This window comes from Poromitra crassiceps, assembly GCF_964638095.1.
Source record: "Poromitra crassiceps genome assembly, chromosome: 8".
NCBI classification, from domain to species: Eukaryota; Metazoa; Chordata; class Actinopteri; order Beryciformes; family Melamphaidae; genus Poromitra; species Poromitra crassiceps.
Genome location: NC_139629.1, coordinates 53,912,506 through 53,984,594, shown reverse-complemented (window position 1 = coordinate 53,984,594; position 72,089 = coordinate 53,912,506). Strand labels below are relative to the sequence as shown.

At 43.9% G+C, this 72,089-nt stretch overlaps 1 protein-coding gene and 1 long non-coding RNA gene across 2 annotated transcripts; both read left to right on the top strand.

The window, feature by feature from the left end:
* Nucleotides 1-9,463: 9,463 nt before the first annotated feature.
* LOC310781817 lies at nucleotides 9,464-10,701 on the top strand. The gene is made up of 3 exons (XR_014552982.1): nucleotides 9,464-9,582; nucleotides 10,346-10,442; nucleotides 10,579-10,701. It is a non-coding gene; the product is annotated as an uncharacterized lncRNA (long non-coding RNA).
* Nucleotides 10,702-43,125: 32,424 nt separating this feature from the next.
* LOC310781149 (uncharacterized protein SCO4629-like) lies at nucleotides 43,126-50,600 on the top strand (the record flags this gene model as incomplete). Its single annotated transcript, XM_083641693.1, has 5 exons — nucleotides 43,126-43,197; nucleotides 48,651-48,774; nucleotides 49,785-49,937; nucleotides 50,178-50,360; nucleotides 50,482-50,600. The coding sequence occupies 5 exons, from the start codon at nucleotides 43,126-43,128 to the stop codon at nucleotides 50,598-50,600; spliced, it is 651 nt and encodes a 216-aa protein (XP_083497819.1).
* Nucleotides 50,601-72,089: the final 21,489 nt, after the last annotated feature.

Sequence of the window (72,089 nt, the reverse complement as noted above, 5' to 3'; positions counted from 1 at the left end):
CGTGTGTGTGTGTGTGTACGTGTGTGTGCATGTGCGCATGTTTCACTGCGACTTTGAGCTGCGACACTTTCTGTCTCCACTCTCAATTCCTTGTACAGCCGGGGGGAGGGGTCTAGGTGCACTGCTCAAATCCTGTGTGCACATCTCGCCAGGGGAGTTTCTAGGGAGTGGCCAGGGGTGGCACTGGCCACCCCTGAAATCTAATTGGCCACCCCAAAATCCTGAGGATGCTGGCATCTGTGGCCAACAATACTGTCTTTCAGAGGCTGTAGAGGGCTTATTTTTAAGCTAGAGTGAAGTTAGGCTAAATTTTGGTGAGGGACAACTTTCTACATCCTTCCTAAATGCCACAATCAGTGCTACCCTTGCTTGAGTCTGTGCCCCACTTGCCCCAGTCAAAATGGCTTGGACACTGCATCTCGCCTCACACACATCTCGCCTCAAACAGACACACGTCACTTATAGATGCGGCTGTGCCGCTTAAAACGTCTTGGGGGTAGAGATATAACGGTATGAAAATTTCACATCATGATTATCGTGACCAAAATTATCACGATTATTGTATTATCACTGTATTCGTAAAGAAAATGCTGAAAATTTTCAAAAAGTACTGAGACTCACTGAAATCATTTTACAACATTTTATATTGAAAACTCAGATCGAAAAAGGATTGATACACTCACTGAAATCATTTCTCAAAGGCTGCACGTTTGCATCTGGGAGACTGTTGCCAACTTTGGTTGATGATGGACAGTATTTACCATGTTTTTCAAAGCACTGTAATCACGGTACCACGGTTTGAATGATAATGAAAATTTTAAACTGTACCGTTATTGTAAGGAATTTTATCACGGTTATCATTAAACCGGTTATTGTTACATCCCTACTTGGGGGTATGCACACATTGATGAGTTTTGTTGGGGCTATATGTTCACTGATGGCTGATAGTGGGCTCTCTGGAGTTCCGGTAAGAAATTTCCAGAAAGCAGATGACCTGATGAGAGCCTTGGATCAGATTACAAGTCAGACCAGAACAGCCAGACTTTGGGTTTAGGTCTTGGTGAAACCAATGATGCTGATGATGTTATACATCTGGGCTGAACGTGAGGGTGACTGGCTTCTCCATCTGACCACATTCCAGAAGATGCTTACCTACGACTTTGCAGCTGGCCATGTCAACCATGTCAGGTATGGCCATACTATCTTCATTCCATGGAGAAGCTTCCTCCACAAAGCAATTTTCTCCAGGAGCAGCATGTGATGCGACACATTAGTGGAATATGGAATGGCCTGTGGAGCAACCAGTTGATGGAGTCCACTTTCATGAGGTACGGCCACAGTGATGGAGGGATCATTGGATTACCGTGAAGCCATAGGCACTGAAGATTTGAGCCCTGAGCCACCACATATGCTGCAAGATTGTGTCAGACATGAAGGAGATAGAAGAGAATAAGACAGATAGGTTCATCTCTATCACAAGGTGGAGGCTAAAGCCATGGGTTAAGCACATGCCAAAGTCAAGGACTTTGTCAGAAACTGGAAACCTGCCTCCATCCATTGGATCCCAATGAACATCCAGGGGAAAGCATCATGAACATCAAGATCACCCTACCAACTGTCTATTGTAGACAGTGCCATAAAGATTGAGGAGGCAATGTTAGAAGATGTTGAGAAGACCTGGCCAGAGGGATCTTACAACACCATCTCAAACAAAGTCTCACCATCTCAAACAAAGTGAAGACAATGACAAAAACCAAATCAATCCAAGTTGGCATCTCCACAATTTATGACCTAAATGCCATCGATTCAAGGGTATTCACACTGTTGTCTAGTGACCATGAAGTTGACATGAAGGATGTCCTCGGCCTATGAGCTGGCACCAGTCCCAACTGCCATGTTTACCAAGGACGGAATGTGAATTTGTAAATCCAAGTCTACACTGAAGAAGTCACTCCAAGTCAAAATCTCCAGGAGGAATGCCAGTGTTGCAGATGTCACTGTCATTGATGGATCAGCCCTTCTTTGGACCATCCACTGGCCAGCTGATGGCCATAGCACCATAGCTGATTTAATCAAAAATGTTATGACACGGCTGACTTTATATCTATCAGACAGTGACGTCTACCTCATCTTAGACAGGTGCTATGATTACAGTATCAAGTCCATCACCTGAGATGTCACAGAGACAGGGCTCACCTAGAAACACCATCTCTTAGCTCTTATGTGAGGAACTGACCCAAGATCGGCTTTTCCATCTACAAGTTGGTGGTGACAGGGGAGGAGCCATGTGACAGGGGAGGACCCATGCCCCATTGAGATCAGGTTGGAAGAAAGAAGAAGCCGATATGATCTACAAAATCATCAGGAAGATGCTGACACCATCATTGTCCAAAAGGTCCGGTGTGCTGGAGAAGCACATCAAATCTCAGTGGTTTCTGATGACACAGATGTGTTCATCCTACTCCTTCGCCATTACCATCAGGAAGGACTGGATGTACACCACACATCATGGAATCGCCCCACAAGGAAAGGGCAATAGTGGACATCAAGTCAACACTTGCCAAGCATTCACAAGTTGTGAAGAACCTTTTACCTTTTTAAATATACTTTATTGAATTATTCAGTCAGGGGTAACAAACATTTACAGTAATATATATTTTTTAAATATATATAAACAGTAGAAGGGAGTACTTAACAACAAATAAGAAGTCTATTAGAAGGTGAGCAGGTGCCAGGGTGTGGGTCTTTTTGTTCTGATGTCCAGTGTTCTTTGTCTTTTCAGTTCTGTTATGATTTGTTTATAGACCACTTCACCTGGGATGACGGCTTGGTGGATAACTATGGCACACCTCGTCTTCCACAATTTTCTCACGACCACACAAACAACTGTCCAGAAAAAGTCCTGGTGTGGCCCTGGCATTGTTTCATTAAAAACACCATACATCACAGCATTATAATTCACAGTAACATTAAGACCAATACTAACCATTTTCCCCCAAACATATTTAGATCGCTCACAGTTTAGGAGCAGATGTTCTATGGTTTCATCCTCCTTGCAGTCATCCACAGGACACTCTTTGGTTTTAACAAAGCAGCTCCACTTGACGACTGCTCGGACTGCTAGTCTGCCAACTGAGACCAGCCACATGATGTCTCTCGTTTTCTGAGAGACTCTTACTAAATATATTTTTAATACAGACCTGAGAGCTTACTACCAGCCCATGCCATATTGGGATGCGACACTGTAGCGTCTTACTATGGAAAAGGCTCTGTCATCAAAGTCCTCAAAACTGTACAAACTCTCGGCCATTGACAATGTGGTTGCACTGTTCCAGCAGGTCCTCGACCAAGTCACTGCCTTCATCTCAGCCTGTTCCTAACTTAGCTGCTCTACCGCCATCGAATTAATCATTCATTGACAATGTTAAGAAGGGCCCACTTTCATGCAATCTTGTGGTGAAATCTCAATGTAAATCTGCCACTAGCATTGAATACTGAGGAATTTGGATGCAAAAAAAGACACATGCAACAGGTCACTGAGCCCAACCACTCTACCGGAAGATTGCAAACTTGTCCCAGACACATTTTGGAGATGAAAACCCTTCTAACTCCAATAAGTGCAACCGTGTGAAGTGCATGGTTTGCCATGCACAATGTTCTGTGCATGTTTCAGAGTAGGATGCTCAAGATCCAAATAGGCTTAACTAATGTGTATCATCTACTCTGAATCTCTATTTGAGATGAGCAAAGGCTCAATGGATGTTCTCATCCAGCACGACCCATATTGTCATAAAAAGTTTGTTTTGCTGGCACGGCCTAAAAGGGTTAATATTATGTAATTTGGAATGAAATACATTGTACATGACCTCCTTTATGAATAGACATTGGAGAAAACAAATGTGATGCATTTGATTTGAGTATTTTGTGTGAAATCTCATAAATCCTTATTTTTCTGCGATTTTGGCACTTAAGGGGTTAATATCTGAAAATGCTCAAGGGTACTCACCGGGCACCCTCCTGTATTTTGAATAGGTACCCCCAAACTACAAGAATCAGCAGAGAAAAAAACTTTAACCGACGAAGCGAGGTTCAACCCCATGGCTCCCGGACTAATACAAGTCTTTTGAAGAAGTCCCAGCCGTAGTTTATAAATAAGATGTAACCCGATGGGCCGTGGAGGCATTCAGAGGCGGGTTGGTCATTCCTATCAGCAGTAGGCAGAAACACACACACCCGACCAGGCGTATGGGCACCTGGAGATGCTTCTCATGAGGTGGAAGGAAGGAGAAAGACATTTAGGACGATTAGCTACTCCATGATGGCTCTGTACATGCTGTACCTCATAGAAGGTAGCACGTCGTCAGCACCTTCACCTTGCTCTGGTAGTCGCGGCCATTTTTATGCAATGTTTTTTTTAAATGAGCTGACAGTTTTATTTTGTTCTTTCTTACAGCAGCTCACACTGTTATTTTCTCTGCAATTGTACTTGGCCAATTCCCATCTTGCCCCTGGTCGTTGCTCCACCCCCTCTGCCGAGAGCTGACCTGTAGACTAGCAATAGCACATGCCTCCTCCTATACATGTGCAGTCACCTTCCCTGGCATGCTTATATGCAGGGCGGTGTCATCCTGTTGGCTAGGCTAATGTGCAGGCAAGATTTTTCAGTGTTGCAATCCCTGCTAGGATTAGCGGAGCGGTGGTCATACAACTGGTTATAAGACATAACCTACATTCTCTACTTTCATTCTAGAAATGTTGCCTTGAATTGGCTAGTAAAAAGAGTAGAATTTAATGTTGTAAATATATTATTTAAAGAAAAAAGAAAAAGATCTTTAATGTGCTAGTAATACTAAGATCAGTTGGTGGATGTTCACTTGAGAATTTATCTGCAAATGTGTTTGTTCATTTGTGTATAAGAGAGTTGTTATAGTAAACTATACAGGTGCAATAAAGTTGTGACTTTTGTGAACAGGTTGTGTCATCTTTTTAGATCTTTTAAAGAAGGTCCTTGTTGACCGAAACGTGTTTCAAATGTTTCATTGCCTTTGTCTTTGCATTGTCATGCACCTGCAGTTTGAGTCTTTGTCATGCACCTGCAGTTTGAGTCTTTGTCATGCACCTGCAGTTTGAGTGGATGTGCGCGCTCTATTTTTTATCTGTACTTTTAATGTAAAGTGCCTCGTTGGACGACACCATCCTGCCATGGAACCCTTCCCTCATCCATCTGAAAGAATTATTTTAGAATGTCCTGAACAACCATGCCATCCTGTGTTGCCCGAGCAGCGGTGAGACGCTGTGTGTTCAGAAGGTTGGTGTCTCCCTGAACCACCTGTCGCCATTCTCCAGGTGCACTCTCTGTGTCCGTCAGCACAGGAGTGATGTATCTCGGTTCTGGTTGGAGCTGGTCTGCATCACAAAGGTAGTTATGGAGAGCTATACATGCCATTGTGATGTCCTCTGCTGTTTCAACTGAACAGTCCAATGCCCTGCCAAAAACTCTCCACCTTGCTGCAAGTATGCCAAAGGCATTTTCTACAACTCGCCTTGCCCTCGAATGCCTGTAATTGTAGATCGCCTGTTCAGGTGTGAGCTGTTGAGAGAGACACTATTGAATATCAATTTCTAAACCAATCCAAAGATGAATTAATGATTGCACACTAAAATCTGAATTTAAACCAGAGCAACTGCTGCTGACAGATTATGCTGGATGCTATTAACAGGCTTTAAAACCTGATGAAATTGTGCAGATAAATATTGTCTATTTTTTTTTAATACAATATTGTGTATTCATATGTTCTGGAATCTATTTATTTATTTATCTATCTACCAAAATTGAAGGTAGCCTACACTGACCTGGATATGGTCGCATCAGGTTCACCTTCTGTGGGAATGCTTCATCACCCACAAAAACAGATGGGGTGATGACAAGCGCGTCGATTTGGGTGGGGTTGGTGGGGTCCGGACCCTACCAACATTTCAGGGTGTCCAATTGTCCCTACCAACTTTTAAGCAACCTTATTTGCATTATCTTTGGAGTGCAGTTATATAGGTCATTTAGATTGTCTTCCCATATTTTGCAAGGATAGAATTGACCCGACCATTATTGAGTGAAATTAGTACGATGCAGCCATCATTGCGCAAGGTAAGGATGCCATGTTAACTGCATCCAAGCTAACTAGTGCATTGGCCCAGGTACAAGCATGGTTACGAGACTCATGTCTCATGCTCAACACAAAGAAAACTGTATGTATGATGTTCACCAAGCGACCAAATAAGTTGAGCAGATCCTATGTATTCCTGGAGAGAGAAGAACTGGAACTGGTACCACAGTTCAAGTACCTTGGAGTTATTTTGGACTCTAACCTCACTTTCAAAAAACATGTAAAAAAGGTGTCCAATACAGTTAGATTTAACATACAGAATTTCAAACAAATCAGGCCCTTTATCACAACGGATGCGGCTAAAGCCTATCTCCACTGTATGATCCTCTCTCACATAGACTACTGCTCCACTGTTTGGTCCTTCGCTGGTGTCACTGTGCTCAAACCCCTTGAACAGCTCTATAAAAAAGCCATCAAGGTGTTTGACAAAAAACCACAATCACATCATCACTGTGAAATCTTAGAGAAATATCAGCTCCTTAGCTTTAACAATTTTAGAACATTTAAAAGCACGTGTCTAATCTATAAATGTTTACACGGCTTGGCTCCTCCTCCTCTAGGGGAGTTCATTAGAAGGAAGAATAGAAATTTGAGCACAAGGGCAGCAGCTAGGGGGGACTGCGAAGTCCAAGCTAGAAAATCCACATTCTCAAAAAACACCTGGTCGATCAATGGCAGCACTAGCTGGAACACACTTCCTATGGCTATTAGGGAAAGCCCCACTTTTGCGGCATTCAAAAGCCAGCTCAAAAAATGGCTTAAAACAAACCAAATTTGTGAACACTAGCTTAATAGCTGCCTTCCAAATCTTCTTCTCTTCCTGCACTAGGCACTTCACCACTTAAGTGTAACACTTAAGAGAGAGTAGAGTAGCCTTCATACTGTATCTATGTATTGTTATCTTGTAACCTGTCGAATGGAAGGTGTAGTATTCTTCTTTTAGCACTGACATGCTGCATGTACATCCTGTCTGTGTTTTGCTGTAATTTTGATGTCTGTAATGTGTGGTATCTCTTGCGATGACACGCTACAGGTATATCAGTTTGTTGCGTACATCCTGTCTGTGTTTTGCTGTAATTTTGATGTCTGTAATGCTGTGGTATCTTTTGCGATGACACGTTACATGTATATTTCAGTTTGTGCGTTGAATGAATGTAATGAGTGACTGCTTTGATATTTATTGGGGACTACGGATGTAAATTAGCATTAGCTAACTCCGGCATATTTACATGTTTTTGTATATAGAGGCTTCTGTATTTCTGAACATGTCCATTAATGTGCATTGTCCCGTCACAATAAACCAATAAAGTAAAGTAAAGTAAAGTAAAAAAAAAAGTAAAAAGTTTGCAATATGTTCAAAGTTACATTTACCCCTGTTTTTCACAACTGAATAGGCCAGTCCATTCAGACTGGCCCAACTCCCGTTTGATTGGCTCATTTGGCTGATGACCAAACAAACGCCCACCCACACACAGTTTTCCGGGTTATAGAAATCACCCGCAGCAGACAGACCCTCCTGTTAGCGACAAATCTGGAGACTTTTTCTGACATGGGATTAACATTACCAGCAAGCAGCAGTGACGCAGCAGTGCAGTAGTGCAAGCAGCAGCAAGCAGGTAAGTCCCGCTAGCATCGATGCTAATTTAGCAAAGTACAGTGCGCAGCTGAAGCACATGGCTATAATATGGACGTTAACGTCCATATTAAGTAGCCATGTGCTTGCGCGATGACAACAGTGTATTGGCAATGTCAAATGGTGGCAATTGACATCTGACTGAAGATCGTGCAACTCTTAGGAGGAAGAAATGTAGGATGTATGATGTGTGGGATTCAGTGGCTATTTTTTCTTTCCAAACCGGCTGTTTGTGAAAGAACATGATTAGATGGCTAAACCTCCAATTTGTGTTTGTTAGTTACAATTATGCTGACAGGAGAGCTGAGCAGGTGGTGACATGAAAGTTATTGAGAAAAGGAGAAGATACTGAATAATGACATCACAACAGTATAATCCTAATGTTGATTTAAAATGAGATATTCGTCTAAATATGGCTAAAAAAGGGATCATGTCTAATGTTCCCCGGGTTCTATATTCCCCGTTTTTCACTAACCCTAAACCTAACCTCCCCCAGACCCTAACCCAAAACCTAACCTCTCCCACCCCCCACGCCTAAACCTAACCTCCCCCAGACCCTAACCTAAAACCTAACCTCTCCCAGGGAACATAGCGGGGAACATAGGACCCTATTTGGGAAAAGCGGGGAACATAGGACCCGGGGAACATAGGGATGACCCCCTAAAAAAGGTAAAACAAAAACCTCAAATTTTTTTCGACCACCGAAACACCCTCCCCTCATGCCGTCCTCGACCCTACCAACTTTGACACCAAAACGACGCCCTTGGGTGATGACATCAGTCCCAGGCAGAGGAGCAGGGGGTGGGAGAGGAAGCTTGCCCTGGATGAGCTGTGCTCCAAAGTGGGTCCTCGAGAAGACTCCAGCATCACTGTCTCTGCCAAAAGCTCCTATATCGACGTACCTATTCACACATTGAATTCTTGTATTTACACATGACTGTATTTTATAGTTGTTTTATGTTCATTGTAAAGCACTTTGAAATGCTGCTTTTTGATAAGTGCTATACAAATCAATTTTATTATTATTAAGATTAGTATTACCTGAATTTGTACCTTGCATCACAGGTAGAGCTGTCACGATTCCTCGAGTACCTCGAATAACTCGAATAATTAAATTGATCGAGGCCAAAATGATTCGCCTCGACACGCATCTGAGTAATAGAAGAGAGTGGGTAAAATAGAAATTCCGACGGAACCTTAAGGCAACACGTGAGAGCGCGTTACGTCAGTCCGTCACTCTACCTGAAACGTCAACAAACGGGACCACCCGAAAATGTGGCTACACTTTCCCAAGATAGACTCAGACAACACTGGTTGCAACATTTGTGATGTGAATTGCAAAGCTGGCCAGGGAAACACCTCAAACTTGAGGAAGCATGGTCAAACACAAGATATATTTACAGTAGCTAAATGCTGAAGACTGTAACGTATTACTAGATAGGCTGAGGGTGAATGAAGCAGGCAGCGCACCGCAGCTAATGTTAGCAGCACTCCTCAGCTGTAACGTTGAGAGAGGCATCGACTACAACATCTAGTCTGGGCACCTTCCACCCCGCTTTTTGTCATGGGGGCGTAAACCCCGGACCCAGAATTATCACCGGAAGGAAATGCGCCTAACAAAGTCTGTGTTGCCGTTAGCTTGACGCGGTGATGTTACCTAAACTAGAGTCTGATCAAAACAAAGCTAGCGTTACATAAAACTAAACGTTCATGCAATATGGCATCTCCGCCACCACCGCCTGACACACCGGTCAAAACGGTGAAAGAGGATTTGACGAGACGAAAGAGGTATAGTTATTTGTTATCTTGTTAACGTTATAATTGTCACAATCGGACTACAATGCATCGGTCATGGAGCATCTCAGTACTGATTACCTAAATGTGTTGATATCCATGTAACGTTAATGTTAGATAGTGTCGTGTCATTTCGTCATGTTTTATTATGGAGAGAAAACATTATTAACGAAGTGTCGTACCAGTGACGTTTATTACTCAAGTAACGTTAACCACTGTAATGTTATTGTGACGTCATTGTTCTTCTTTAGTTATTTCCACTGTCATTATACTTTATATGCATGATATTTATTTCCACTCCACCAGATCTGGTCTACATTTGGAAATATTAGAATTCTACGCTATTTATTTGGCAGCTTAAGCCTTACCTTACCAGCTAACGTTATTATAAACTTATAAAACAACTGATTAGCACTGACTATTTTATTGGCTAAGCTCCCCAGCACTATCTTGCGAATTCAATCTTCATTTTTACCATTTCCCACATTATGAACGCTTAATGCATCAATTTCAATCGGCCTATATATGATTTGAAAATTGGCTATATTCATCACGAGAACTGTTACTTCTGCTACTTTAATTGGATTGTGATACTAATATGCTTTTCTAAGCCACAGAAACTTCTGTAAGATATAGAATGATTGACTTATATCTTAAGAACAATGTCTTTTTAAGCGTGGTATAAAAACGTTTTGCTGATGTCAAACATCTGAATCCTCCACTGTTCTAATTATCTTATAAATGTAATACTGTCTAGGTGTCCACCCATTTTAGAAAAAAACACACGACGAAGGGAACTTTTCCAAACCAGAGTTGGCACTGGGGAAGATCCACCTCTGGAAGTTGAAGCAATGGTAGTTTAACTTCATATGAAATTCCAGAGTGTTTGATTAACATTATATCATATTAGTTTAAGCAATGCTTGATTATGATGTAATGATGGTCTAATATGGTCTAATTGTTTGCTCTAATATGTTTATGTTCTCTCAGGGTGCAGTTGGGGGCCTTTCATCAAAGAGCATTATTGCCCCTGCAGCGGCCTCCTCTCTTGATGTGAGGCAGCGAGACACAAGAGAAGCTACCACTTCACAGACTTACCCACAGTCTGTCCAGGTTAGTTTTCTTCCCCTGTACACTATGTAAAATGTTATGCAATGTCACGGTATGTATCATGCTTTGTAATGTTATTATACTTGTGTATATTTTATTTCCAGATGGAGACAGGTTCTGCTGACATATTGTCAACTGCCCCTCCTTCACCTGATGTCTTGCGAATTAAACAGAGAAAAGCTCTTCGGAGAAAGACTGCCCCTGCTCCTGCCCCTGCAGCAGCCTCCTCTCCTGATGTGAGGCAGCGAGACACGAGAGAAGCTATCCCTTCACTGGCTTTGCCAGAGTCTGTCCAGGTTAGTTTTTTTAACATTTACATAGTCCGCACATCTAGTAGGAGAGTTTTGTAGGGAACTGAACCGAAAAATACCACGAAATTGTATAAGCTTTAAGCAATAAAAACAAACATAGGTTTCTGTTGCTGTTATATTCCTCTGTTTGTTTGTTCTTGTTTTTACATCGTTTCAGAAACTTGAGGACAGACCGATGTCTACAGGGCCAAGAGGTTCATCCATTCCAGTGCTGTGGTCTCCTACAACGGTTAAGGTTTGTCTCGATCAAAGTGGTGTGGCACATGAATTCAACGCCGCCACGTGACACCATCTTTCTACACTTCTCATGAAGTAAACTGTGTTTTGGTGAAACTCTGATGTTCTGGGCATGGTAAGAAACGTTTTTTTTCCAAACATACAAGGCATTACATTTGTGCCAGCAAAGATACGCATTGAATTAGCACCATATTCGATTCAATTCAAGGAGCTATACTAGCACAATTTATATTTGTCCATGGTGCGGGAGCATACAGGTAAACTAGATAGATCTAAATTGAAAATAAATTCCAGAAACAAAATCTACCACAAGATGAATATCAGTCTAGGTGTGTGTGTGTCTATGTTTATTTGATTTGATTTTATCATGGCAGTTTGCAAGAGAGTTTATTTAGGTTTGGTCTAATATGTTTATGTTCTATCAGGGTAAAGTTGGGGGCCTTTCATCAAAGAGCGCTAATGCCCCTGCTCCTGCAGCGGTCTCCCCTCCTGATGTGAGGCAGCGAGACATGAGAGAAGCTACCATTTCACTGACTTCACCACAGTCTGTCCAGGTTCGTTTTTTGTTTTTGCTTTTACAGTTTGCCAATCTAGTAAGTGAGTTTTGTAGGGAACTGAAACTTAAAGAGCCTTTTCAATGTTGTGTGGTTAGTTTCACACCCCTATCTTGAGTACATGATTCAAAGTTCTAAATGACAGAAGTTGGAAGACAATGGCAAAATGATTTTCAGTTAGGTCAGTGTGACACAGAAAGAATTTCTGAATCCACCACAATTCACTCCCCATATTTGAAGACTGGAGCATTAACCAGGAACAGAGTCCCCCTGCACATGTGTTTCGGTTGGCATCCACATAATGTATCTTTGCAATAAAGTATCATCAAGAATTTTAAGTCATTATCTTTTACCATTATTATCCTTGTTTTAACTTGCCGTCACCACATTTTGTAATTACTTGTAGATTTGTAACCATCTTTATATTTCAGTTAGAATTAAAAGTGCAAATGTCGGTTGTCTCTTTTTTTGGGAGGGGGGGTTGCATAATCCAAAACATCCAGAGCAAAAGCACAGGATTTTTTTGAAATTCTAGAGCCAGAATTCACATAAGTTTTATAACTTTATATTTGATACGCTAAAGAGATAATTATCACAAACCAATCCCACAGGTCAGTCAAGTTCTACATTAGTCCTTAACCATGAGCACAAGAACTTAGCCATTTGTCAAACATGTTTTACCAATTTCACTTGGGAGTTATTACAGATTTATTGCTCATTTTACAGTGGGGGGAAAGTATAGAAAACCGTCTTGATTTTGTGCTCTTAAGTAATGCTACTGTGGATATACTGTATCATGTTGTAGTGGCATCACGGGCAGTATGTACTGCGTCAACTAGCCCTGAAGTGAGTTTAACATTATGAAATTCACCAGACATTCCCGTAGAGCTTGAATTCCAAAAAACAACTGACAGTGCCAAAATGAAGAAATGACAGCAATACAGAAATATTCAACAATGGTTTTTATTGAGACTAATTGACATATAAGAAAAATAATTCACATTGTGAAATCAGTGCACGCCTACACGTTAACAAAGACTAAGCTAAACAACCAATTTCCATTTTAGAAAAAAAATAAATAGAGAAAAATATATATACACAAATTCGAAGGCCCTTGGCTATATAATAGTTTCGAATAGTGTTCTTTAATCTTAGATTCACATTACAGGACCTGTAAGAATCCTGGAATCGGTAATCAGAACCAGTGTACTACTACACATTAAATAACAAGGGAAAGAAAGAAAGGAAGAAAATAACTTAAATTTACAGTCTTGCAAGTTGCAAAATGTGAATTTCGGGCTTTCAATGACCCATGTCTATGTAACACTTCCAGGGCCTTCACTATTTTTTCATCATTTCACAAACTTTCCAGCAACATTGAGGACCTCATACAACATCCAATCTTTTGATTTAGCTGCATTCATTCAATCGTCATGCAATGCAATGTCACCTAAAGCAGCTAATGCTGAATCCATGCTGTCCTCACATTCTACCACGTTTATGGGCCCACCTTCCTGCTCTATGTCATGAAAGACCTCATTTATAACATTCAAGATGCACTGTGCCTGTTCCAAGGTGCTCACTTGAGTAGTGCTAAAAATATCATTCATTGTGAACAAAGTACAGCTGTTATTCACCACTTCTGTAATGAACTCCTCGTGACTGGAGTCTGGATTCGATGTGGCACTGTACACAGACACACTGCTGGAACCGGGCTCTCCTGTCATTCCCTCTTCAATGTCCTGCAAGCGTATTTGCAATTCAAGTTTTTGGGCCTCACTGACATTTCTTTGTCTGCACACTGGGTCTTCTCCTGCATGTTTCTCGATCTCACTAGGTTTGCCATTACATGCATCACCACACTCACAACGTTGAGCACAGACATCACAACATCTATGCCCAGGATGAATCGGCTTTCCCTGCTCATCATTGAAGATTTTAAGTAATTTTGCATGCCGGCAAGTTGTGCTGTTGGACACATACTGTTGCATCTGGTCAGACACTCCTTTTAATTGTCCACCATGATACAACAGGATGGAGTGGGAGTCCGCACCATCTCTTCCAGCTCTCCCTATGGCTTGCATGTAGTCCTCTATTTCATTTGGGACTCCATAGTGGATCACTGTGTGAACATTCTTGAAGTCTACTCCCATACCAAGTGCTGATGTGGCAATAACCACTCTAAGAGTGGAGGCAGGATCTTTCAGGGAGTTACCAATGTTCTTTTTGACGTCCTCAGGGGTTGCTGAATGGTACATGTCCACCAACCTGTTTCCAGATTTGTCATTAGCACCTAATGGATGGCAAAAGTTAATTCCCAGGTATGGTTTGAAAATATCTGCATACAGGTGTGAACAGTCAGCGATGGTTTTGCAGTAGATGACCATTTTTTCAGTGCTTGGTCCTTTTAGTTTGAGTTCCTCACACAACCATGCAAATGTATTCTTTGCTTTTGACGAGACCTTCTTTGATGCAAGCCTGATGTTTGACCGATCAGGACACACTGCAATCTCAACACAGCCCTGGATTCCAATAATCTTCATTAGCTCCTGCCTGGTCTTCTTTGATGCTGTGGCTGTTGTGGCAAACACTGGCACAGATTTGGGGAGCAGTGAACGAAGCTCACCAACAAGTCCACACCATTTCCGAAATGGTGATCTGCCTCCTTTTCCTTGGCCCCTGTTTGACAAAGGAAAAACAATGTCAAACATAAAAACACAACTAGTTGTCACATACCAAAATGCTGTTAGGTTTTCACACACTACTGAAGAATTGGATCATTAAATTATTTATTATCACACTTATGGAATATAGCATGTGAAACTGGTTATTATCTCGGGGCAAATGCCATGCATTATGGTAGTCACAATAGACAATGGAAGGAATTTGTTACAATTACACTAATTAGCTTACTGTCCAGAAGTTAAGATTCTTTTTCATTGTTTGCTTAAAATAACCCAGATCTCGAGATTGTATGATCAGACAGCAAGCTAACCCGCAAGTATAAAGTGGTGGAACTTTTAGATTTTATTTACATTATTATACTATCCCTGGGGGGGGGGGGGGTCTGTATACTTTTTGAAAATGGTTTGCGGAGAGAATAATTGTTATAATCATACTATTACTATGACAGTTAACATTAATGGGGTTAGGCTACTCACCACTGAATAACAGTGTGCACTTCATCCACTGCTATTCCAAGTAAACGATGTTGGAATATGGGTGTTTGTAGCACATTTCTCCAGTAGTCACTGCCGAGGAAGGTTTCTGGAGAGCCAGACAATGGAGTACTCGCCATGTGAAATCTTATGATCAATGTCCATGTCTTTCCCAGCACAGGCAGCAGATATGCCTTTGGATTTCAATTGTTGTACTTGATCCTCCATTATCGATAACAGCGGACAGACAACTATAACTATTCCATCAACTGGCCATTTGTTTGAAAAGTTCTTCCCAAGCAGTCGACACACCGTCGGCCAGGTTTGGAATACTAAGCTTTTCCCAAAACCAGTTGGTAGACATGCGAGAACGTCTCTTCCCTCGATTAATTGTCTGATGCAAAGCTTCTGTATTGGCTTAAAAGATGTGAGATTGTGAATCCGCAATGTTTCTAAAAGAACTTCTTCAAAAACTTCGTTCGGTACGTCCATCTTTTGTTTTGTTGTTTGCCGTTCTGATACTTGGGTCAAATTGTCAAGTTAACGTGAAAGTTGACGAGCTAGATCCGGTCTAGGGCGGGCTCTAGGCCGGACCCAGTATGATGACAAAATCAATTGTGGGCGGGAGCCAGGCTCTTTCTCGCCGAGAAGAGCCTGGTGACGCGAGGTTAGTTGTTTGCCGTTCTGATACTTGGGTCAAATTGTCAAGTTAACGTGAAAGTTGACGAGCTAGATCCGGTCTAGGGCGGGCTCTAGGCCGGACCCAGTATGATGACAAAATCAATTGTGGGCGGGAGCCAGGCTCTTTCTCGCCGAGAAGAGCCTGGTGACGCGAGGTTAACAACATCAGATAACGTTATTTAATTAGCTAGCGTTAGCTGGATAAGTTGTTTCACTGCAGTTGTAGTTGTTAGATAACGGGGCTTTTCACTGTCTTCACAACAACTGCAAAACAGAGATCGCTAACGTTAACGTTAACGCTAACGTTGCTGCAGTAATTGTCAAGGGTTCAACATAACGTATTTCCTCAGCCTGTATAGTAGCTATCAACATGAAATAAAAAGCATTTGACAGCTTAAACCCGTGGCTTTTTATTTGGAAGGGTTACATTTGCCGTAATCTTTATTAACATGTCTTAAAATGCATTAGAATCTTTTTATTTTTATTTTTTGGGGTTAAAGATTTTTAAGATTTTTTTTAATGAACATTAGAGCAAATATAATACGAAAAGCCAAAGGGTTAAGCTCTCAAATGCTTTTTATTTTATGTTTCTATGTACTACAGAGCCTGAGATATGAAGGCTTTAGTGAATACCGACCGCTCTCTCTGAGAAGTTTGGACCGTTTTCTGTGAGAAATACAAAGCTCAACCTAACATTAACGTTAGCGGCTAATTTAACAGCGTTTTGTGTGTGTGTGTGTGTGTGTGTGATCACACTAGCCTGTTGGTGTGTGAGAGAGAAAGAGAGAGTGAGTGTGTGTGAGAGAGAAAGAGTGTGTGTGTCATGCATGTAAGGTAAATGAAGGATGTAAACTAGCTAGTAAGCCATTCATTCATATTATTTAACGGTTGCTGTACACTGGAAGAACTCAAACGTCAGGTTGAAAAGATGAATGGTGCCACTGCCAGTTCTATGCAATTTAAAAATCAAAATGTTGTTTTTTCTAAGAAAGAAACTAATGTAGTTGTTTATTTGAAGAGATTTATCTTATTTTTTGGTGTATATTTACGATAAGCCTTTGAAAACACAAAAAAGGGTTCTTATCCGATTACTCGATTAATCGATGGATTATTCGGTAGAATACTCGATTACTAAAAGAATCGATAGTTGCAGCTCTAATCACAGGCTGCCATCAAAATGAAACTAAAGAAACCTTTGTAGTTGTAAAAACTACTGCCACTGTTGGCTGGTGCTCTCACTCTGATGTGTTTCCCATCTATCGCCCCGAGGCAGTTGGGATAGTTCCACAGCTCCCAAAAATCTTTCCTGATTGCTTCCCACTGTCCTCCCTCTGGAAAAGCCACAAACTCGTCTTTGAGCACAGTCCATAGTGCATGACACACCTCCCGGACAATGCAGCTCACAGTAGCAGAGCGCAGCTTGTAGCTTGCTGCCAAAGCTTGCTGGCTGATCCCTGAAGCCAAAAAGCGGATGGTGACAGCTAGCCGCTCAGCCTCACTCACAGGCGCACTGTGCGAGTTCCCATGTTGGATGTGGGGAGCCACCCGGCGAAGCAAGTTGTCAAATGCCTCGACGGACATCCGAAAGTATTGAAAATGACGTTCGTCGTCAATATCTCTCATTGGCAATACGAGGGAATAGAATTCTCCATCTACATGCCTCGATGTATTCAATAGGCGCACATTCCACCTCCGTTTAGAACGTACCTTTTTTTGTCTCTTTCTCAATAGGTACATTGTAATGACCTCCTCCACCGTTGCCATTGCGGGGTACACAATGTATTAAGTGATGATGTACCCGATTCCTTATTTAGGTTCAGTTTAGGTAGCCTACAACACCTTCCAACATCTGTCCACCGCAGCCAGATGATGATGACAACAGCAACAACAAACACGCACGCGCCACCGCGGGACCATTGACAGAAATGTACACACGCGCGAAATGTTTTGACTCTCTACTGCCATCTAGTGGCTGTGTTGCTCAAAATCCACGCCGACGTGAAAGACGCATGGAAGTATGTGGGCAGTGATGATTACACCATTTGAAACGGACGCCCTTATTTACGGATGAAAATGGAGTATAATTGGGTCTTTAGTGGGCTGTCTGTTGATGTAACGATTTGTGACATCATCAGTGATGTCATAAATCTGTGAATTGTGATGTCATCAGTGATGTCACTTTAGCAATTGTGATGTCATCAGTGATGTCATAAATCCTTCCTGGCTGAAGCTATATAAGTGCTGAAGCACAGCCAGAAAGCCATTAGAAGAAGAAGGTGGAAGACGGCCACTGCTCGCGTACGATAATTTCCCTCCAAAAACGATCATTTTGACCCTCAGGTACGATAACTCAACATTTCCCACCTGGCAACACTGGGTTCAGGTAAGTGAGGAACAAACACACCAACTAATATGGATGATTTTATCAACTAGATAACGGTCAACCGACATTACTTTCTGAAACGGTGCTCCATTAAAATGTTGCTGCATCAGTTTATTAACACGTTCACTGCCAAGGACGTGTTAACACGTTTTCAGAATCCAGCTGTTGACTGCCAACGACGTGTTAACACGTTTTCAGAATTGATTTTTTTTTTTTGACGGTGGGACGTTGATCTAACCCTTTTACGTCTCCTACACCAGAATTGGAGGTATTGAATGTGTATAATCTATTTTACCGACCCACTCAGTGTCGACATGTCTCTCCACAGTAGAAAGAGGCGACCCAAAACTGGAGGGAAAAGCGCGAGGAAGCCGTTCTCATACTGTAAAATTGATGGCGAAAACGCTTTCACTTTCGCGCTGATGCACAGCGGTGGCAACGGTGGGGGGTTCCAAGAATAGATTGGATGCACACTTTGAAACACGCAGCATAAATATGACCAGAATCGCATCAAAGCTCTCAACCAAAACTCCACGAAACGAGCGAGTCCACCCAGACTTCCTCAAACAGCGGCCGCGCAAACAGGCAGCAGCCAGGCAGCAGCAACTTCGTTGTGACACGCCCGCTGGAGAGCCAGGGAGGCAGGAGGAGAACACACACGGAGGGAGGAGTTGGAAGCAGAGGGGGGTTTCCTGCTGTTATGGAGGAAATTACTGTTCAAAACTATTGTTTAGATGTCTGACTCTTACTGATGCCAAAAATGAATGGTTAAAGTGACTGTTCTATCGTATTTCACAAAAAGCCGTTTATCTCTGAATAATTTTTCTGACGCTGAAACCATGCTGTATTCAACTGCTAATGCTTACATAACTACTAACTCTACAAACTAACTCTTTTAGACAGAGAAAGCACACATTCTATTAGTTCTTTTGAGATATTGTGTGTTCACAAAATCTTAGCAGAAAAGAATCCTCGGGTCTTGAAAGATGAGCCAGAATCCTCAAAAAAACCCTCTGGCAGAAGCTAACTACAGTAAAAAAAAAACGTCTGGCAGTGAATGTGTTAACTGTGCATGGAGCCCAGACTGGTTTGATTTGGGAAACAGAGAAATATCGTAGATGATTCATGTGCAGCGCAGGGGCGTTTCTACGGGTGGGCCTGGGTAGGCACAGGCCCACCCAAAAAAAAAAAAAAAAAAAGTTTGTTTTTTAGAGGCAAACTTGCTGCTTGCTGCCTTGCTAGCTAATGGTTTTGTAGCTAGCAAGCTTCGCGCGCAAAATTTCGTCATGCAATTGCCCCACCAATTTTATCCAGGCCCACCCATAATTTAATTTCTGCCTACGCCCCTGGTGCAGCGTTATTTCACTCAGGTAGAAAGAGGGAGAAAGCAACTTAACATTTATTTCCATTGTGGTCCTTGAAGGCAGACACAATACCAGTGACAACAACAACAAAATCATACTACCAACATGATAGGCTATCATACAGTATGGCACTATTTAAAGTTATACAGTACAGGGATGCAAACTAGTCACCTTTTTCCATCCCAAAATAGGAGGATTTCTGAGTTTCATGTCTGCCCTAGCCTGGTAATAAACCAGCTGGTCACATGAACTCACATTTCATTTTGTTCTACCAGACCGAAGAACGAAATGAAATGTGAGTTCACGTGACCGGCTCGTTTACCAGGCTATGTCTGCCCTGGTATCTCTCCCATTTTTCACTATCCATGACTTTGCATCGCTGTTAATAACTGTACACAGTAACGTTGCCTGTTTCCTGGGGAGGATATAGCTGCTTATAGGATTCACACAGGATCCGTCGCTCACATTGGCTGCCCCTCGCTCCATTCATATTCAATGGGGGTAGTCCGTCAGGCTCTGGCAGTGGACAATGCAGGGCTATGCGTGAAAAACAGAAATGTTTCAACCAGTTTCAACACACTCCATACGAGTGAAAGTGATCAGCATGAAATAGCAGATATCAAACAAAAACAAAACTAAAAAAGAATTAAATTAAACTAAAGCTACAAAATAGCCTGGCTACTAAATTTATATATTCAAGTTTATTCATTTAGGAAAAAACCCTTGAGATGAATCATCTCGTTTTCGAGGGGGTCCTAACAAGCAAAAACAAGATTCAAGGAAGTTACAATTTAAATCAGAAGAGACATGACAAACAAGACAAACAAGGCAAAAGAGACAAGAACACTATATAACTACGGCAATTAACACCCAAGTATCAGTTAGATAATATAGCAAAATAAATATAAACCAAAATAATAATCAGTAATACGTATCGTATTTTCAGTGAACTGTAGAGAACTTACATATATATACACTGTAGCGGTTTGACCAGTCAAATAGCTTGTCAGTGTCAAAACCCCACAAAGGATACATGTAAAAAAACACATGAACCCTTAACCCGGTTATTTGAATGCACAATCAAGATTAAATAGCAACCATAAATGCAACACACAGCAATGTAAACACTCAAATTCAAGGGAATGAAACAATGCAATAAATTCACACCACACCAGCAACTCAGTTTGAGATTCGGATTATTATTAGAATGAAGGTAAAGGCACGGAAAGTTCATCAAACCAAAAAATAGTCCACTCCGGGATTTCGAATAATCAAGACAGTTCAGTTCAATCCAGTGAAACAGTACAGTTTTTCCCTTAACAAAAATAATTCCACTTCCGGGATTTCGCGGTTACTCTCTAATAGAAACAAAACAAGGAAGTACTCCACACACTCCAAAACCCGCAGAAAACAAGAAGAAAGTCAGTAAAGAAAAGTATAGTCAGGTCAGGTCTCGTTTAGCAAACGATCAGCTCTCCAACAACTCACGGCTGTCAGCGTATTCAGTTTACCGGACTGTTGATGCGAAGAGAGGTGACGTGACGAGACGAGAGGAAAGCACAGAGTAGATGAGATGGCCAGATTCCAGACGCCAGGATTCCCGAGGGCACACGGATTATAACGCGGACTTTCATGGGGAAAATGCCTGTAGTAAGGCAACGGACGAAACGTCAGGCTCAGACAGAGCTTCTCGCTGCTTTTCCATGACTGGCGGGGGCGGCCATACTGGGTCTCATGCATACTTAAAGGCACATACCGAGACTGGTCTCTCTCAAAGCGGGTAAGTTAGAGCCATCTCACTGGTTGACAGACTGGGGGGTGTGTGTATGGAGATGAGGGGAAACTGTTTACTGGCAGAAAACATGATTATTATTATTATTAATTATTATAAATTGGGCGATCGCCACACTCTTCCCCCCTTGAAAAAAAGTTCCTTTAGAGGTCGTTTAGGCTTTTAGTTTCCTCTTCTACAGTATCGGCTTCATCTGCCGAGGGGTTGTAGCTAGGATTCTGAAAATCGCATGCTTGTACTTCCCATTTTCCAGGGGAACCAGATGGAGAAGCAGGCGTCGCATCTGTAAATCCCAGGAATTCTTCATCCTCTGACTCTTCCTCAAAGAGCTCCCTCAGCCGCTGGTGTTGCTGCTCGTCCAGTTGCTGGGCAGTTGGGTAGCAAAGTTTGAGGCGGGAGATGTGGGCAACCCGTCTGTCTTCTCCACTAGACTCCAGAACAATGTCATAGTTCAGAGGTCCAACTTGCTGGATGACGCGGTAGGGGCCTTGCCACTTCGGAGCCAGCTTGGCTGTGAAGGATTTCTCTGCTTTCGAATATGGGTGGGCACGTAGCCAGACTGGGGCCTTCACCTCCAGATCCATCTCTCTGCGATGTTTATCATAGTTCCTTTTCTGTCGCTGACGGGCCAGAGAAAGGTTCCTTGTGACAAATGTCTTCAGATCATCGAGTTGTGAGAGGTTTGGATAAGCTGGAGAATCAGGCATGGCATCTCGGGGCTGCAACAGTACATCCAGGGGTCCCCTGAGTGGCCGATGGAGGTTGAGTTCAGCCGGCGTCACTCCTGTAGACTCCTGTACTGCAGAGTTCAGGGCAAACCTGAATTCGGGGAGATGTTTGTCCCAGTGCTTATGCCTGGTGCCAACATAGGATGCTATCATGGGTTTTAAGGTACGGTTCACACGTTCGGTTAAGTTTGTCTGAGGGTGGTATGCGGATGTTAACTTGTGTAACACATTCCAGGATTTACAGGTGGCTTGGAAGATGGAGGAGACAAATTGGGAGCCTCGGTCAGAAAGGACGTAGTCTGGGATTCCCCAGCGTGTGAAAATCTCCTGAGTGAGGATGCGAGAGATGGACTCTGCTGTGGCTTTCCTTAACGGGAAGAGCTCCACCCACCTGGTGTAGTAGTCTACAAAGACTAGTAAATATAGATTGCTTTTGGTGCTCCTGGGGAATGGACCCATCAAATCCATCCCCAGCATTTCCCAGGGGCGAGACACCACGGTCTGTTGGAGTTTTCCGGCTGGCTTGCGGCTTTCGGGCTTGTAAAGTTGGCAGACTTGGCAGTTTGTCACATACTGCTTCACCTCCCAGCTCAGTTTTGGCCAATAAACCAGACTTTGCATTCTTCTGTATGTCTTGTACCTTCCTAGGTGGCCGGCAAGAGGGTCTTGATGGAATAAGGCCAGAAGCTGGGATCGCAGGCTCTCAGGTATGTATATCTGGTACATGGTTTTATATTGCAGCTTTACAACCCGGTAAATTAGATCTTCCAAGATGGTGAAAGATACATTGGTGTTTGTCTGTGTCTCCCCCTTCTCCACAATGTCTTGGTATAGAGTTTGACATTCAGCATCTTCCTGCTGTGCTTTCCACACTGCTTCAATGGAGATGGGCAGGTCTTTTGGAGTCTCCGGCCTGGCTGACACAATGGAGGCACAGATGGGACCGTGAGTAGCCTCATTGTAGTCAGCTGGAGCTCTAGACAGGGCATCTGGCACGGTGTTGTATCTGCCCTTTCTATACTCCACAGTGAATGTGAACTCCTGGAGCCTGAGAGCCCATCTGATGAGTCGAGTGCTTGGTTTGGTGGTCTTGAACACCCATAGGAGTGAAGAGTGGTCGGTTACCACCGTAAAGAGGCGTCCCTCCAAGTAAACTCTCCACTTCTCCACAGCCCAAACCACAGCCAGACATTCAAGTTCTGTGGCAGAGTAGTTTCTTTCAGCTGGGTTAAGACTACGGCTGCCATACGCCAGGATTTCTTCGTCTCCTAGTTCTGTTCTCTGAACCAGTACGGCACCAAGTCCCACTTCACTGGCATCAGTGTAAACTATGAATGGGAGATTGAAGTCCGGATGTCCCAAGATAGGGGAACTCATCAAGTGCTCCTTAAGGGTGTCAAAGGCAGCTTGACATTCAGGTGACCAACGGAACTTCACTCCCTTCCTTTTCAGGGCATTGAGAGGCTCTGCAGTCCTGGAGAAATTTGGCACAAACCGATGATACCATCCAGCCATACCCAGGAACCGTTCAAGCGTCTTTCGGTTTTGAGGCACGGGAAAGTTCTGGACAGCCTCAGTTTTCTCTGGGTCCACCTGGACCCCATCTGCAGAAACAATATGTCCGAGGAATTTCAGGGAGGTGCGGAAGAATTTGCTCTTCTTCACATTTACCGTGAGACCTGCCAGCCTGAGCTTCTCCATGATGGCTTGGACGTCCTCAAAATGTTGTTGCCAGGAGTGGGAATAAATGATTATGTCATCCAAGTATACAAAGGCGATGCACCTCTTGAGTTCGCCCAAGACCGTATCCATGAGCCTTTGGAAGGTGGCAGGGGCGTTCTTCAATCCAAAGGGCATCACATTGAATTGGAAGAGGCCATATGGACAGATGAATGCAGTCCTGGCCCGGGACTCTGGATCCATCTCCACTTGCCAGTATCCGCTGTTCAGATCCAGAGCAGAGAACACTGTGGCTCCAGCAAGGGACTCAAGGATTTCCTGGATGGTAGGTATGGGGTATGCATCAGTGTGTGTTTTGTCATTTGGTTTTCTGTAGTCCACACAGAATCTGGGTTTCCCGTTTTTCCTAGGGACGATGACCACTGGTGAAGCCCACGGTGAAGATGAAGGTTTGATTACTTTGTTTTCCAACATTTCATCCAGCAGCTCCTTTAACACCTTCTGCTTTGGTGGAGAGAGACGGTAAGGCTTTTGTTTTATGGGCACATCATCTGTGAGAAAAATTTGGTGTTTGAGAAACCCAGTACGTCCTACTTTGGTGGTGCAGACATCTTCGTTATCGTGCAGCATCTCCATGAGCCTCTCTCTCATTTCCCCTTCCAGGTGGGAGTCTTGAGCTGCCTTTTCCAAGAGGTCAGACACTTCTGGTAAAGGAGGCTCTATGGTCCAAGGTGGATTTGCCAGGAAGAGAGCAGCATGGTTGCTAGGCTCCTCCCCCCTTGCTGCGCTGGACTCATTGCTGAGGAAGTGGTATCTCCCTGTCTCTCCACGAAACCAGTATGCTGCTCCTGCAACATCAATTTGCATCCCACTGAAGAACACAAAGTCCAGCCCCAGCACCACAGAGAATGCTAGCGCTTGAGGAGACAGCACAACCATGGGTACTAACCATGCTTTTCCCTGCAGGCATATCTCCACTTCAGTCCATCCTAGAGGGTGCTCCGGTTTACCATTGGCCAGGTACAATGGCATGCCTGTCCACGGGTTAAGTTTGCATTCAGATGACATGTTGCTGTTCCATATTTGCTCATTAACCAGTGTGTATGATGAACCTGTGTCCAGGATGGCCGTTCCCTTCCAGGAACCAATCATGAGTGGCACCTTCAACTGCTGTGGTAGTGGACTGCCGAAGGCAGAGGTGGCGTTGTGTCCATAAGCAGGTATGAAGGATTGGACAGGAGGTGAATTAATTGATGGATTTTCTGCTGGACCAAGAGCACTTGCAGAGGGGTGATTGTTCCCCGCACTCCATGACTGCTGCGGCTGGCCCTGTGCTGTGGTGAGAGGTTTGTATTTTTTGTTCTGGTTGAAATTTGGACATGCATAAGGAGGATGGCTGCCTTTACACCTCCAACAAAACACTTGAGAAGTGCTGGGTTGTGCTGATGTTGAAGAAGGTGACTGCTGTTGGAGGGCTTGAGTTGAGTCTCCTTTGTCTTTTTGTTTGCCTGGTTGTTTTTTCCGCTGGTCGTATTGTGTTTGGCTGACTTTGTCTTTCTCCAGTTGTTGTCCCAATCTGACGAGCTCCTCCACTGTTTTCACCCTACTTCGCAGTTGGCTGGCCATACGAGGATTGATGTTCCTGAGGATGAGCTTCATCACAGCTTCTTCTGTAATGTCTGATTTCCAGCGGCGGCACAGAGAACGATACATGAAGGCAAAATCTCTGATACTCTCATCTTCACCTTGAATTCGTGTCCGCACTCTTTCTGCCAGCTCATCCTCATAATCTTCTGACAGGAAAGCAGAAAGGAATTTAGACTCAAAGTCCGTCCAAGAATGTGTTGTTGCACGAGCTACATCCCACCAGTCCCTTGCCGTTCCATACAGCACATTCCTGAGGGTTACCATCAACTCCTCATTCGTGAGTGGGTTGAGCAACATAAAATCTTTGCACTTCTCCAAGTACAACAGTGGGTCTGTGCTGTCCTCCATCCTGCCGAATGTAGGGAACTGTAACTTGATTGGACATTTCCCCACAAATCTGCCTCCCAGGTCCCCTGAAATTGGAGAGTCATTAGGTGAAGACAGTGGACCACCTGTGAGGCCAACATGCATTGTGGACTGCAAGCGTGGCCGCTGGGGAAATGTTGTCTCATCATTGTCAGCACACGTTTGAACTGAGGCATCAGATGGTGCAGGCCCACAGAACGTTTTCTGTTTCATAGTGGACATATCACTGACCATGCTTTTCAGATATTGAGAGCATTGCAAGACATCAGTTTGTAGGCGATCAACGCTCTGAGCCATGGGACATAGGACGCCCTTCATCTCCTCCAATAGCTCCTTATGATGGTGTTTCAATCGCCAGGTCATGTCAGCTTTAAATTGATCCTGCATGTAGTTGAATTGTTCGTCCATTGTTGTCTTTAATTGTTGAAATTGATTATCACAGTATGTAGTGATTTCATTTGAAAAGCCAGATAAAGCCAGCTTTATCTCCTTCTTGTGGTTGCTCTGTTCATTTGCAAGTCTCTGTATTTTGTCCTGTATTTGTATTGCATACAATGTATCATGTGCTGATTGCAGGAGTGTTGGAGCACTGTTATCAGGGGAAACAGCACCATCTTGTGGTAACTGAAGCAAAGGCAATGTCAGGTTTGATCCTCCAGTGAGCTCCATGTCCAACAATGACAAACTGGTTCTTGCTGAATCAGAGTTTTGTTGAGAATGAGATGGTTCCAGAGAATTGTCACCGTTTGAGGTGTGTTGAAAATGAGATGGTTGCAAAGTACTGTCAGGGTTTATTGAGATTTGTTGAGAATGAGATCCCATTATCACACCATCATCCAACACAGAACTCAGGTCAGGTCCTGTCCTGCTTGTCTCTGTGAAATTCACCATGATGCCATCCAGTACGGAAGCCATTTTGTCCTCCAGTGATGAAGCCATTTTGTGTCTCTTTTTTCCTTTCAGTGTTCTGGTAAACCTCCTGGTTTATTTTTATTTTTCCCACAATTGATTTTTGTGATTTTCAGTTTATCTGGGTTTTTTGTCATTGGGCGCCAATTATTTATGTAGCGGTTTGACCAGTCAAATAGCTTGTCAGTGTCAAAACCCCACAAAGGATACATGTAAAAAAACACATGAACCCTTAACCCGGTTATTTGAATGCACAATCAAGATTAAATAGCAACCATAAATGCAACACACAGCAATGTAAACACTCAAATTCAAGGGAATGAAACAATGCAATAAATTCACACCACACCAGCAACTCAGTTTGAGATTCGGATTATTATTAGAATGAAGGTAAAGGCACGGAAAGTTCATCAAACCAAAAAATAGTCCACTCCAGGATTTCGAATAATCAAGACAGTTCAGTTCAATCCAGTGAAACAGTACAGTTTTTCCCTTAACAAAAATAATTCCACTTCCGGGATTTCGCGGTTACTCTCCAATAGAAACAAAACAAGGAAGTACTCCACACACTCCAAAACCCGCAGAAAACAAGAAGAAAGTCAGTAAAGAAAAGTATAGTCAGGTCAGGTCTCGTTTAGCAAACGATCAGCTCTCCAACAACTCACGGCTGTCAGCGTATTCAGTTTACCGGACTGTTGATGCGAAGAGAGGTGACGTGACGAGACGAGAGGAAAGCACAGAGTAGATGAGATGGCCAGATTCCAGACGCCAGGATTCCCGAGGGCACACGGATTATAACGCGGACTTTCACGGGGAAAATGCCTGTAGTAAGGCAACGGACGAAACGTCAGGCTCAGACAGAGCTTCTCGCTGCTTTTCCATGACTGGCGGGGGCGGCCACACTGGGTCTCATGCATACTTAAAGGCCGGCTTTACCGTGGGGAATATGAATATATATTAATTCTTAAAAAATCTTAAATTTCGAATCCGTTGAAATTTTTGAAATTGCTTGTTCACAGCCAAAAAAAAAAAAAAAAAAAGGCCAGGCGACGCGTTTCGACGCGAAACGCGTCACCTGCAGCGGAGAGAGATGGACGAGAGGTGAACAAGAAAGATTGAGGACATGAAGACTAGTCATTACAGTTTGTTGAAGTACAATTTTATATGTATTAAAACAAAAAGGGGGGCGGGGGGCACACACACACAATGAGGCACACAAACACATACACATGGAGGCATTGTGACATCACTGATGCAATAATATTTAGTGAGAGCAACACACACACACACACGGGCGTGCCAATAGGGCAGGCGAGGCCAATCTACGGCTAAAGAAATAATAATTTTCCATAAGAATATTTATAAAAAATAAAATAGAAACCTTACCTTTAAAACTATCTACGAGGTCTTGAAGTTGCCACTCCGCCAATGTGTCTCTGACAAAGCTGTCCATTGGCCCAACCTGAAACAAACAAAGGGAGCTACATTAGAAAAATTAAATAGCTATTTGAATGCCTTTTATGATGCTGCTAGGAGGGATTTTTGAGCTGATACCTATAACAGACAAATATCTGCTTCTCTTGTCCGATAAGCGATAATAATTTCACATTTTTGTATTTATGCAGCTGCTGGACTCTAGCAGCTTCATATGGCTCATCTCAAGCCTGTTTGGTCCAAAATAGAGCTTGCATCAGTGTGGGGGTAAAAGGAAATAAATAATACAAACGATTTACAGACTAACAGTCACAGACTGTAACGGTCTGTAACGTTAGTTTTGATCTCATCTTACATGGCCGTGCACGCAAACAGAAGAATATGCACGCAGTAAATTAACGTGAGCAGCAACACACTAACAATGGTCTGTACTCTGTTGTTAGTTTAATCAATTGTCTGTTAGCCGCGAAAGCAAACGGAATTATGTACGTTAACGTTAAACGGCCGAATAACACCGTTAAATGGTGTATTGATATATCCAAAATGAGCACAAAATAGATGTTTGCAACCGATGCCTTTTTACGTTTTACTCCAAGAAACGTGGAAGGTTTTTAACAAGATGTAGATGGCCCATGCATTCACTGGGTAGAGTGGCTAACGCTAGCCTCTGCTACTTGTAGGCCTATGTGTAACACAAACAGCTGTCTACACAACGTCATTTAACTATTAGCCATCTAACTTGTTGTTATCTGCCTAACCAGCGAAATGGCTAATATAAGATCGCAGCAGAGCACAATAGGATTTACAAATATAGCATTAAATATTCTTACCGATCTGCTTTTCAAAGAGCCCCGAAGTTTTCAGTGTTCTTTGTTGTCGTGCACGTCTTGTTTTTCTTGTGATGAAGTTGCAAGAAGGCAGCGGATGATCGCCACCAACCGGTCTGTTATTGTCCGTATATCGCTTTTATAATCAGTCCTGTGTTTTGTAGATAGGTGAAGACAAGTCATGGTTTAAAACGACTTTTTCAAAGATTGTTGCTATCAGTACTCTGGGCGCATGTTTGCTTCCTGAAATCCCATTCATAAAATGGCGCCAGGACACACGTAGCCTCAATGGCCTGGACGCAGACACAACGTCACACTACGGCAACGCAAAAGTGCCAAAATTCTTCACTTCCCATCGTCACTCTCAACCCCCCCCCCCCCCCCCCCCCCCCCCCCTCCCTCCCAATAATCTTTATTTCAAACTGTTAACATTACACACACAAAAACAACATCAGACAAATGGATACAGATGAGACATGGGGGGGGGGGGGGGTATATAGACTGCAGACCTGACCAGTGTAATAAAGTAGAGAGAGAGAGAGAGAGAGAGAGAGAGAGAGAGAGAGAGAGAGAGAGAGAGAGAGAGAGAGAGAGAGAGAGAGAGAGATCATCCTGCATCTGGCTGAAAAATATAACACTGCATACCCAGTGAATAAATGACCCACATTTATTCTTCTTGGACATCTACCTATTATTATTTGCACTTTATTTATTTATTTATATTCCAGGGACAAAACAATTGTTCCAGAGGTTAAATTAGGCTACAACTGGGTAGACACAGCCCTGTTGTGCCTTAAATTTTGTGTAGGCCTATACAATATTTTGCCAAAAATATGTTGCTATCTTCTATAAACATTCTAAATTTGACATGTTCAAGTAGAAATGCAAAAATGATTTTTTCCCCTTTGTGTACACACACACACACACACACACACACACACACACACACACACACACACACACACACACACACACACACACACACACACACACACATATACAGATCCTTTAAAAAAATTGAATATCATGGAAATAACATGGATAACCGTGGACTTCAGCGGATTGTCAAGCAAAGACGATTCAAAAAATTTGGCAGAGATTCAGAGGGAGTGGACTGAGGCTGGAGTCAGTCATAACTGAGAAGTAACTGCTGATTTTCTTCACACTATAATACTTTCTTGAAATACTGTATTGGGGGTCTTCTGGAGCTGTAGGCCAAAATTATGAAAAATGAAACAAATAAAGGCTAGAAATATTTCACTTTGTGTGTAATGAATCTATAATCTATGAAAGTTTCACTTTTTGAAAGGAATTATGGAAGAAAACTTTTCATGATATTCAAATTTTTGGGAAAGGATCTGTGTGTATATATATATATATATATATACATACTTATAGTGATCAACTGCTTATATTGATCAAAAACCTTGGTCCTGAATTATTCCATGCTGTTATGAATAATTTGCTTATAGTGATCAATACTCCGCTTACAGTGATCATTTTGGGCCTTGTCCCACCTGAGAACAATGGATTTTTTTTTTTAAATTACAGTAATTTTATTTATTTATTTATTTATTTACAAACTGCCAGAAATGAGCTTTTTGATTAAAAAAAAATCTGCAGAGGTTCTCAAAGTGGGGTCCAGGTACCCCCAGGGGTCCTTGAGGGGCTTCCAGGGGGTACCCAGCAAAAAAAGTAATTCATTTTCAGAAGAATTCCAAAGATAAGTAACACAATGACAGAATGCATGAGTATTTTGGTCATGGGTTTCATACACTTTATATTATAAAACATTGTGACGACCACACATGGGAGGGTAGTCACAAAAGCTAAAAATCATATCAGTTGGGACAAAATATTATCAAATGAGGCTCCGTTGTCTAATTTGTGTCAGTTTAAAGTTTGAGAACCACTGCACTAGACATCAAGTCAAGTGGCTAGGCCATGGATGCACTATCAAGCACATAAGCTATAGACCACTTTGCTTGGTCATTCAAAACCATTCAAAGTCCAACATCCATCCGGTTGTATTTTAATTTGCTCTGGTTTACGACTCAGGCGTGAACTATTCAACGAGGTGAATTTATAAGCTATTGATTTTGATTTCTGGTATTCAAAGAACATTCCAACACAGGTGATTAGAAATGTTTGTCCACTATGTTTTTTAATTCAAAGACTAACCCAAAAATTTGAGAGAACAACATAAATAAAAAGTAAATGCTGCACAGACAAAACAATTACTACAGAAATTAAATAGGCTACAATAAACTTCTCAAATACAATGTATAATTTTTGGGCATTTGTGTTTTTCATCCATAGGCCTATAGAGCTTTGGAAAATCTTGCTAAGTTCATTTTCGAATGCTGTGAAGGTATGTTTGCCTTTGTGTAGCCTAATAAAAACAGAAATCCATTAAATACTCTCTTTCAAACAAAAGAGAACAGAACTTAGCCCATCGTTTCAAATTAGAGCTATAGTTTCATAATGCTTATGAATGCAGTTTAATGGATGGAGTATCTTGGCCTATCTGCCGACGGCCAGACACCAGCGCCCCTCCAGCGCTGATGTGGTACTTAGAGAGGGAAAATTCTTGGCGGCTTGCCGACGGCCTGCCGCTGCTAGCCCTCCAGCTGCATTCCGCCAGAGTGAAGGTAGCGGCGTTCCTCCAGTGGGCCGCCGGATGGCCGCTGTGGGGATTTAAACAGTACCCCAAAAGTGAGGCTGTTCACAACAGAGCCATACGATACTTTTTGGGCGTACATAAGTTTGTACCAATCCTGGCTGTCACGGGTGATATGGGGTGGGAGCCTAATGAGGTACGTTGGAGTATGTGTATGATGCGACTTTGGAATAGGATACTGGGTCTGAATACCAACAGAATCTCTAGAAAGGTCTTTGAGTGGGATATGATGGTAAACGGAGCATGGGCTAGGGACATGCATGATGTCCTTCTAAGAGCTGGGTTGGAAGATGTTTTTCACAGAAAGCAACTCATAGTTATTAGTGTAGTGAAAGACATTATTTTTCAGAAAGTAAAGGATAAATGGGCATCAGATATATGTTACAAACCAAAACTTCGCACCTTCTGTGAAATAAAGCATGTGTACGGCACAGAGAATTATGTTTTGTATAATCTGTCTAAGAAAAAGCGCTCTCTATGTGCTCAAATCAGAGCTGGCATACTTGGCCTTCATATTGAGACAGGCCGATTTGTGGGCACTGCTGAGGAGGATAGACTGTGCAGTCTGTGTGAACTTAAGGAAGTTGAAAATGAAACACACTTTGTATTCTATTGTCCCTTCTATAATACTATCAGGCAGAGTTTTTTTAATAAGGTAGACAAAGAAAATGAATTTGTGTGGTTGGAAGACTCTGAAAAATTCATACGGCTCTTCCAATATGAAACTTTTGCATTTGCCACTTTCTTAGAAAAGGCTTGGTTGATGAGGAGGAATGAAATGTATAGATAAAATAAGAAAAAGAAAATGTATATATTTTGTGTAACTGTGTCATATAATCCCATGTGGGATGGGCCACAATGTGGCATGACACGCAAATAAAATAATTATTCATTCATTCATTCATTCATTCATTCATTCATAAAGTTATTATATAAATATACATATTCCAGCACATACATATACATCACATGCATATATACATACACACATAACTCATTTATACATTCACATTTATGCACCACACAATGGTCATATACTACGCAATATATATAAATATATATGTATATATAAAGACAATTACTATATATCAACGGAAACAGGAGCACGCCGATTCAAGACAAGAAGACAGACTTTTTTTAAATATGTGAAAAGATGTAATGGTTCGTATGTCTGGGGATAATTTATTCCAGTCTGAGGGGGCTTTGAACCTAAATGCTCTCTTTCCAGATGTTTTCCTAACTGCAGGAATGAAAAAATAGTTATGTGAAGAGTGTCTTAACTGATATGTTGATGAGTGGGGAACTAATGACTGCTGTAAATAAAGAGGATAGTTAAAATGTATACATTTAAAAATAAGTTGCAACCAGTGAGTGTGTCTTCTTGTACTGAGTTTATTTTCCTGGTTCGCTCGCACTCGCACACATGCTTGTTTTGACTTGGGATGGTTCCTGTAAGTCGCTGAAGGATGTTCCGGTGCAGCAGCAAGTCGTTGAGCCTAATCCGGTTGGCCGAATTCGTAAGTTGCTGAAGTAAGCCGGTTAGTCAAAGTGTTAAGTCGCTGTAAGTCGCTGAAGAGCAACAGTACCAGCGCCAGCTGTAAGTCGCCGAGGCCAAGGTGAAACACCAGCAGTAACGGATTGATCTCAATTATTCATTGGAAATAAGCTCTTCCTTTTGGGGGCTTCTCTATCCTAGTCTACGCAGATACCCTCCTCTCTCACCACAAGAGGAGTGTCATCTTACAATGGAGTCATACGCCAAAGTAGTTGCCATCCCATTTGCTGAATAAAGCTTGCTTGTTACACATTACCGACTGGTCTCTCATGATTGAAGTGGGGTCTGAAAGGCAGAATTTCAAGCATGAAGATCACGTTACGTCACCCTGCGATATATCTCGCCCCCCTCCCTTCATATTCTCATACCTAATCAGCCCATGACGTCTTTGTTATCGGTGATGTCATCAGTGATGTCATAATTGCTGATGTCATCGGTGATGTCATACTCGCTGCGTGATGTCATCTGTGATGGCATACATGCCTCATCCCCTGAGCCAATCACCGTAGAGGATGGGCGTAGTATATATAGCAAGAGTTTTACGTCACCCTCCTCTTCTGGCTGGATCATAGCAGCAGCTTGCATCACGGCTGTTCGTCTCCACTGAAGCTGAGGTTCGCCCCACCCACCTCCCCTTATTCTTCTCTCTCTCTCTCTCTCTCTCTATCTCTCTCTCTCTCTCTACAGATCTTTTTTTTATCATTGATTTCTCTTGAAGTGTTTTCCTCATTGTCTTTTTTTCCCTTTGTTTTCATAAATATTAGTTGGTTTTCCATCCAAATGTATCGCAAATTTGAACCGAAAAAATTGAATTGAAAATCGGCAAAAGAAAATGCGAAATTATGTGCGTTTCCATATCAGGAGTTGGTGTGCAGCCAGTTGTGCTGTCTGCCTGTTGATTAAAACCTGTTACGTGCCATTGTCCTGCAGGCAGCGACCGAGCTGTATGAAAAACATCTAGCCTATTAACGGTTCTTTTGATTATCCACAATGCTACACCATGAAATTGATTACCAGGTGCCACTCTTCAATTGACCATACATAATGTATAATCAACGGAGCAGTTACTGTTAGTGAATGAAATGTAAGGTATTCTTCCGTTAAAACACAGCAGCGGGCGTTGTAAACCTTCTAATTTCAATTTCAACAATCTAAATTGATGTTTTTGTGCCTCTGTCTCTGTTTGATGATGTCAGAGCTGATTGTCAGGAAGACAGATATCTGTCAGAGGAGGAGAGGAACCTTTTTGAAATGAATCCTTCAGAAAAGGTGAGAAAAATATCACTGTTGTATCACTGATAATGCAGCACACACATACACACACTGTCCTAATCCTTTCTTCATATATTTCTTTATGGAGACAGAGAGACACCAGCGGACCCAGACGTCACCGCTGTCAGCAGTGTGACAAAACATTCACAAGACTTTACAACTTAAAGTGTAATCAGAGAGTTCACTCAGGGGAGAAGCCTTACTCCTGTCAGCAGTATGGGAAATCTTTCAGTTGGTTAGCTACCCTACAGAAACATCAAAGAGACCACACTGGAGAGAAGCCCTTCCACTGTGACCAATGTGGGAAAAGTTTCAGTTACTCAAGTGTCCTAACAATACACAAACACATTCACACTGGAGAGAAGCCCTTCCACTGTGACCAATGTGAGAGCAGTTTCAGTCAGTCAAGTGGCCTGACAAAACACAAACGCATTCACACTGGAGAGAAGCCCTACGACTGTGACCAATGTGAGAGCAGTTTCAGTCAGAAAAGTGGCCTCACAACACACAAACGCATTCACACTGGAGAGAAGCCCTAGGACTGTGACCAATGTGAGAGCAGTTTCAGTCAGTCAAGTAACCTAAGAACACACAAACACATTCGCACTGGAACGGGCTACTGGTGTGACCGCTGTAAGAGAATGTTCCATACGTCTTCTAATCTGAAGAGGCACCGCTGCATCTAACCTGCTGAAGAGCGTCCTCCACTGTCTGCAGCGGGAACAAGCCTCTCTCTGTCCAACCAAACATTTGATAAATAAATAAAAGTTGAGTGACAGCAAAGTCTGACTGTGTTTGTTTGTTTCTCAGCCATAAAATCTTGACATTGGATTGTGGAACGTTGACATCAATGTAAAAATGTCATTACAAAGTAAATAACTGGATGGAGAGCTTCAGAAATTGCTGTTTGAAGTAAATCACAGTGGACGAGTGTTCTGGAAGTTTCTGCCACTTGCTTTTGAGGTTTTAAGACTTCAGAAAAGACAAGGCTGGATTTGAACCCACAACCTACCACATGATGAGAGGCTGCTGCCAGTGTTGGGGAAACTACTTTAAAACTGTAGTTTACTAAACTACTACAGTAGCTACTTCCCAATGAAAAGTAGTCAAACGGCATGTTAACTAATCTCAAAAATTGTTAGCTTGTCACACTAAAACTACAACGAAAATGATCACAATCGGGAGTCTGGAATCTCATATTGTTACATGGAGGTACAACAGAGGTTGTACACTCCTGGTTCTTCACTGTTTTCGTCTATGGGATTTTTGAACTATCAATGCAGGGCTCCACCATCAACGGCACAGTGGTGGAGAGGGTGGACAGCTTCAAGTACCTGGGAGTCAACATCCACCACGACCTGACATGGGCCGGTCACACCGCCACTGTCAAAAAGACCCAACAGCGACTACACTGACTCAGGCGCCTGAAGAAATTTGGGCTAAGGCCAGAAATCCTTAGGGACTTCTACAGAGGCACCATTGAAAGCCTGCTGACTGGTTGCTTCACCACCTGGTACGGGAACTGTACCACCATGGACCGCAGGGCGCTACGAAGAGTGAGGCGCGCGGCACGTAACAGGATGTGAGCTGCCAGAACTGCAGGAACTGTATAATCAGCGGTGCATTAGGAGGTCCCTGAAGATCATCAAAGACACAAACCACCCCCACAACAGCCTGTTCTCCCTGTTACCCTCAGGGAGGAGATACAGGGTCCCAAAAGCACGCACAAATCGCTTGAGGGACAGTTTCTTCCCGCAGGCCACGAGACTCCTTAACATACACAAATAGTGTAGTAGCTGTACTGTACCGTACTGTAGCTGCTACCATTACGTATGTCTAATGTTTAATTCTATGTTTAATTAGGTATTTGCTATTTGCACCTGTGCAAACAGAACGTCGACTATGTTTAAGTATGTCTAAAGTATACACATGCCATGTGCACCTATGTGCAGTGAATATGCCACTGTCTCTGACTTGTCTTATCACTCTACTGCCTTATTGCTTGTGTCTCTTGTTGTTTTCCTGCACTCATATGCCCTGTTATATTTTGTACTATGTTGTAAACGGAGTCCACAGCACAAGAATTTCACACGTGATACTTGTACTACGGAGTGACAATAAAAATCTTGAATCTTGAAACACACACACACACACACACACACACACACACACACACACACACACACACACACACACACCTGCCAACATTAGGCTGTGAAAAAGAGGACCCCTTTGAAAATGTTTTTTTGGAGTTGGAGTGTTATTTAACTACCTTCCTGACAAACTAGCATGACATGGTTGGTGCAAATCGATTCCTTTAAAATTGTCTTTAAAACTGAGCCTGCTGCAGCCTCTGAAAGTAAATGTTAAAAATTGTGATATTTCCCAAATACCGCGATATTTCCGAAAATCGGCCCAAGAAATGTAACTGGCTCGTTAAAATGCGCATTCCAGGGATATCGTATTTACAGAAATTGCGTTAAAGGCGCGCGCTTGAGAGCGTGGTTGTCAGGGGTCTGCCCTCGGAGATTCCAGGCGGGCGTGCAGCACCCATGCATCGGATTGTCCGCACGCTCTGCACGAAGCAGCTGGCTGCCTGGTACTCCGCGGATCCCACTCGCGTAGCACGACAACATGCTGAATCCCACTCGATTTGGGGGTGGAACATGCCATGATTGACCAATGCCAAAGCCAGTCGACAGAATTGTCAAATCAAATCATCGACATGATACTATGACCTGCCTCTCAACTTGCCATCTCAGACAAATGTGATATTTCATGACAAACGATATTTCATGTCTGCCCTAGTGTCATGCCCTCAACCTCTGCCTCCTAGTCTCTCTCGCCCCCTCCCTTCTGTTGTGATTACAGGATTGGAGCCAGGTGTGTGGAGCTGGGTTCCAGCTAGCGCAGCTGCAAATCATCACTAATCAGCAGGCTTCATATACCCAGCCCAGACTCCAAGACACTGTCAGATTATCTTCTCACCTACACGGAGAGGAACGTCTGCTGTCCTAAATCTGACTACTGCGCCTATCCTCACCTGTCTGTCTGCCTGCTCGCCACCTGCCTGGACTTCAGCCTACCTGCTCTCTGCCAGCCTGGACTTCAGCCTGCTTGCTCTCTGCCAGCCCGGACTTCTGTCTGCCTGCTCGTTCACCTACCTGGACTCTAGCCTGCCATCCTTCAACCTGGGTATCTAGTCCAGCCGGACCCAACCAATAACATTTAAATAAACACACTTTGTTACAACTTGATATTCTGTCTCTGTCTGTCTCTGCCCTTTGAGTCCAACAAACAAAACCCTAACAGGATAATCTGACCAAAATGGACTCGGCAGAGGCAGAAGCAATGAGACAAGCTCTTGCTCAGCAGGGCCAATGGCTTGGAGGCCAGGAGGAGCGTCTGCGGACCCTGACCACAGAAATGCAGAGGCTTGGTGTGACCATCACGGGCCTCACCGAGCGTCTTACACCAGCTCCAGCTGCCGCTCTGCCTCAGCCCGACCAGCCAGCGCTGCCTGCTACCACAGCTCCGGAGCCTCACATCCCACCTCCAGCAAAATACTCAGGTGATCCACACAGCTGTCGTCAATTCCTCACACAGTGTCACTTGTCTTTCAACGCTCAGCCCATCCGTTTCTCTACTGAAGCTGCCAAAATTGCATACCTGGTTAACCTACTGGAGGGACCCCCGCTTAACTTTTTTAATGCTCTCTTTGAACAGGGCTCCCCGCTCACCCAGTCCTTTGCCGGATTCGCTGTCGAGCTCAAACGAGTGTACGACCACCCAATACGACGGCAACAGGCGGGGCAGCGCCTGTTGACTCTTCGACAAGGAAGACTCCCAGTCCGTGAGTTTATAAGCCAGTTCCACAGTTTGGCTGTTGAGTCGGGGTGGGATAATGTGGCCCTCATTGCAGCGTTTCAGAGTGGTCTGAATAGAGAGATTGGACGGGAAATAGCACTACGGGGGGAACTAAATTCCTTAGACGCCGCCATTAGTCTGGCCATTAAGATCGCGGATCAAATCGCCCTGTGGCGTACTGACACCCCCGTCTCTCTGTTCTCATCACGTCCCGATACTCCGAACTTTACAGAACCAGAACCCATGCAGCTCGACCGGGTCCGTCTGTCCCCGGAGGAAAGGGCTCGTCGTCGGGCTACAACACAGGCCTGTTTTTACTGTGGAAACCCCAGCCACCGTATTTCCGATTGCCCCGTCCGTCCAGCAAAAGGGCCGGCTCGGCAATAGTTGGAGAGGTATTGTCGAGTCGAGCAGCCACTTCCTCTCTCCCTGTCCGTCCACAGCTCGATGCCGCCATCGTGTGGTGCCAGCAATCCATTACACTCTCTGCACTCATAGACTCTGGAGCAGATTAAAATTTAATTCATAGTGGTACGTGCCAGCAGTGGGGCATCGAGACTGAGCCCCTCGATGTCCCACTAAATACCACAGCCCTTAACGGGGTACTGCTGGCCCAAGTGGACAGAAAAACCGTTCCCCTGTCCCTTCACATGTTTGGGAATCATCAGGAAAAAAATCAGTTTCACGTTATTCATTCTCCCAATGTTCCTCTAGTGTTGGGCTTCCCCTGGTTGAAACTCCATAACCCCCAGATCAACTGGACCACCGGCACAGTGGGGTCATGGAGCTCATTCTGCCATGCCAACTGCCTCCGGTCCACCCAGACACCTTCCTCTGAGCCTTGACCAGTACCAGAACCTCCAGATCTGTCGTCTGTCCCAAAAGAATATCATGACCTCGCTCCTGCATTCAGTAAGCAACAGGCGTTAACACTCCCTCCGCACAGACCGTACGATTGTGAGGTAAAGCTTTTGCCCGGAGCTCCTCTTCCCTCTAGCAGGCTCTACAACCTATCTCTGCCGGAACAGCAAGCCATGGGGAAATACATCCAGGACTCCTTGGCAGCGGGGATCATCCGACCTTCATCCTCTCCGGTGGGTGCAGGTGCCTTCTTCGTGGGCAAGAAGGATGGGTCTTTGAGACCATGTATAGACTATAAAAAACTAAATGACATCACAGTTAAAAACAAGTACTGTCTGCCTCTGATTGACTCTGCTTTTGTGCCCCTTCATGACACCACAGTGTTTTCAAAACTGGACCTCCGGAACGCGTACCACCTGGTGCGCATCAAAGATGGAGATGAATGGAAGACTGCTTTCAACACTCACATGGGCCATTTTGAGTACCTGGTGATGCCTTTCGGCCTCACTAATGCGCCCGCAGTCTTCCAAGCACTCGTCAACGATGTACTCAGGGACATGATTGGTCATTTTGCGTTTGTTTACCTTGATGACATTCTGATTTACTCCCAGTCTCTCCTGGAACACCAGAAACATGTGCAGGCAGTGCTGCAGCGTCTCCTAGAAAACAGACTTGTTTGCTAAGGCAGAGAAGTGTGAATTTCATGCTTCCACAGTGCACTTCCTGGGTTTCGTCATCTCCCCGGGGGAGATGGAGCCGGCCAAAGTGGCAGCAGTTCTGGATTGGCCTGTGCCTACTAGCCGTAAACAGTTACAAATGTTTCTAGGATTTGCCAACTTCTATCAAAGATTTGTCCGTAATTATAGCACCATAGCAGCCCCCCTGACTGCACTCACTTCCACCTCCATCTCATTTCGATGGACACCTGAGGCGGAGACCGACTTCGGGGAGCTCAAGCGCAGGTTTGTCTCCGCTCCAGTGCTCGTCCAGGCAGACCGGACCCGGCAGTTCATTGTGGAGGTGGACGCTTCTAATGTAGGGGTAGGTGCAATCCTCTCTCAGCGCACACTGGCTGATGACAAATTGCATCCCTGCGCCTTTCTGTCCTACAAACTTTCCCCTGCAGAAAGAAACTACAACGTCGGCAACAGAGAGCTCCTGGCTGTGAAGGTGGAGCTGGAGGAGTGGCGACACTGGCTAGAGGGGGCCGAGCATCCCTTCGTCATGTGGACAGACCACAAAAACCTCACCTACATCAAGGAGGCGAAGCGGCTCAACTCACGCCAAGCAGGGTGGGCTCTGTTTTTTGGCAGGTTTAATTTCACACTCACCTACCGCCCCGGTTCGAGGAACGTGAAGCCCGATGCGCTGTCACGCCAGTTTGCGGTGGAGGAGGCAAACATGGACCCAGAGCCCATTCTTCCATCTTCATGTCTCATCGCTGCCGTTACCTGGGAGATCGAATCCAAGGTCCGCCAAGCCCAGAGGGCCCAGCCCGACCCAGGTAATGGTCCTCCTAACCTCCTGTTTGTACCTGATTCTGTCCACTCCCAGGTTCTGCAATGGGCTCACTCATCCCGCCTTACCTGTCACCCGGGGGTTCGTCGGACAATGGCCTTCCTTCGGCAGAGTTTCTGGTGGCCCACCATGGACCAGGATACACGGTCATATGTTGCAGCTTGCTCTGTCTGCGCTCGCAGCAAGACCTCCACAAAGCCCAGCTCTGGCCTGCTCCGTCCCGTGCCTGTACCCAGCTGACCATGGTCACACATAGCAGTGGACTTCGTCACTGGCCTTCCCCCATCTGGAGGTAACACCACAGTTCTCACTGTCATAGACCATTTTTCTAAGGCAGTACACTTCATTGCCCTGCCCAAGCTGCCTTCCGCTAGGGAGACAGCCGATCTATTAGTGCAACATGTGTTTCGGGTACATGGCCTGCCTGCAGACATTGTCTCCGACAGGGGGCCTCAATTCACCTCGCAGGTCTGGAAGGCATTCTGCACGGCCATGGGAGCCACCGTCAGCTTATCTTCAGGGTACCATCCTCAGACCAACGGACAGACGGAGCGAGCAAACCAGGAGATGGAAGCAGCTCTTCGCTGTGTCACCGCGGCGAACCCCTCCTCTTGGAGCTCACAATTGTCCTGGGTGGAGTACGCCCACAATACCCTCCCCAACGCCTCCTCTGGTATGTCTCCGTTTGTATGTTCTTTGGGCTACCAACCTCCTCTGTTGTCAGGCCAGGAGGAGGAGATTGCTACCTGGAAGAGAGCCCGTGCCGCCTTACTCCGAGCTGCCTCCAGGTCACGGGTCCAGGCCGACCGTCGCCGTGTTCCAGCTCCAGCCTACGCTCCAGGGCAGAAGGTATGGCTTCTTTCGAGAGACCTGCCTCAAGGTGGATTCTCGAAAGCTGGCACCTCGCTACGTGGGGCCTTATGAAATTGAAACCATCATTAACCCCTGTGCTGTTCGGCTTAAGCTCCCTTCCACCCTTAAAAGGATCCATCCCACATTTCATGTTTCTCTGTTAAAGCCTGTTCGGTCCAGTGCTCTTGTCCCTCCCACAGCCGCCCCTCCTCCTCCTCGGATGGTGGAGGGTGGTCCAGTTTACACCGTGCGGCGTATCCTGGATGTCCGTCGCCGGGGCCGCGGATTCCAGTATTTGGTCGACTGGGAGGGTTATGGTCCGGAGGAGCGCTGCTGGGTCCCTCGGCGGAACATACTGGACCCCACACTCATCCAGGACTTCCGTCGCCAGCACCCTGACGGAGCCAGGCGTGCGTCAGGTGGCGCCCGTAGAGGGGGGGGTACTGTCATGCCCTCACCTCTGCCTCCTAGTCTCTCTCGCCCCCTCCCTTCTGTTGTGATTACAGGATTGGAGCCAGGTGTGTGGAGCTGGGTTCCAGCTAGCGCAGCTGCAAATCATCACTAATCAGCAGGCTTCATATACCCAGCCCAGACTCCAAGACACTGTCAGATTATCTTCTCACCTACACGGAGAAGAACGTCTGCTGTCCTAAATCTGACTACTGCGCCTATCCTCACCTGTCTGTCTGCCTGCTCGCCACCTGCCTGGACTTCAGCCTACCTGCTCTCTGCCAGCCTGGACTTCAGCCTGCTTGCTCTCTGCCAGCCCGGACTTCTGTCTGCCTGCTCGTTCACCTATGGACTCTAGCCTGCCATCCTTCAACCTGGGTATCTAGTCCAGCCGGACCCAACCAATAACATTTAAATAAACAAACTTTGTTACAACTTGATATTCTGTCTCTGTCTGTCTCTGCCCTTTCAGTCCAACAAACAAAACCCTAACACCTAGCCTGGTAATAAACCAACTGGTCACATGAACTCACATTTAATTTTGTTCTACCAGACTGAAGAACGAAATGAAATGTGAGTTCACGTGACCGGCTCGTTTCCCAGGCTGTCTGCCCTGGTATCTCTCCCATTTTTCACTATCCATGACTTTGCATCACTGTTAATAACTGTACACAGTAATGTTGCCTGTTTCCTGGGGAGGATATAGCTGCTTATAGGATTCACACAGGATCCGTCGCTCACATTGGCCGCCCCTCGCTCCATTCATATTCAATGGGGGTAGTCCGTCAGGCTCCGGCAGTGGACAATGCAGGGCTATGCGTGAAAAACAAATGTTTCAACACGCTCCATACGAGTGAAAGTGATCAGCATGAAATACAGTAGCTATCAAACAAAACTAAAAAAGAATTATGGGCTAGAAACACTGCAGAGTAAATGGCATGAGCTGTGGCATAGAGTTGAAAGCCTGAGTGGAAACTGGCCACTAGTTGTTGTCGTCCCCTGTTCTTTTAAAGGACGGCCTACGTCAACCTGCCTGATGCCAGTTTTGTTATATGGAGGCTGCTGTGCTGTGTCACGTTTTCCGTGTGAGTGGACCCTGATAGATGACTGATGTAAGCGAGCTTCACTGAAGTTAGGAGGACCGGCTTCCTCTCGCACATCATTTAGGTCACTTGCAGGGTGTCATTTGTGCTGGCTTCATGCTTCTGAAAACATGGCTTTTCATCTTGCTATTTGTTTGTGCTCTGACTCATGTTTTGAAGTCCGCTCCCTCTCTCTCCACAGCTCAGCATGTGAGTGGAATGGACAAACACAGTGAGAAGAGGGCCATAATCCCATGGGACTACTTCAGTCTGCATCAGCTTCTGGAAAAGGCAAGGTGTCCTATATGTACTTGTAATATGTGATGTGTTGTATGATCGCTCCATCAAATAAAGCTAAGATCTTCTCCCTTGAAATTGCCATCACATCTATTTGCGATTTCACTTATGTTATAACAACGTAAAACTCATAAAACTGACATCATAGATAATACGCATCTAATTAAGCAATATATCACGAGAGCAAGTGTGTTGTGGTGAATATATCCCGGCCTCGTGGGATAACAGCTTATCAGCGGGATATATTCCACAACACCACGCAGCTCGAGTGCTATATTGCTTTTATAAAACGGTTTCCAAGTATAATAATATAATAATACTATAAGTCCGACTGGCATTTTATTCTGATAGAGTCAGTTGAAACACTACTGTAAGGCGGGACCTCTAGCAAGAAGATAGACATGCGGGTGATTTGATTGGATCGTTCTGGAGACTGAAGTCGACATTGGCCAATCCTGGCGCTTGCTGAGAGGTTTTGCATAGCCCCACACCAGAGCCATATGACACCAAGTAACGTTACGTCTTATTTAGAAATGCGGGGTTAAGAGTGAGGGCGCGCGAGAGAGGGGTTAAGACATTAGCCCGCGTCTATTCTTGTACAAAACATCATTTTCTGCGAAGTATTAGTAAAGTTATAAGCGAAGATCGATTCACAAGGATCTGAAAGTTGTCTCCGCCATTTTGTTTTTGAGGTAACCAAAGCCTAGAGAGTTGCGCCATCATGCGTCTGGCTGCAAGCGAGTAGCTTTTTGTTTTGACACTACTGTAAGGCGGGACCTCTAGCAAGAAGATAGACGTGCGGGTGATTTGATTGGATCGTTCTGGAGACTGAAGTTGACATTGGCCAATCCTGGCGCTTGCTGAGAAGCTGACAGCTTTCTGGAAAGCCCAACACGGAGCTCGAGCCTTTTAGTAAGTAAGTAAGTTCAATAACCCATGGCCATGGGTTATTGAACTCGGTTACTGGAATTATACAATGGCTGTGAACCGATTGCTTGATTTGAGAGAGCCGTTTTATAATTGTCTTTTGTCATTTAAGTTTTTTATTTGCCATTTTTAAACATAACAAAGACAATAACCGAAAAAAGAAAAGAAAAAAAACATTACAGGACAAGACAATAAAAACTAAAACTAAAACTAAATAACAAAAAATAAAATAAAAAGGATAGTGGTTGGGATGGGGGGGGGGGGGGGGGGGGGGGGGGTGATGCAGGGGTGTCAACCTGAGCCCGTCATATTATACAATGGTATTTGTACAACAAAGATGCCACAGATATTAGACATGGGATTCATTACCAGTAAAGGACATTATAATGAAAAAAAGATACAGAGCAGAATAACACCAAAAAAGAAAGAATCAAGTTAGGAACTTGCGAACAATATCCCAGTGGTCGTCCTCTAAACCCTTATCAAAGTCCTTTAACAAACAGGCTGCACGCTCCATATTTAATAAGTCCAAGTATTCCTCCAACCATGAGTCCCTGGAGAAGCAGGTTGGTTTACGTTCCTTCCAATTTAAAAGAATTAGTCTCTTAGTGGTTAAACAAGCCAGGGTCCAGAGTCGGTCGACAGAAACGTTATTATTGCCTGTTTTTAAGCCCAACAAACATTCCTTAGGACATACAGAGAAAGGGAAATTAAGAAACTTCGACATTAGGGCTATTACATCTGACCATAATGTTTTTACAGCTGGGCAGTCCCAAAGCAAGTGTAGTAATGAATCTCGATTGCCGCAGTTATGCCAGCATAAGTCTTGACATTTATCATCCATTTTTGATATTCTAACAGGAGTGATATATGCTCTACAAAGTATCTTGAATTGTATAATCCTGAATCTAACACATTTAGACGATCTTAGAGCTGATTTCCAAATTGTACTCCACTGAGGAGCAGTCAAGCATACATTGAGGTCGTGCTCCCAGGCCTGCTGAACAGGAGAATATGCATCAGGGGCGGCCCTGGACAATAAACTATAAATATTTGAGACCACACCTCTTTTCAGTGTTGTATTCTTGAAGAGCTGGTCCCACTCTGAGCAAGAGGCTGGCATGACTCCCTCCCCACATTTCTTGTTTATGATAGAACATAATTGTGCGTATATTAGAAAGGAGGAGTCAGTAAGGCTAAATTGAATTTTAAGTTCTTGGAATGAAAGCAAATTATCTTTAAAAATCTGACCAACTGTTGTGATGCCAAGCCTCTGCCAGGTTTTATTACTTAAAGTACCACCTCCTGCTGAGAAGATGGGGTTACTCCAAATGGGGCAGGATGGGAGAGCAAGCCCCACAATGTTAAATCTCCTATGCAGCTGCTTTACCACAGAACAAGAAAAGCTGATTATGATATTGTCTAACAATGGAGGTGGACTAGGACAGTACCACAGTGATGCCAAGGAAATTGTTTTACATTTAGACATGATGGATTTCTCCAACCAGTCCCAGCTACCTACCACAGAGTCGGGTTTGTAGGCCCACATCAAAGGATACTTTGCATTATATGAAAGATAATACTGGAATACATCAGGGACTCCCAGTCCTCCCCTCGATCTTGGTATATTTAGTTTCTTGTAAGCAATTCTGGGTTTTTGGCTATTCCAAAGGAAATTAATAAAAAGAGATTTGACATCTTTAAACCAGTTCTGCGGAATTCTAAGGGGAATAGATGAAATTATATGCGTAAGTCTTGGTAAAACATTCATCTTCAATATCTCCACTCTGCCCCATAAAGACAGTGGCAATACTGTCCATCTGTTAATGTCATCTTTGATAGATTGAAGCGTACCAGGACCATTAAGGCTGAATATTTTAGTAATAGGCGAGATGATATTGATTCCAAGGTACCTCATTCCATTTGTTTTCCAAATGAAAGGAGCATCCTTTAGATCTGATTTAAATGTATAAGAGTTAAGAGGGATTGCCTCACTCTTGTTCCAATTGATCTTATAGCCTGAAAATTTTCCAAATAAATTAATCAAATTCAGAATGGCAGGAATAGAGATAGCTGGGTTGCTTAGGGTGAGCAAGATGTCATCAGCATACATATTCAATTTAAAATTATGACCATGGAAGTTCACACCGTGTATATTGCCACTAGAGCGTATTGCACACGCTAGTGGTTCTAGGGCGACGATGAAGAGTAAAGGACTGACAGGACATCCCTGTCTCACGCCACGTTGTAACAGGAAGGAGTCTGAGATTAAACCATTAGTTCTAACTGAGGAGGATGGGGAGTTATAGAGAGCTTTTATCCAGCTGGTAAATTTAGGGCCAAAACCAAATTTTTTAAATGTATAAAATAAATAAGACCATTCTATCTGGTCAAACGCTTTTTCAGCATCTAAAGATGCTGCAATGACTGGTGACTTACTGGAACTTGCTTCTAACATAACCTGGAAAACCCTCCGCATGTTATTTGAGGAGAGACGGCCTGGGATGAAACCCACTTGGTCTATATGTACAATAGATGGGACAACTTTCTCTAATCTAAGAGCTAAAATCTTGGCCAAAATCTTATAATCACAATTTAACAAACTTAAAGGACGATAATTACTCAGCTGCGCCTGATCTTTGCCTGGTTTTGGCAACAGAGAGATGATGGCCCTGCACATGGAAGGAGGCATAGATTCAAATTTAAGTATTTCATTAAATAACAACAAAATATAAGGAGAAAGTTGTTCCTTGAAACATTTGTAGAATTCAATACTCAGGCCGTCATCCCCTGGAGTTTTTCCTGAGGCCATCTTTAAAATTGCACTCTCAATCTCAGCCCGTGTAACAGGAGCCTCCATCAGATCCTTGTCAGCTAAACTAATTGTGGGAAGGTTGAAACTTTTAAAGAAACTCTCTAATTCAGATTCATTTGCGTTGCTTACTGTACTATAAAGTTTAGAGTAATACTTTTTAAAAGATTGATTAATTGCAGATGCATCACATTGTAACACCCCGTTCTCATCTCTAATTGGTGGGATTGCCTGTCTATTTTCTATTTGCTTTAATCTATGAGCTAACATCTTCCCTGCCTTATCTCCAGTTTCAAAATATGACCTACGCAAACGAAAAAGAGAGAAAGCTGTCTCCTCATGAATGAGCCTCTGTAAATCTGCCCTGGTGGTCAGGAGGGAGTTCCTCAGTTCTAAGTTGGAGGGGTTCAGCATGTGCAGCTCCTCTAAGTTCTTGAGTTTGAGGTTTAGCTTAACTTTAACCTCGCCACGTTTTTTCTTCTCTGCTGAGGCGAAGCTGATAAGCCAGCCCCTGCAAGTAGCCTTAAAAGCCTCCCAGACCGTGGCCACACGTGATACCGAATTTAAATTTAACTCAAAAAATTCAACAATTTGACTTCTTATACGGAGGGTAAAATTTGTATTTTCAAGAAGAGATGTGTTGAGTCGCCACAGTTTGGATTTGCAGGGATTGGCCAGAGGAAAGAATTTTACAGAGACTGCAGCATGGTCACTTATAAAGATACTCTTCATCTTGACCTCCAGAACATTTTGGATCAAATTTGTCGACATCATAATATAATCTATTCTAGAGTAAGAATTATGTGCACCTGAATAAAAGGAATACTCTCGGGCGTCTGGATTGATTAAGCGCCACACATCTGTTACAGCAAGCTGAGATTGAAATTCCCTCATGGCCACCGATATACGTTTATCTGAAGGGAGGGGGGGGCTGGATCGATCCCATGTAGGATCACAAACAGAGTTGAAATCACCTCCTATAAGGAGAGGACCTACCATGGACTGAGTTATCATGGGGCACAGAGCAGACAAGAATTTAGACTGTGATGTATTTGGGGCATACAAGTTCACAAGTGTCATGGTTTCATTTTCTAACCTGCCTGAGACAATTACATATCTTCCATCATGGTCAGAATGCACACTTGTAGATATAAAAGACATGTTCTTAGAAATCAGAATACTGACGCCTCTGCTTCCTTTATCACCAGGGGAGGAAAATACCTGCCCTACCCATCTCTGTCTTAACTTTTTAGAATCTGTAGAGTTCAAATGAGTCTCCTGTAGCATGGCTATATCACATTTAAGGGATTGTAAGTACACCAATATTTTATATCTTTTAATTGGATTCTGAATTCCGTTTACATTCAAGCTAACCAGAGTTATGCTATTCAACCGTGTATCCATCTGCCAAAGAAAAATGTATTCTTACAAATCAAAATGTCGGTTGAGCAGCGTGTCACTGGGGGGCGACCCAACACCAAGCACGCGCTGACCACAGCAACTGGGCCAGCGACAGGCAGTTGGCAGGATGCCCCTCGGGAGACGCATGCCCAAAACCAGCCACAGGAGAGAACATATGAAGATGAACTCAATATTTCTCAATAGTTTTATAATTGTCATTATACTGCTCCATATATATCATCATAATCGCTCACAATGATATGATGCCCAGCACTAGGCGTGCCAGTAGTGTGCTGTTTGTTCTCAGAGTGACGTGATCATTGGCCTGGGTTGTCATGACCTTCGTGTTGCTGAGAGGTCAGCCGCTCTCTTCTTGGAGGGATGGGCTCCGTGGCTGCTCTTCACCGGCTGCCTGGGCAAGCAGACTGCAGGTCAGCGAGGACATACTCACGTTTTCAGGTTGTCTATTTCTCTTTCTAATAGTCATGCATATTATGCGGCACCATGGATATGGTACAGCTTATCGTTTTGTTCAGAATTAATATAATAAGAATTAATTTTATTTATAAAGTGCTTTATACACCCCCATAATATTTTTTGTGGGTTAATTTAATATTTCTTTATTTAAAAAAAAAGTATTTTCTGTGACTATACAGATCAGCTGCAAGCTCACTGCTATTCATGGGATATACTGATTTTAGCCAGCATGTGGCAGTAGCTATAGGGAAATCATTCACATAATCCTGGGGCAGGGGGGTATCTTGCACGCTGTAAGCATAGTAACATAGCTGTGTCAGTGAAAGAAGTATTGAGAGCACAGTAGCAACAGCTTTGTTATCTCAGAACATCCAATTATTTATGCAGGTGAGAAGAAAGTATAACACATTGCCAAGTACTGATAATAACTTGATGTTCATAAATCTTACAGTATGTTGATGTTCAGTGTTTGTGTGTAACTTAGTAGGACGATGTCAACTAACTTGTTTGCTAACGTTAGCATAGCATGTTTAGCACGAATAGCTAACTAGCCTTGCATGGTAGCCTATGGAGCTTTTGTTTCTCTGTGCTGTTAGGGTTCTGCTAATGTTACAGTTTAGTAACCAGAGTAAAAGATGGTGCTTGGTCATATTTTTATTTTTATTTTTAATTATTGTTTTTCTTATGTCAGAATATGTGCATAGGGATCATATTGGAATAACGTTAGAGAAACTGATTAAGTTACAGTAAAAGGAATTTCTTGATTTATCATAATAATCAATCTATTACTTTAAACCTTGCATAAAAGCAAGCTGCGTCAGTGAAAGAACATCGAGAGCACAGTAGCAACTGCTTGTCATCGAAAACATTATCCCATGTGTTTTGCAGAAATCTTTTATTAAAATATGTGCACCTGAATCCTGCAAGTGTCATCATTCAAGTGTGCAACACACGTTTCAAATAGGTGTGTGGACTAGACGAGAAGCAGATGTTTTTCTGGAGGTGGCGCTGAGGATGGGGGTTCCCAGGAGGAACATCTTGTTGGAGACTGAGGCCACCAACACTGGAGAGAATATTCGCTTCTCTCACAGAGTCCTGAAGGAGAACAACATCCCAGGTGAGAGATCTGTAGCCATTGCTATGATTAGAGCACTTCTGGGAAACAAGGGAGTAGCAGGTTCAGGCACACTCACTGAACCTCTTTCTTGGTTTTAATAATCATCTCATGAATCGTCACATGCAAACTCTTACTCATTGAGCCATCAAAGCTGTTTTTAATCAACATCTAGATTGTTTTGTCTCTTCCACTGATACCTGTACCACTTACAGTATTATGTGTTTCTCACTTCTACCACAGCCTCCAGAGTGATGCTGGTGCAGCAGCCCTTCATGGAGCGCCGGGTTTATGCGACCTTCCTGCGTCAGTGGCCTGGCCAGGCGGAGCTCACACACGCTACCGTGACCTCTCCCCAGATGGACATCTCTGTGTACCCCCACCCCACTGTGGGCACTGCCTCAGATCTCATCTCCTACATGCTTGGTACTTTCTACCACTCGTTCAACACCACTGCTGTATGTCTGGTCCATATCGACTGCGTTAATCCTCTCTTGCTATTCGGCACATGTGCTGATTTTGTATCTTCTGGTCCTGTATTGTCCAGGCGCGATGGAGAGAATCCAGGACTATCCTCAGAAAGGCTTCCAGGTGGAACAGGAGCTTACATCCAGCGTCCTCTCTGCCTACCACTGGTTCCTCCAGGCCGGCTACAGACCCAAGTAATCAACACACACTGTATCTGTTGCTTGAAACAGTGCAGTTATGCCTTTCTCCCCGCAATGATGCCAATTCAGTGCAATTACAACAATAAAATGCATTGAGGTAAATAGTTTAATACTCTGATTAGTGTTTACATAACATCCATTATATGCTGTACTGTATGTTGAGGCCCACACCAGCAGAGATATTTCCAAGCATTTTGGTTATTACAGATCATTTTTGGAAACGCAATACAAAGCACAAATTAGAATATTTAATATATAATTTAATATTTAATATCCTATATAGGCAATATGAATGGCTATAGTTAATGTAGACATTTCATTATTCATGCAACCACAAGAGGTCGATATGTAGTAGTTAATGGAGCATAATATGGGTTGTGTTTTGACACCCAAACCAGAGCATGGGTTAAAGGTTTAGAGTAAAGGGCTAGGGTTCAGAATCACAATCAGAATCAGAAAGACTTTAATAATCCCCGGGGGGAAATTGGGACAAGTTACAGTTGCTCGTTCACATAACACACATAGCATAAAATAAAATACACAGTAGTAATGCGATAGTAAAATAAGCAGAATAAGAAGAAAGAACATAACATAGCATGGAATAAACAGTATAAACAGTAAACAGTATTAAATGCGATAGGAGCAAAATAGTGGAGTACGTCTAAATAAGCAAATACGTAGAGTAAGTATACCTTACGTGCCAATTGTCTTTATTGCACACTGAACTTATATTATTCGGCTTGCCCCATACGTTACACGTGGCTCAGCCAGGCACTTTTTCCAGTTAGCCTATCTTTATTGCACACTGAACTTATATTATTCGGCTTGCCCTATACGTTACACGTGGCTCAGCCAGGCACTTTTCCAGTTAAGTATGTAGTCAGGCCTAAAGTTGAGGCAAGTAATGGCACTGCAGTTATAGGCAGACAGATGTTTGTGTGTACGTACTGTATGTATTTGTGTGGACGTGTGTTTGTGTGGGTTGTTTTGTTGATGTCTGCAATGAAATAGTACCGAAGTTGACTTCTGATCTACCCTGATCTGTGTCTATTTATAATCGTATTAGAATGTATATATATTATGTGAGTAAACAAGCTGACCGATATCTACTTTTGCAAATTCAGCATTTTCCCTGCGAAGCTGTCTCTTGCTCAAAAGTGGTGTCCTGTCAACTGCTTCACTGTGATTTATTACCATCATCTATGAAATGATGTGCGGGCTGCACCTCACAGAATATACACTGCATTGTCTCACACCACAAGCTTTTTGGCCCCGGTGCGGTAGCATCAGGGGCCCTATGTTCCCGCATGTCGCCACGACAGATTATACACGTCTTTAGACGAGTAAATGCTCAATGCTCCACACATGGCGGCCGGCCACTAGAGGGCGCCGCCGCCCCAGTGCTGCAGCCAGAGGATCTGTGCACATGCGCTGTTCGCTGGGATTCGGGAGGAGGCTGTGGCATGGACATGTAATATGGACTGAGGGTGGCTATCTCCGCCCAGCAGGGTTGAGTGAAGCCGAAATCCTGCCAGATCAGTGAACCACATTCTGCGCAGTTGAGTTAGAACCTCTGTGAGGTCCCCGCCCCTCTGAACTTTCTTATGTAGAGCTGTTGTTTCTAGATTTGCGCACAGTGCGTTGTGTATTTATATACAGTCTAGCTCTGTAAATATGCCATTTTAAGTTGTAATATTTTTGTCTCGCCAAAAGTAACCATGTAGATTCCCACTTTGAGATCAGTTTATCAAAATGACGCCTGTACGGATATCTGAATTTCGTTGTCGGAGATTTCTCCTAGCAGCCAGACTCCGAGGTGCTCTCGGTAACAAACCGTCATACAGGGGGAAATTATTATCCTATGAACTGATCTTTGCAGCTCTGTTGATTAGCTAATGTTTCCGTAGCATTTGGTTAACGTTATGATTTAATTCATTTTGTAACAAATGTTGGTTTAACAGGTGAAATCGAACTGAACCTTTGGCTATGTTGTAACGTTTACTGATTGGGCAGCCCAGTGCTGCTGTCTCTCAGTCGGGTCGTTTGTCTAGGGTGTATTCCCACCTATCTCGTTTGGAGCAGTTTTTCCGAAACAGAGAACGTTTTCCCCCATGGTGCGGTTTGTTTGGGGGAGTGTGTGAAGCAATCGCACTCGGATGTGGGACAAAACAAGCGGACCGAGATCGCCAAGAAAGGGTGGTCTCGGTCCACTTTAAACAAACTCTGTTGTGGTTCGTTTGTGGTGAGAACGTGATCCGACCTCGATCCGACACAACTGCAGTAAACACTGCACATTTTTGGATAAACCAGCTGCCGTAGTCAACTGCGCTGTGCGGAATGGCCTGAAGAATGAGCATTTTTATCGGTTAAAAACAACATCATTCAGATCCTGTTTTGGCAATTGTGAAACTAGCGTTTGTGTTAGCAGAGTGGGTTAATGCAGCAGTTCTCGCGTGCACTCCCAGAGTAGCAGCAAGACCGAGGAAATAAATGTAAACGTGGAGCAGTTTCTCTTTCTCTCTCTCTGTCTGGTTCTTTCACACACACGGAGCTGTTTATTGATAATGACACAGGGTCAGAGACACACACACACATATCAGCTTTCCGTGCATGTCATTGGCTGTCATCACCTGTGTTGCATTCAGGTATCATCCTAAAGTACAATGCTATACAATTGAGAGCATACCTCTCCCAGATATCAACAGTTTGCATGGATAAACTGGGGGATTTCTACATCATCACATCAGCAGTTTGAACTCGATCAACTTATCTGGTCTCCATAAATAAATAAAAACAAGTCGTGGTAATCAGAGCCAGCCTTCTCTGTGATAAGATGTCTGGTTCAATCAGACAATCAGAGTGATTGCATGTCTCCCTCGAAATGTCCGTAGGCTATTATTAAATTATTTATTAGTATTTTATTCCTGACAGGACAGGTGTTCATATGCGTAATCGTCTGAAGTCTCCGTGATAGTAATAGCAGACGTTGCGAGGGTCTTTGATCTTCTATCTCCAAATTCCCGATAGATAGCCTAAATAGGCAATCTCCCGATCCCTCCCTCTTTCTTTCTCTCTCTCTCTCTCTCCTCGCATGGTGCACGCCCGACATAGCCTAATGTAGGTCTAACAAAACGCATTCTTATAATCATTATAGAAAATCTCTGGGAATTATTTTTTCCATCCTGGGAGGCTACTAGCCTATCAGAGTGTCTGCTGGCCAATCCAGGAAGTTTGGCAATACTATTTGGATCGTTTGATTTGTGGCTGTGTGAACAGAAACGAACCAAGGCATAAATGCAACAATTGTAGTGTGGTGAGAAGTTTCGTTTTAACCTTTAAATAAGTCAATTTACTAGAGAGTAAATTGTAACATAGTTTATTTACAAAAACAAAAGTCCACAAACGGATCCGGATCACTGCCTGCTCACACAACTTCCTGGAGATGGCAAATGACCCAGAACAAAGGGTCTTCTACTCCTTTATAATCTTTGGTCTAGGCTCTGCCCAGACACTGTGTCTGCAGTCCACAGCGCCCTCTATCTCCCTGGAGTAGTAATGAACAGGGGTAAGATTTATTTATCTACAATTCCCTCCTTTTTTTCCTTTTAAGGAAAAACTTAACTGAGGGATTTATTATAAAGTTGCTTTTTGGTTTTGCAACTTTTGTCTATCAGCATACATCATCAGCATTTTGACATCTCACCCCATCCAGAGATACGCACAAGCAGGTCCACAGCGCAGCCCTTTCCCAGATCACATAATCCACAAAGTCCAAAACACTTCTATGAATCAAATGATCCGGGAACCACATCATGAACCACCCTGCACACAGCTCTGCACCGAGTGCGGTGGCTTTTAACAGCTTATTCACATTCAGAGGTAAACCTACTTTAATAAACTTCTCGATCCCTTTCAATCTGGTTTTAGATCACTCCATAGTACTGAAACTGCTCTTACAAAAGTAACCAATGACCTTCTCCTCGCGTCCGACTCTAATTTCTCCTCTCTTCTCATTTTATTAGACTTAAGGGCAGCCTTCGATACAATCGATCATAAGATCCTCCTAGACCGCTTATCTAACTACGTAGGTATCCGGGGCACTGCCCTATCCTGGCTAAAGTCATATTTGTCTGATAGGACACACTGTGTCTCATATAAAAATATTATGTCCACATTCTCCTCAGTGAAGTTTGGTGTACCGCAGGGATCAGTCCTGGGTCCCTTACTCTTTGGAGTTTACTTGCTGCCTCTTGGTGAAATTTTCCGTAGATATGGCATTAACTTCCACTGTTATGCCGATGATACCCAAATTTATATACCAATTAGACCAGACGATCGCTCTAAACTCGCTAATCTTGATTCCTGCTTAATCGCTGTTACAGATTGGATGTCAAATAATTTCTTACGACTAAACGCCAACAAAACTGAACTACTAGTTGTTGGCCCAAAAACCCAACTTCCATTTCTCACTGATCTTAGTCTGAACATTGAGAACTGCGTAATTACTCCAAACTCAAAGGTGAAAAACCTAGGTGTTACCTTTGATCCTACTCTGTCATTCGATGCTCACATTAAGGATATCACTAAAATAGCTTTCTTTCACCTTCGCAATATCTCAAAGATCCGTCCCTTGCTAAATGCAACGGATGCCGAAACCTTAATACACGCCTTTGTTTCATCTAGACTCGACTACTGTAATGTCTTATTCTCTGGCCTTCCACTTTGCACGGTGGCTCAGTGGTAGAGCTGTCGCCTCGCAGTCAGAAGGTCCTGAGTTCGATTCTTGCCTGGGACACTGTGGGCGCTGTGGTTGTGTTCCCCCCCATATCTTCAATGCCTACTGCCCAGGTGGGGTATCTCGTCGTAAGGGCCTTTCTGTCTGTGTGGAGTTTGCATGTTCTCCCCGTGCTCCCCCAGGGGGGTTCCTCCGTATATAACCCCAGTAGTGATAGGGGGGCGCCTTTTTCGCCCCCCCTCTTATGCCCACTCCTAGGGGGCAGCTGCCACGCCCATCTCTCAGGGGGCAGCTGCCACGCCCATCTCTCAGGGGGCAGCTGCCACGCCCACCTCGTAGGGGGCAGCTGCCACGCCCATCTCTCAGGGGGCAGCTGCCACGCCCCTCTCCACGGGGCATCATGTGTGCCCACCCCCTCCTCGCCCCTCACCTCTGCGCTAAGCGCACTGTATGCTAAAAAACCCTGTCTAATCCATACAACAGTGCTGGTTTATGCAGGCTTCAGGTGTGGAGCGCTGTGAATCTATGTATTCATATAAATAAATATATATAAACTGTATTAATGTTATGGTTTTATTGGGGTCTGCCTGGGGCTGCTTAATTAAATAATGGCTGTTGTTTCATCAGCAGCTTTATCAAGGTCTGGCTGGCTCACTGTCTTTTCAACAATACCTGCAGAGCAAATCTATTTTAGTCTAGTCATAGTACTGTTTTTGGCATTAGCCTGGTCATAGTGTGGCGTGCTGTGAATCTATGTATGCATATAAATAAATATATATAAACTGTATTAATGTTATGGTTTTATTGGGGTCTGCCTGGGGCTGCTTAATTAAATAATGGCTGCTGCATATTGCTAGCCCCTGAAGTGGGTCTTCCTGGGGTGCTTAATTAAATAATGGCTGTTGTTTCATCAGCAGCTTTATCAAGGTCTGGCTGGCTCCCTGTCTTTTTCAGCGACACATGCATAGCAAATCTATTTAGTCTGGTTATAGTACTGTTTTGGCATTAGGCAGAGAGACAAAATAAGGTTGATGTTGGACCCAGACGGGGTAATTAGTCCTTTGAAGCTGGGCTCGAAGACAGTGGGTCATTGTAAAAGGTGTGAATATTAGGTCGGGGTCTCTCAGACCCCCCTGTCCTGGATGCCCCCCGTCGTTAATTAGTGTGTGTCAGGTGGGCTGGTAATGCAATTGTCTTTAGAGCCCACCCCGTAGGAGGGGCCTACAATGCTTCAGGCATATAAGCCCGTGTCAACTCAGCATTAAACTCATCATCCCTAACCTGCTGCTACAGGGCGCTCTCGTTTTATTCAAACTTTTTCTACAGCTCTCCGGGGAAACTCCTACGCCTTCCATCGTTTTTATTCGAACTTTTTCTACAGCTCTCCGGGGAAACTCCTACGCCTCCATCGTTTTATTCAAACTTTTTCTACAGCCCTCCGGGAAACTCCTACTCCTCCATCGGTCTCTTAGAGCGCGGCGCTACTCCATTTTATATTTTCACGATGACGGCTGTTAACACAGGTATGTGCGACATCAACCAGATCCCAGGGGCCCCCGCCAGGGTTCGTAGGGGCCAAAGTGTAGTGCGGGTTGAGGGGGAATTTGAATTTGAAGGGTATCATCAATACGTATATAATATAAGTTATAGAGACGGCGGGGTTGTTTTGGGCCTGAAACACAATGTACCCTCAAGAGAATCGAGCTACTTTAGTGCATGTGAAAATATGGGTCGACGTCGGCTGACAGCTGGAGGCTCTCTCGAAGATGATTATCTTACTAGCACCCCATTCCCTTTTAGACACGACGTTGAGGGTCACATGTCGGTTAAAGACTGGAAGGCCTTTTCGTTCCTGATGGGGACCGAAGTTGCAAGGGCCATAGACTTCGAAGTGATAAACGGCCCCATGCAGCGACAGGTTTGGTTGTTTGGCAGTCGTACAGGCCCCGAGCTTTACAGAGTCGAGGCTAAACGCTGGTGTAGTTCTGACTGCAAGGCGTGTGGAGATTCGTTCATCTATCTCAGCAGATGCCCAGATTTGGAAGCCACTGGTGTATCTAGCGCGCTCGATTTTTCACGCGCTACGGGTGACTCAGGAGTGGAAAAATGGACTGATGTTTTTTTTTATCTTCAATACCGCGACTGGGATAGGTTGCGCACGATGTTTAGCAAGGTCGATGCGGTCATTAGACGCGACAAGGTTTATGAGCGTCTTGGTGATGTTAGGAAGCGTCTTGTATACAGTGACCATGGCAGCGCTAAAGAGGCTCGCGTCGATGATGATCCTTCCTTGATTTAAATGGCTGAGAGACTCGACAACATCAAACCGCAAACGGTAGGATTGTGATATTAACATTATTGTTGATATGTGTCTGTGTGTATGTGTGTAAATGTGTTATACTTTTTACTAATACATGTTGTCTTCCTTGTGTATTTTTATAGATCAGACATCTATGGACATCACTGAAAAGACACCCACCTACCAACAAAAGGCATCATCGGAACGGCACCAGACTGGTGGATTTAAACTAGGTCCTGTGGGTCTGTACCGACCGGAGGAAATCAGACTAGACACAACCCTGCAGAAGAACGCAAGCAGCAATCAGAACCTTCTGGATCAGACGACCCCCGCCTACGGTGACCGTGATGCATGGGCGCCATTCCCCGGTCATGCTGAGCGGCAGCTCATGGCTGCTCCACAATACAATCAGCCAAGGATAGACGCCGAGTCGCTCGTGGGCATGCGTGCTCTTATTTCCCGATGTATAAGATCTGCAGCCTGGAAACAAGCCCGTGCCCTATGTAACGGCTGTGCGATCGATCACCCGTCCCAGATCCAACATTCATGTGTGTATGCATTTGATGAAAATATATATGGATTGTACACAAAAGAAATCTATGACTCAGTTTTCAGGCCCCCACTACCATTTGCCCTACGCCGGCTCGTGTGGTTGATCAGCTCGGTGCTCCACCCTCACGAAAAACTGCTGGGCGTTGCAGAAGCCATTGTGGCGGATCTCTGCCAATGGCCGAATACAGTCGAGTGGCGTTGCGGTGAGTTTGACCCTGCTGGCTCTAAGCATGAAGAATTCCTTAAAGAGTGTTTTCATATCTGGTGTGCTCCACCCACTCACATCGAGTGTTGACTTCTAGTGCTATAAACCGAACGATCGCTGTGTAAAGTTGAAACTAATTTTATTTTCTTTTTTCTTTTTCTTCTTTCATGATGTGGTGTTTTTTCTCTATGATTGCACACTTTTTCTTTTCGTCAAGTAGGGCGTGTTTTATAAAAAATAGACTATCAACTATTATACACGCCTCTAATGATCATACTTTTAGAAACCATGTCCAGTTTGTACGATATAACGTATCTGAATGGGATGAACTAGTGTTATTGTGTCATAGAAGACACGTGTCTGTTCGCAAAGTGTTGAACTCATTTTTAACGTGTGATGATAATGTATTCGGTTTACAGGTGAATAAGACCAATGAAAAGGTTGTTTTTAACAATTTGTACAAGATGAAACAACAGAGATCCGTTTTATCATTTAAATTTAATGTCGGTGACGTTGGCCAGCAACGCTAGCCATAATGTCTATCCCAAAAACACAATATGGAATTTTAGAACGAAACTAGCAAAATCAATAGCCACCTCGGGAGCGCACGAAGTCGGTCTCATCGAAATGCAATACCCGAAAACGTGGCCTGCGTTTTCAAGACAAGATGCTGTAGTTGAAATATGGGATAGCAAGCGTAATCTTATTAGAGATACTGCGCTCCCGGTGGGGTCATATCCCTCGATGAAGAACATTGTCAAACAGTTCAACCATACGTGCATGGCTGTTTTTGAAACTACACATCCCCCAATATTTCTCGGTTATGACGATGTTACTAACTTCGTCCAGATTTCAGGTGTTGCAGGATCAAAGATTAAATGCAGAGGTCGTTTGGCAATTATCTTAGGCTTAAAGCCAGATGTGGGATATACATGTACTGAAGGTGTGATCGCTGCTGAACATCCAGCTGACATTTATGCGGGGGTCTATAATATTTTCGTCTATTCTGACATATGCGAGCATCAACATGTAGGCAGTGATTTTGTTCAATTACTGAGGACCGTTAATATTGCAGACGACCATAGAAGAGTTGTCACTTTGTCTTTTGACAGTGTACACTACACACGCATTGTTAAAGACCTAATCGGCGATATTGAAATATCTCTAAAAAACGACGGTAACACGCATATACCTTTCAGCTACGGCAAAGTAATTTTGAAGTTACATTTTAGACCCATAAAACAACAGCGTTGAAAATGACGATGGTTACGCCGTATGTGAGCGATGACGACAAGTACATGCAATATTATTTGAGCCAGGCCGGAGGTCATCTGGACGGATTCTCGGGCGTGTCGACTCAGTACGGAAGTGGATTAGGCGGTCTTTTTCTGAATTTGTTTAGAATCGCAATACCGCTATTTAGAAAAGGTTTTCATTTCGTGAAACCACACCTACGAACGGCTGCATCTAATATTGCCGGTGACGTCATCAAACGTGTTGTGAGAGGGACTACCGGTACTCACCAGGAGGGGGACGGTCTCATACATTATCACCGGCGAGCGCTGAAGCGGCCGCCATCTGTCTATCGCCGGAAGAAACCGGCGTGCAAGAGAGTTAAAACCACAAGACGATCAGCCCCTCGTCGCAGATCAAAAACGCGCCGCAGGGTGAACACATCACGACATAGGAAGCTCGCCGGAGACATATTTTAGGCTATAAAAATGTCTCTTATCCATACCCTATCCAACGATTGTGTGAAGAGTGAGTTGGACATATTCAGTGTCCCCTGCACTCAAACGTCGATTCAGGGGTCAAATTTTATCGAAATCCCTCCTGTTGCTGCATTAACTGCTAGTGGTCCTGTCGAGTTTCATATATCGGCTTCCGGCGATAATTACCTCGATCTAAACGACACATATCTTTATACATTGGTTAAGATCACAAACAATGACGGTTCAGACCTCGGCGCAGACGATGTGGCCACGCTTATCAATTATTCGGGCTGCACACTATTCTCGCAGGTCGACATAAGGCTTGGCGATCGTTTAATCACACAGGCTTCAAACACATATCCGTATAGGGCCATTATTAAATGCTTAATTAATTACAGTCAAGACACACTGGACACTCAGTTTCGCAAAGCGCTTTTTTTCAAAGACACTGCTGCAAAGATGGACGTGTCCGCGCTGGACGGTGGAAACGTTGGACTAGTTTCTAGAAATGTATACACGAGTCGAAGTCGTCCTGTCGAGTTAATATCGCCTATTCACTGCGATATTTTCTTTCAAGAGAAACTAATGTTGAATGGCGTGGATGTTAGCCTGAAATTTACACGCTCAAAAGACGAGTTTTGCATAATGAGTCCAACACCTGCCAAGGCATTCAAAGTGCATATTCTGTCTGCAAGCATCTATGTAAAGAAAGTGTCTATTTCGCCTACAGTCAGACTGGCTCACAGCAGAGCGCTTGCACACGCTAATGCAAAATATGCTCTGGACCGCGTCGAAGTAAAATCATTTACTGTACCAAACGGTACTCGCTTAGCGAATCAAGAGAATCTATTTATCGGTCAAATTCCAAAATTTGTAGTCATCGGTCTTGTCGATAATGACGGATTCACGGGCGATTACACAAAAAATCCATTCCACTTTCAACACCTAAACACCGAATTTATAGCGTTATATTCTGACGGTACCTCCCATCCCTGCAAACCGAGAGTATCACCAGATTTTTCAGGCCACTGGTCGTCATATGAAGGATAGGCCATTGGCTATAACCAGGGAAGCGGCTACACATTATTTTGCTTTAATCTCAAACCCGACGAGGGGACCTCAGGTGGAAATGTTTCGCTGATTAGAAGCGGCAACGTTAGATTAGAAATACGCTTCCGGGAGGCTTTAACACGCACAGTTAACATTATATGTTACAGTGTTTTTGATTCCGTGCTCGAAATCTCAAACAAAAGACAGGTTTTACTTGACTATTATTAGAAATATTAACACTGTGGAAATAAGGAGTATTCTGCGGAAGAAGGTCGTTAGAGGAGTACGACTGCTCGGCGTGTTCCCTGCTGATGCACTTCCGCACCGCATAAGGTCATTTCCTGCAATGCTAATAGTGAATACAGATTACAGCCATCTACCAGGATCACACTGGCTGGCGGTCTTCTTCACAAGAGATAAAAAAACATACTTTTTTGATAGTTTCGGACATGCCCCCGATTACGGCGCCTTCCCCCCCTCCATAATGGCGTTTATAGAGAAAAACTCTCATCATATCTCTTATTCAACGAGACGAGTACAGGACGACAACTCGGCTACTTGTGATCAACACTGCATATTTTTCCTCTGTAACGCACAGAAAAGGGGCTCATCGTATTCACGTATACTCCGCAAATATGGTGCAAACAAAATTTGTAACGATAATATGGTGTGTTCTTTTGTAAGTCGAATCCAACCTGCTTCATGTAAAGGATATCATGTTAAATGTATGCAATGTTCTACAAGACCATCCTGTGTGTGATATTTTTAAGTGAAATAAATCAGAAGGAGACGAAAATAGTTTTGTGTCTTTTTATTTCCGACATCTCAAAAAACATTACATCTTGTATATAGAAAACAGGGCATATTTCACATCATTAAGACAGTTTCAAACATTTCAATACTATCGCTACAGCAACAAAACAAAAAACAAAATAAAAATAAACACTTCAATACTGTCATTATGACAAAATATACATTCATTGACTGTCAAAGGCGTACATAAAAACTGCATGCAGCATAGCATTTCAGGTATAGGAAAACATTGTCAAAAACATACACGTCGCGAATAAAATAATGAGAATTGGGTGGCAAAACAAAAAGTCAAAATTAAAAATGTCACAGCTTTGAAAACATGATCATATGGCTTTGTAAAAATAAAAATAAAACATTTCAATACACGGCTAAAAAACATTCTTTGTGGTAAAAAAAGCTATGGAGAAAAAAATAGTATGCTCAGTATGATTCCCACATCTCTGGCACATGTGTGTGAGGGCTGCTAAAGTTAGCTGCAACAGATAACCGCCTGCGTGTTACAGATCCTAGTGTCGGAGGCATTACAGGTGTGGTAAAACTATAGTTGTGTTCAGCGCTACCATCACCAGCATCAACGTCAATAGCACTGCCATCAGTAGCTTTATTACGATCAAACAGTTCACATAGTTTTTGGTTTGGTATAGACGAAGATGGTGGGCCCTATTCTCCCACAAGCCTTCGGCGCTAAAACGGGCCTTAAACGCAAAAAAACGTGCCTTGCGCCTGTTTTGGGACGATATCAATATGGCTTTACACTGCCAAATGCGCTTTAGGCCGAATGGGCGTGGCGCAGTCCCAGAATGGGCCAAAGTGGGCGTGTCGGCGCTAAATACCGGCGTACTGCTATCTTCCGACCTGGCGTTAATTTAGCGTCTTGCGCCTTTGAAAAGCAGGCCTATTCAGTGGGCCAGTTGCGCGGAGCGCTCCCCTCTGGCTCTCTCCCTCCCCTCTGGCTCTCTCCTCTGTCACCCTTCTCTGTGTCACTCTCTCCCTCTCTCCTACTGACAGGAGCAGGCATTGGTGTGCGTTTACCAGTTTATTGTGAAATAAATCCTTCCGCGTTGAGTTACTGTCACAAGCCTGTGTGACAACGCGTCCAGCCTGGGTAAAACAACTCCGTGTACCGCTTTGAGGCTGCAGGCAGTCTGACAGGCACAATACGACTGTCTCTCTCTGACTGCCTGTGAATGTCCCAGCATGAAATTGGGTACTCCATTTCGCTACTAAATAGCAACCAAATGAGGCGAAATAGATATAAAAGGTCGATCTAAAATAATGTGTAATGGTAACACAGCCTGCAATTGTAGAACATTTCAATATTGGACCAAATAAATCATCGAAATTAAAACACCACCCTAAGTGAAACATATATGTCCTCCTGGGCCTATATATATCCTTTGTCGATTTAACGTCATTTAGATAAGTGTTAGCGGAACGCGCTTCGGAACGCGCTTCTACTGTCATGTGCTATACTGTGATGTCAGCTCCAATAACTTGGCCCAACTTCACATTTAGTTTTACAATAAAAACACATTCATGCAATGACTTTACATAATGTAGGGTATATTTATGTGCATCATTCTACCTGCAGCAGGGGAGAGAAAACGATATCGTTCTGAACAAACTTTCACCAATATAAAATTAATCTCATCATATAGGGATAGGCTATATTTTTCTAGCTGATGCCTTTAGAACATTCTTTTCACTTTGATCTTGCTATAGTGTAGCGTATTTACATGCTTGCAGTATTTAAACTGCAGTTAGATTGGTTTGAGAAGCATAATAATATGGAATAATAGCCTATAATGGAGACAGACAGACTGGATGAAGGGAGGGGGGGGGGGGGGGGTCAGAGCGTTTGGCTTTCGTCTGGTTTTGCGGGATCACTGGAATTGGAGCTAAAAAGGCAAGCATGCGATTCGTTTATTGCAGTTATCCAATGAGCATGACGGTGCATAATTTTACGCTTAAAAGGCGTGGTTGTAATGCTTTAGGCTCTGCGTGTAGCGCCAGCACGACGATATCAAGTGCGCTGGTCCACGCCCACTGATTTGCGCTGCGCCAGGCGCTCGGCCTAGAAACAGCGCCGATGCAACGATAGGGGGCGGTATGTTTAATTCGGCCAGAGTTTTTAAAAACACACCCCATCCGAATGGACGTGAGTGTTCTGCTGTGTTGTTCGTCGCAGTAACATATTTTATTAGATCATATATATGCGTCCCACGGATTGGTTGATTATCAATTATCAACTCGCCGTGATGAGACCATGTAACCTTGTCTTCGGCAGCTGATAATGTATTAAGAATTAATGCAGCATTATTCCTACTTCTCGCCGGTACGTGTTTTAATACATCACTCATCACTTTCTGTTTTCCATCCTCAGGCTGCTGTTGTTGTTGATCAGGGGCATGTTGTTGGTTATGTGTGGGCTCTGTAGGTAGCATGAGAGTCAATGTGTTTTTTTCACGATCCCCTTGTTTCACCATCGTGAGGTATCTATGTAAAATATTTGCATAACGCGTAGCCTTTTCATAAACATCACCAGATTGCTGATTTAAAACTTCAGACATCAGTCTGTCCAGATCGTTTTGTGCATTTTCTCTGATGTCGGCCGAGGTGTTTGTAGCTTGTAGGCCCCTCAGTTGGCTTTGAGGCACAAGAAACATTTTGGACGTATGCTCCATATATATTCACCCGCGGTTAAATAACCCGGCTATGAACGGTAGTGCTACGGAGAGTATGGGTAGGAGAAACCCGCCGTGTTGATTAATTTTCCGCTTTTTATGAAGTAACTTAATGCGTTTGTTGGCAAACCATCTAATCAACGTCTTGCTTTTTTTCAACCGTGTGTGTAGTTTTGGGGGCAGGGGGATGTTGCCTCTGAGGATATTGAGAGCGATCTCGCACAATGCGTTTATGAAGTCGGCACTAGCATGTGATATAATGGCCTTCCGGGCCTGTGGCGATGCTTTATATAGTTTTTGGAGAAGGGCAAAGTTCCTCTGCATGCGCGAAGACATTTTAAAAAACTATGTCCTCCGTTTTGGTACATATACTACCGGACACTGTGACAACACGTGACTTCTGAGGCGCAGAATATCTGGAGTGCCGGCCTTATAGTCTATGAAAATATAACCGTATGGCTGGCTCGTAGCGTCGGTGAACGCTTCTATAAAATGTTTAGTATTATTAGGAAACATTTGACGGGCTATTACCGATATCTGCAGCTTATCACGGGGGTTTTTAAACAACGTTAGATAATTAGTATTAAGACTTATCGTCCGACTGGCTTTACCTTGCATGAATAAATTCTGCACGAGATAGACACAAGATAAATTACGATGATGACAATATTTTGTAAAAACATTTCGCACTTCGGAGTTTGAGCATGCATCATCCATAAGATCGTCCAATATGAGTAAATTATTCAGGGACGGCGGCAAAAGCGTGTCATCGCATAAAGAGCTGGGGATACCCTCTATAAATTTAATCGGTCGAATTTTCAATAAATCGTCGTAGGCCCTCTGCCAGCAGGAGTAGACGTATACGACATTTTCTATGGGTTGTGTTATAACCCTAGAGGCGTTCTCGATTATGCTCTGTACAAAATGTGTCTTGCCACAGTTAGAGGGGCCGCTAACTATTAAACTGAACGGGTGTACCAGGCGCGCGTCGAAACCGTCCTGTGCATTATTAATATCCATAGGGGAGGGACGTATAGTCGCTGCGCACTATCCTTTTGTCATAGACCACCTGCAGCCGTTTAATAAGTGACTCGTTAGAAAGTTGCAGGCTCAATTTATGCCTTTTGATTCTGTCGGCTGTTGTGAGGATGTGTCTGGACTCTGCACCGGCTACATAACCACGGACCAAGCCCAATAACGATGCATGTGTGACTAGTTTTTGATTTGCGCCCCTTAGCGTCACGCCTTTGCATCGCCCCTCGATCGTGAGGTACGAGTAGCATTTTGGCCCGCAGGCTACAAGCTCGGTAATATGCTCCCCGTCATTCAGTTCACTAGTCAGATCGCCCAGAAAGTTACCGAGTTTAGGCATCCACTCACCGGGCCGCGACGTAAATATTATACTGTCTGTATCGCAGTACATTAGTCTCTCGCCCAGACGGTCCATCAGACCGTACAGCATTAATCTAGCGTATGCCGTTGTCATAGCGCCGATGAAAATGTTCACGTCGTTAACACGAGCTGCCTGGGGCTCACCGTGTCGCCACTGCACAATAGCTACCTCGTCTGTTAGGAAGCCAAATTGAGTCATATTGAACTGATCGCTAAACATTAGCTGTGTAAATCTTACAGGATCAGAAACTAATTTGCATGTAGGCATGTCACATCTCATAGCAAAACGACCCCAGAGCGAGTTCAATAAAAGCTTCGAACATGAGCGTAAAGCCTTGTTGGCAGTAATCTTTTCCCGGTCTAATTGTATTCCTTCGACGCGATAATAGTCTGCTATGTACCTGTCCTTGTCAGGCTCCGTGACGACGCTACTGGGGAAACCGCTAGCCTCCTGTTTACATTTTAGAAATGTTTTGACATAGCTTTTGAAAAGTTTGTCTGTCTTCTCCTGGAAGTGCCACACCTCATCGATATGCACGATTTTATAGCCCTTGTCGAGAGCTTTCTGGAGCTCGAATGAGACCCAGACACCGGATAAACTTCGCTCGTCGTCGGTGTGAGTGCATGGATCATCTTGAGGTGTCTCAACACAGGTGCGACAGAGGGGAAACATGAGTTTACCGCGTGAGCGATAGGGTAAAACCGGATGGTATAGCGCGCGGGGTGCGACAACGGTGCACTTGACGAGACCGAAATATTGATCAATACTGTCAAAATCTGTTGTTATTACTTGAGGGTGCCCGATAGGATAATCCATTTTCGACTGTACATGCGGGTACAGGCTCGTAAAATCGTAATAATGAATCTTTTCATCATTCTGAACTTTATGATAAAGTTTCATTGCATTTGTCCGGCCGCCGTACAACGCATGTCGGGGTTTAAGTCGCTCTATTTCACGGTATGTACTCATAAATGTTTGGACTGACGGTTCAGTCATTTTCAAACGAGACCACTCGCACTCCCAAATTACATTAACACATTGACTGCCAGCCGTTTTTTTCTTGCTGTAGGTAGCTTCTGCCAAGCCGTTTTTTGAGGATTGTGGCTCATTTTACAAGCGCCGAGGATTATTTTCTGCTTGGAGTTTGTGAACATACAATATCTCAAAAGTACTAATAGAATGTGTACTTTCTCTGTCTAAAAGAGTTAGTTTGTAGAGTTAGTAGTTATGTAAGCATTATCAGTTGAATACAGCATGGTTTTAGCATCAGAAAAAATATTCAGAGATAAACGGCTTTTTGTGAAATTCGATAGAGCTGTCACTTTAACCATTCATTTTTGGCTCTCTCTCTCTCTCTCTCTCCCTCCCCCTCTCGCTCTCTCTCTCTCTCTCTCTCTCTCCCTTCCCCTCGCTCTCCCTCCCTCTCTCTCTCTCTCTCTCTCCCTCCCTCTCGCTCTCCCTCCCTCTCTCTCTCTCTCCCTCCCTCTCGGGAGGGAGACGCACTAGGTTTAATCCTAGTGAGAGGGGGAGAGGGAGAGAGAGAGAGAGAGAGAGAGAGGGAGGGAGGGAGAGAGAGAGAGCGAGAGAGAGAGAGAGAGGGAGAGAGCGAGAGGCAGAGTTGCTTCAACTCCTCCCTCTTCTTGGCTGCAGCGGCCGTCACAGTCTCAGTGCTTTTGCTGCTCTCCTGTGCCTGTCTGCAGGCTGCTGTTTGAGGAAGTCGGCATGGACTCGCTCGCTTCTTGGGAGTTTTGGTTGAGAGAAGCTTTTGCGATTCTGGTCATATTTATGCTGCGTGTTTCAAAGTGTGTTCCACCTGTAATGTATTATGTAAATTTGCAATCCCGCATCGCCAGCAATCAGCGCGAAAACGAGAGCGTTTTCCCCCAACCATTTTCATGAGAATGTAATACTGTAAAATCGCCTCGCCATTTCCTTGAATGGCTTGCTCCCTTTTTCTTTGATTTCGCTCGTCTGGGGGAGCACTGTCAACACTTAGTGGGTCGGTAAAATAGATTATACACATTCAATACCTCCAATAATTGTATAGGAGACGTAAAAGGGATTGATCAACGCCCCACCGTCAAAAAAAAAAAACGATTTTTTTGACGTATCCATACGTCGCTGGCAGTCAACGGTTGGATTCTGCTTGACGTATCAGTACGTCGTTGGCAGTTAACGTGTTAACATTCATGCCGCAAACATATCTTAGATAATGTATTTTATCAGAGAAATCTCTGTACTCCCCATATGTTTTTTGACTGACAGGATTAATTTCTTGCGCGATTTTGCAGGATTGACAGCCATGGAAAAAACATCCAGCAAACTCGTAAACAGTGTTTGTAGCCTCACAAAAACCATCAGAGTAATAAGATCCGAATTTCTGCTCGCCATGATTAAGTGTATGCCTAATAAAAATGTTCTGTGTACGTGCCAAATATCCTAACCACTGCATTGAAGCATGTGAATATGTTTTGTTTTGCCGTGTATATGCACCGTCATAGGTCAAAGCTATCTCGTCTTTGTGGAGATGGCATGATTTGAAGGTGCCCATACATGCTGAAGCCAACGTTATGTAGTGAAACGGATCAACCCCAGCGCTATCAATAAAGGCAGACCTATATAGCATGCAAGCCTTGCGTAGAATGAGCACATCATTAATGCAGTATTTTACCAACTCCTCTTTAAAATCAAATATTTCGTCTTTCTTTGTCTCGTACCAAACCATGAACTCCTTTTTACCATCATCACTCATGGCGGCATAACCGTACGCTTCTTTTGGGGGGTAGGCACCACGATATGTCTCATTCGCTTCTGTGTTAAAAAGATGCGGGAAATTTCCCTTTAGACAGTCTGAAAAACCCATCGCCGCAGGCGTTTCAGCGAGTCGCATAGGCAGAAATGCACACGAATCATTCCAGCGCTGCGAGAGGGTTGGATCATAGACACTGGTAACCTTACTACCCTTGACGATTAATTCTGGGGTTAACCCCTGCGACACCAGATAATTTAACACTAAATATGAGTCAAAACCGCTAGCATTGTGTGCCAGGAATGTATAATCCTTATACCGCGGTACTCTAAAAAATTCTACAAACTGTGCTATGTTACAGAAAATATGGGGTGTTTCCGAGTTAAACTCCATACCCACTACACAGTTGGCAACATGTCGCCCTTCGATCAAGCGTGTTTCGGCATCATAAAATATATATTTTTGATGCAGGTTGGATGTAACACATGTGTCTGGAGCCGTCAGTGCCGAGATAGTCTTTGCATTTAGAGCATCTGGGCTTCGGACAGACATGTATCGATTTGAGACCTCTGTATGTATTATTACAGTCTTCGCAAAACGAAACATACAAACAGGGGCTGTGGGTGTGTTTGGCGTGTTTTTGTTTGTGTAGATCAAAACAAGCTTTTGATTTACAGATGCGTTTACATTCGGCACATTTGATTGTAGCCCCGAGTTTCACCACGTGATGCCTATGTCCAGTGGTGTAGCATACGTTGCACATATATTTGCATGAATGCTTAAAAGCCTCGTTATAGAACTGATAACAGAGCTCACATGCATACGAATTACCGAAAAAACCTGTCGGGTTCAAAATACGGTAGTAGTGATTGTTGAACAAAAATAACCAGACCGTCCTAGGATGAGGCTCATCGTGCGTCATAAATGGTATCAGGCGTTTTTTCGCGTCTTTGTGATAAAAGACAATAATTTTAACACCGTAGAGCTGTTCAAATCGGTTTATATCGGAGAAATTCACACGGTGTTCATATTTAAAATGCAGAGAATCATACATCTGTCTTGCCTGCTGCAAGCAGACTGTCTCTGAAATACCACTGTTTAGAAAGTTTGCCAGACACATAGCGAAACATAACGAGTCCTCAGATTTTGGGTCGTAAAGATGTCTAATTTTTTTTTGTATTATGTGTTTATAAGGAACAGTGCCCAATTTCAAACGCGAGCCCCCACCCGACTGGTTACGAACTACCGTTATAGCCAATTCTAAATCGCCATCGCTAATCGAATCATCGTTGCTCTGAACCGCCTGCGACACTTGGTCAAGAAAATCATCGCCGCTATAGCTATCGTCTGCAACCAACACAGCCTGTACATCAGAGGCGAGTGATTCCCCACTTAACACTACGTTTAGCATACTCCCCTCGGGTGACTGGACAACCGCATCGTTTATTAGGCCGGTCAACGCTTCACGAACTAATCCGGGGACTAATTCCAAGTTTTCGGTGTTAATATTTTGCAAATTTATTCTCTGCTTATATTCGATAGCATTAAATTTTGGTATCTCCCTGATTAGAACTCCGGCGCGTGACGGACCTGCTACGTCAGTGGGCATATCCGCCTCTATGCGCGGAACGTCCGTCCGCCCTGCGGGCGACGCGTCCGAGACAGCGGTGGGGTCTGGTGCGTGTGGCGATGGCGTGGCTGACTGTTCAGTGTGGGCATGGGGTGTGTTTGACTCTATATGCGACACGTCTGATTGTTCAGTGTGGGCGCGGGGGGTGTCTGCCTCTATATGTGATGCGTCTGATTGGTCAGTGAGGACTCTGGGTGGGTTTGGCTCTATGAGTGATGCGCCTGATTGTTCAGCGAGGGCTCCGGGGGGGTTTGACTCTATGAGTGATGCAGCAGCCTGAGTGGAGGTATCAGATGCGATAGAGACACGTTTTTTTTTTTTTTTTTTTTTCTCCTTTTAATTTTATCGGTTAACCGTCTAACCAAACGTGTCTGTTGATCTATCCAGTTTTCATCATCATCACTGTCACTATTTAACCCTGTAGGCAGCGAGTTTGTAATAGCGAAGGGGATAGCACCTAACTCCCAGTGCCCTACAGCGGGCTCACGGCGAGAGTCATTCTTACAATATTTATACGGTACACCGTGCATCGGTGGTTTAGTCCGTTTAGGCATTGTTTACAAGGTTAAATAACGACAGCGATGATAGTGACTACAGCGATGCTGGGCGATGGTGAGCTTTCAAACGTATGGATCTAGCGTGCTAACGATGTTAACAGCAGACACACCCTATTTTGAAACCTACACACAGCTCTAACCCGCCTCTCGATGCGACCTATACCCGAGGCGTTACACCGTATGGCTGTATTCAGGCATGCGTGGCTCCTACGTATTGTTCTATAAACGTTCTGACAGGACCTGCGTTTATTTTTCTTCTTCTTCTTTTTCTCCTCCTGTTGTGGTGGTAGTGATGACGCAGCAGATGTAGGATGCAATAGTGTCAGCTGAGTGCATAAAGATGCGTATTGACTTACAGATGATGTGGAGGGCTCAGCTTGATCAGAAGATGATAAGACGTTACAGTCGACCGCTTGAAGTAGGCCTAGTTGACTTTCACCCTCCGCCTCCTCTATGCTCCCGGACTCGTAGACCGCTTCTCCCGCCCTCTCCGTCAACACCCCTGTTACCGCCGCGGTACCGCGACAAGCAGCATCCGAGGGGTCATCCGATATACTGAAAAACAGCAGAGAAACCCACTTAAAATCAAAAGCATATAGGCTACAGTACGTCCGCTTAAAAACAAAAACAAAAACAGACACAAATATAAAGCCACAGCACACAATGCCATAATATCATACGTATACTCACGCCTCCTGTATAATCTCATCTAGCTCCAACGATGTCAGGGTTGTCGGGATGTTCTCTAGGACCTCGCGGAAATCCAGCGAAGATAGTAGTGGACTATCATCCAACGATGATAATGACGGAGCCGATGTCAAGTATTGTGTCAGTGAGACGTTGTCATCAAGACCGTATTGATGCTGAACATCTTGGTTCGCACTGCAAAATAGAGATCATGGTTTTTAAAACACACATCTATATAGATATAAACACATATAGCCTATATTATTAGATATAAATAAATAAGATGCACGACATACCAATATAACAGACTGCCATGCAGGGTAGAGGGCAGGCATGCACTGTGGATATCAGAAACAGGAGTTAGACCATATTTTTGTATTAATTAGCAACATCTGACATGACTATACAGTGATACTTACAC